At 41.2% G+C, this 72,089-nt stretch overlaps 1 protein-coding gene across 1 annotated transcript; it reads left to right on the top strand.

The window, feature by feature from the left end:
• The first annotated feature begins 48,644 nt into the window (after positions 1-48,644).
• On the top strand, positions 48,645-51,653 carry NPS (neuropeptide S). The gene is given in 3 exon segments (XM_032801575.2): positions 48,645-48,668; positions 48,670-48,789; positions 51,247-51,653. Coding segments are annotated over 3 exon segments (321 nt in total). The 3' UTR covers positions 51,424-51,653.
• Positions 51,654-72,089: the final 20,436 nt, after the last annotated feature.

Here is a 72,089-nt window from a genome sequence, read left to right as displayed (position 1 = left end):
TTCTTTACGCCTAGGGTTCAGCTCTGCCCCTTAGTTTAAGCACACAGGGAAGGGCTGATCACAGGCTGGTTGAGGCTTATCAAGGTCAGCATCGGACCATGGTGCACACAGCCAGGAAGCACACAAAGCCCATCAGGCAATTCACAAGTCCCCAAACCCCCAGACTAACCCAGTACCTAACTCCCCTCCTACAACACACAACACACAGTAGTCAATTCCTTACCACAAGCTCGCTCTGTCTCTGGCTTCTTAGCTAGGGTCCTTCAGGCTGCCCCAACTCGCTTCCCTCGCAACCCCCCTGTTGGCTGTCCGCTGGCTCGCTTGGCTCTGGCTTTTAAAGCCTTTCTTTAGCCTAGGTCAGCTCTTGCCTCGTTAGCACACAGGGAGGCTGATCACAAGGCTGGTTGAGGCTGATCAAAGGTCAGCAGGGAACAATGGTGCAAACAGGCCCAAGACACACAAGCAATCAGGCAATCACAGTCCCAAACCCCACAGTAACACAGTAACTAACTCCCCTCTAGGAAAGACACAAACACACAGTTAGTAATTACCTTACCACAAGCTTCGCTCTGTCTCTGGCTTCTTCAGCTAGGGTCCTTCACAGGGCTGCACCAACTCCTCCCCTCACAAACTCCCCTGTTGGCTGTATACACTTGCTTCCAAAGTGAATTTTAGAATTGGTCCAGCTTTTGTCTGACCTTTTAGAATTGCTCCAGCTTTTGTTTGACCTTTTCCAAAGGCTAATAGGCTAGAATTTGAAATATTAAAATTTTAAATTTTAAAATATTACATTCTAAATCATAGTTATTTTTTAAATGTCAATAAAAATGCCTAGTCCTGCAGTGCTTTAAGTCAGCAAGAGTTTTGTCTGCTTCAGGGCTGCTGAATTGTACCCTAAATCAGCAAGCGCTGCTGGACATGGATATCTCTCTCTTAATTCGAAGATAGATAATGTGATGCCAATTTTTAAAAAGAGATCCAGAGGTGATCCCAGCAATTATAGGCCAGTAAGCCTGACTTCAGTACAGGGCAACCTGGTTGAAACAACAGGAAAGAACAAAATTGTAAGATAGATAGATGAACATAGTTTGTTGGGGAAGAGTCAACATGGTTTTTGTAAAGGGAAATCATGCCTCAACAATCTACTAGAATTCTTTGAGGGGTTCAACAAGTATGCGGACAAGGGGGATCCAGTGGATATAGGATACTCAGATTTTCAGAAAACCTTCGATAAGGTCTCTCACCAAAGGCTCTTAAGCAAAGTAGGCTGCCATGGGATAAGAGGGAAGGTCCGTCCTCTCATGGATTGGTAACTGGTTAAAAGATAGGAGACAAAGGGTTGGAATAAATGGTCAGTTTTCAGAATGGAGAGAGGTAAATACTGGTCTCCCCCAGCGGTCTGTACTGGGCCCAGTCCTATTCAACATATTCATAAGTGATCTGGAAAAAGGGGCAAAATTTGCAGATGATACAAAACTGCTCAAGATAGTTAAGCCTCAGGCAGACACTGAAGAGCTACAAAAGGATCTCTCAAAACTGGGTGACTGGCAGATGAAATTCAGTGTTGATAAATGCAAAGTAATTCACATTGGAAAACATAAAATGATGGGGTCTAAATTAGCTGTTGCCACTGAAGAAAGAGATCTTGGAGTCATTGTGGATAGTTCTCTGAAAACATCCACTCAATGTGTAGTGGCAGCCAAAAAAGTGAACAGAATGTTGGGAATCATTAAGAAAGGGATAGACACAGAAAATATCATACTGTCTCTATATAAATTCATGGTATGCCCACATCTTGAATACTGCATGCAGATGTCATCCCAGGGTATGGAACGGCTTCTGTGTGAGGAGAGATTAATAAGACTGGGACTTTTCAGTTTGGAAAAGATGACTAAGGGGAGATATGATTGAGGTCTATAAAATCATGACTGGTGTGGAGAAAGTAAATAAGAAAATGTTGTTTACTCATAATACAAGAACTAGAGGTCACCAAATAAAATTAATAGGCAGCAGGTTTAAAACAAGCAAAAGGAAGTATTTCTTCACAGAATGCATAGTCAGTCTGTGGAACTCCTTGCCAGAGGATGTTGTGAAGGCCAAGACTATAACATGGTTCATAAAAGTACTGGAAAAATTCATGGAGGATAGGTCCATCAATGGCTATTAGACATGATGGACAGGAATGGCATCCCTAGCCTCTGTTTACCAGAAGCTGGGAATGAGCGACAGGGAATGGATCACTTGATGATCATCTGTTCTGTTCATTCCTTCTGGGGCACCTGGCACTGGCCACTGTCAGAAGATGAGATACTGGGCTAGATGGACATTTGGGCTGACCCAATATGGCCTTTCTTATGTTCCTAACTTTCCTCCTCCTTGTTTCTTAGGTAGGTGCTCAACTTCCTTCACTCACGCTATATTCAGGATATTCATTTCTAATACCTCTCTCATCTCATTTACCACAGTAGTGAACAAGATGGTTGTCAACTTGGTTGCATGGGGCACTGATGTAAATGCAAGGAAAATGATTGTAGGGTGTTGATACAGTCCTTCACATAGTGACCATAAAAAAGGCCCATTAGGTTTGGTAACCTTAAACTTGCTGGTCTGAGGGAAAGGCATGGGCTCACATAAAAGTGACTGATGCACTTTTGAGTAAAAGTTCAGGTTTGAGTAAAACGAAGTGTTTATTTTAAAAAAACAGTGGTTTTCTACATCAGATTCTTTATGTAACATTCCATCCCTAGCCTCTCCTCCTGAGGTTATCCTGGACCCTTTCTTTAATTTGACCTTCCTTTCTGAAGCGCTAAACAGCAGTGAGCCCTGAAGTGAATGTTTGTTTCGTTATACAGTTGTTCCAGTTAGCTGCTAAGTGCCACACCTAAAACTCATTGAATTAGCTGCAGCTGAGCTGGCCTCTGTCTCTAGACTTGCGAGTTACAGCATATTAAAGGAGCCTCGGGTGAATTAGTTCACTATCTGTCCGCACTGGGAAGGCACATAAAGTGCTCTGACTCCTTTCTATTGGCTGCCCCAGCCACCTGCTTCCTTCGCTGGTGCCTGGAGCTGGTCCTGCCAGAAATGTCCCATAATCCCCTTAAGTCAAGTGGCCACTCTTGGAGATGCCCTTTGAAAGCGCCATTTCTGACAGCCAGCTGCTTATCTGCTTCGAGACAAAGCAACCATTACTGTGGAATGCTGTGTGAGAAAGAGAGAGGCTGAGCAGGACGGGGTAGTCTGCTGCTGTCTGAACTTACAAGACAGAATGCTAAAATGCTCTCAGCCCCCAAAAAAACCCACTCTCTCTCCCCCCACGTATAAACAACACACTCCTTGTCACACTCCACCCCACCCCCATTTGAAAAGCACATTGAAGCCACTTGCATGCTGGGATAGCTACCACAATGCGCTGCTCTCTGTGGCCCTTGTAAGAGCTGCTAATGTGGCCATGCCAGTGCGCTGCCAGCTGTCAGTGTGACCAGACTACAGCATTTTCCCTACTGCGCTCTATGAAGGCTGGTTTAACTCAAAGCGCTCTACATCTGCAAGTGTAGCCATGCCCTAAGGCATTCCCATTAGCAGACAGTGACTGTCTGCTTCATAAGTCCAGGCCTCTTGGGGATAAGAACTGAAGAGAGGACCTGCAATAGTTTCTTTAAGGTGAAACAACCCTTTAACTAGGAGAAGGTTGGAGGAATGGTTTGTGTCTGTTCTGAACAAGGCGGGGGGGGGAGGGGTTGGAGAAGGAAGGACTACCAGTGTGCTGCACCAATAAGATAAAGAAGACAGCAAGTCTATCTCATGCAAACTCCATCTGTATGACATACATACATGCCACTGGAAATGTTCGCTAGAGCTAGAGAGGTGATTAAGCACTTTTTACTCCCTGGAGCCTATTAAAAATGCCCGCATTTGCCCTTTCAGGAAGAGGATCTCAAAAATCCCAAATAAAGGGGATAGCAAGAATTTTTGAGTTTTTTCCATACAAATCCTTGAAGGACATTGTGTACAGGAATTGGGTAGAATCCATTTAAATAGCTTTAATGAGAGCGATACATATCTAATTTCATTTTTACTCTACAGGTGGAGAAGTATGTAGGGTATAAGAATTGAGTAGTATCACTTTAAATAGTTTTGGAGCCATGAAGTAGCCCTTATTGTCATCTATGTTTCAGAAGCCAGCAGAACCCTGCCAAAGCAGAAATATACATATACGTAGCTAGGCCTTGCATGTTGTCTGTGGTAAATAAATGGGGTTATATGGACTCTCCTCTGCCCTCGTGATGCCAGCATATTCCATGTATTGTGTAAAGAGCACAACAAAGGAGAAAAGAAAAAACATTGACCAAAACAATAAACTACCGTGACATACCTATGCTTTCTGTATGGTTGCACAAGGCCCTGTACACAGCCGACAGTTCCAGTAATATAGCTGCCAATATACTTCCGGCCCTCTCACTGCTTCAAGACCACTCCTCCCTGTTCAGACTCTTTCTCCATTTCTGTGATGGGTGTGTTTCAGGGTAGTAAGATACAATGTCAGAGAGATTTTCCTACCTGTTCTATCTCTGCATCACTTGTCTTCCTTTCATCTTTACCCGATTTTATATAAAATGCGTGCACACACACATCAGCAGACTTTTGGCAGATATGTGTTGGGTGGAAGGGTGCAACAGGTATGGTGAGGATGGGCCTTTGAACATTTTCCTTTCGAATAGGGGCCCACAGTATCATAGACTGGCCTGTCCCACTAAAATTCTTGCAGTTGCATTTTGGGAATGAGAAGTTTCCCACTCACCCACAGGCTTATCCTCCAAATACTGTGTCAGTTTTTGAAGGTTACAGAATGTGCTACCGTTGCTTTGTTGTAACCTTACTTCATTTTTCTTCTTCTCACCTCCCAGCAGTTTATGGTTTGGGACCTTTACCAGAAAGGTCAGGTTCAGGTAATTATTGTTAGGGTGCCTCAGAAAGGTCCATTCCATGATGCAGGATTTCATCCTGCTGGTCTTGAACGTTTTGTGATGTAAAGATGGGCCCAAAGCAAAACCTCAGACAAAGTAAGTTCCGAGCCAAATGGGGAGTTCATGGCTGATATCTCTATAAAGGAATAAAAGCAAATCCCTATAGAATTTTGGATGTTTTTGGATCAGTATCTGAACTTCGAGGATGAGGCCTGTTGTTAGGCCAAAAGCAACCTATTATCCAGGATCCACCGCTCAGTAGATGGGCCTCCAGAAAATCATCTGATTATAAGCTTAATGGTATGATTTTGCCTTTTGCTTTCTCACCCTCTAAAAATTAGAACCCTGCAGAATTATTTTAAACCAGTTTCCATTGAGTTTCTTATTCTTTAAAATTGCATTTATAGTGATCAGAATTACAAAAGATAGTATTGTCAACCTGAGATGCAGAATGCCTTTGTGATTCAAAAATAGCAGTCTTTCTAACCAATGTGCATCTTGATGTTATATATGTGCTCAATTACATTTAGTTAAAATGATTTTGTCTCCTGTATTCACTAGTCATAGAATATTATTTTAAAGGAACTACAGTAAAAATGTTTGCTCCATTTTAGTACAGGAAAAGTATATCCCCAGAGCAGTGTGACCTCAAGTTGGCAGGTAATTGACAGTAGGGCACTGATCTTTAATGGGAATAAAAAGCAGCACTGCCATGCTTTCACTGAGATTCTGATAGGGTTATCTAACATATAATTATGTAACTTCAGCAGAAATGTTTTCTTTTTCTGTAGGCCATTATAGTACCAAAGAAACAATTTCTCTGCTTCGAACTTATCTTTCTGCATTGCTCTTTGTTTCTGGCTGACAACAAACGTTAGCTGATGTTGCAACATAATTGGAAGTGATCAGTGACCACAAAATCTTGTGTGGGAGTTCTTCCTTTAAAAAATCTTTGCATTGAAGATACTTTTTTCCCTCTATTCCTCCCCCTCTCTCCAATCTATGGAGGAATAGTACATTGAATGCACTGTAACCACCAAATTACAGCACAACATACAAATGTTGTGTAAACATTTCAAAGCAGTACAGAATCTCCATTCATTTAGCATATCGCACCTTACTTAATCAGGGGAATGTTGTAAAAACATATTTTTGGATGAAATTTTTGCTCCTTCAACTGAGGATTTAAAAGCATTGGCTGTGGGAGAGAGAGGCTCTTAAAATGATGAGGGCCCTAGCCTTGGACTCCGGAGGCCCAGGTTCAGTTCACTGCTCTGCCTCAGACTTCTGGGTGTGATGTTGGCAATTCACTTAGCCTCTCTGTGCCTCAGTTCTTCATCTGCAAAATGGGGATAGTGGAACTCCCATACCTCACAGAGGTGTTATGAGGATAAATACTGTGGTGCTGGGGCCATATAAGTACCTAAGATAGATGGTATGCTGGCTTTATGCATGCTTTCAGTCACAGTTCTGCCATTAAACCATTATCCTCCCTTTGAATTAAAATAGTATAATATTCTACAGTAATTGTCTAAAATACTACAGTTTGCAGTAATGTTATGGCTTAATACCCTAGAATATTTTACAAGGTCTGATATACAGCCTTCCCTACTATTGTTAAATCTTAGGGATCCATTCAGCACCAGACTGGCCACCGCACCAAACTGCCTAGTATTTTTTTTATTTCAGCAAATATCCACTGGAGGAAAAATTACATGGCAACTGACATCCTCTATTTCTGGTTTATGGTGTAATGATGAGTCCTCACTCTGAATGGGGCATATTGATGAATATTTGGAAAATTATGATCAATAGAGCAAACAAGTAAGCAAGCTTATACAATGTACTGCAGTATATTGAGATTAAGCATTTACTCCAAGGCTCAATATTTTAGCTTCTAATGAACCATTCTTGTACAGCAACTGCATAGTTTCACTTCTTGGACTGCCTTGCTTCCCTAAAAAATCTATGTCCATGTGTTCCGTTTATCATGCTCTCGCACATAGCAGAATTGCACTGACTCCATTTTCCCAAAGATAACATTTCGTTCATAAACACCCTTGCTGGCAAAAAGGTGCATGAAGCCCCAAAATTGTGCTGTAGGCCTTTTTCTTTCTTTCCTTCTTTCTTTCTTTTTCTTTTTTTAAGTGGATATCTTTGCAGCTTCCCTGATGTTCATAGTTCCACATGTGACATGTCATTAGACTGTGTTAAGAGAAGGGATCATCAGAGTACAGACACTAGAGGATTAGTCCTCTTTTCTAGGAACAAAGCTCTTCAGGGGACAAAGGAAATTGCCCAATTCCTATGAACGTCCCATCTAGTGACTGACAACCCACTTCCACTCTCAGCTTCCAAAGTTTCCCACCTTCTTTCAGAAGCCCAAACCATCCTGCATCTTGTTTCACAATAGCTAAAACAACTGTTTTGGCGTCTATTTTAAAAGGACTCCTGATCATCCTACTGGTGGTCAAGCAAGGCCTAATGGGCCTTCTTATATCCATCCCATTTCTTTAAAAAACTATCTCTTGGAATCCTACCTGCTATCCAGAAGCAACTTAAAGTTTCTTAATGGTCTAGTTGCAGGAATTATGGGATCCATCTGTCCATTGGCTTCTGAGTACAGTTCTCAGGCAACACTCTGAAGTCAGATCTGCCTGGAAATCAAAGCTAACTCAGCTGCAAACAGACAGATAAATACCACACTAAGCCAACATGGAACTTTAAGTGCTGTTTGGACGTCAGCTAGACCTCCCTGCCTCCAACCTGCCCTGCAGGCCATGGGATGCTGTGGATTTCTTAGACCTCACTAAGCAATGCGTATATATGGAAAATGAAGTCTGTAGTAACACACAGAACCTGATGGTAGTCTAATGCCCCACCTTGCAAGGTTTTTCTGGGGGTAGGGTTCTTAGTGTCACACAGAGTCACTTTATATTTGACCCTGAAATTAATCAAAATTTTAATGTAATTGAATTATAATGTAATTAAAAAGTCAAGTTCTTACTCCTGCTGAAGAACTAATACAGTATTGGCTTTTTAATGGTGACCACTTTCTGAAGCAAATCACTGATCATCGGGGATCTGCTACAGTCAAAATGGCAGTCATCTGAACCAGCAAGGCATTCCTAAAGATGAAATCTTCACCCTGTTTAGTCAATAGTAAAACTCTCATTGATTTCAATAAGACCAGGATTTCTTTCTATTTCTGGGCAGACACTGAAACTTCTAGAAAGAAATGCTCTTTTAGGAAATGGTGGCTCACAGTGTGCAAGATTCAGGCATCTGAAAAAACAGGCAACAAAACAAACAGAGGCACTCTTAAATACTGCACCACACATGAAAATTTGTCACATTGCAAAAGTCCCTCTTTGCATGGCACAAGTACAGTACCATCTCTTTTAAAATGTACTGCATTGATATATTATTAATCTTGTAGCACTTTTCTGACCTGTGTTCATAGTAATAAAACCAAATGTCTGAAATAACACAGTGTGCTGATTAAATAGTTCAGGTGGGGTAAGTATGCCCTTTTTCAGCTAATTAAAAAAAGAGAGAAGGACTTTGAGGGACATACTGCAAAATAAATAAAATCTTACCCTGAGATATATAAAAGATGTGATTTTCCTACCAGAAAATAATTCATGTGATCAGCAGACCTGGCTACAGTAATTCTCAGTCTGGTGGTGGTGGGTTTTTTTGCTACCCACTGTTACTTAACAGCCCCCTGTTTAGAATATACAGATGTCACAGTATGTTACTGGGAGTTGCAGAATGCTTTCATAATTTTCCAGGAACCAGAATGCTAGCATGTGTTCTATTTTGTTCTTAGCAAGTTCTGCTCTTGCCTGAAGGTGCCTTCAGCTGCTCCATCATTCTCTTTTACAATGGAAGAGAGAAATCCAGGAGACATTTATTTTATAGGTCAAACACAGGTAAATTATCTAGAAATAGGTGAGAGCTTGGCTTTCCTCTCTTCAGTTTTTCTTACCATAGAAATAAAACACAGTAGATTTATTAGTTTTAACAATAGATAAGTTGGCTGAAGCAATATTTTCCATTCTCAAAGCACAATTATTAATAATTATATTTACTGTAGGTTTTGCTATGCTGTTTAAATCAAAAGCCCATGCAACAGGAGAGACAAAAGAGTGACTTTTGGGGAGGTTAAATTATGAGCTTCTCCCCTTTAGAATTTTAGTTTAGACCAGGATGGAAATAAACTTGGTGGCCCACAGAGCCACCAAATAATTCCCCAGGTCTGTGTTTGAAGGTGCTTAATGATATTGGGAAGCAAAGATTAAAGGCCAAAATATAGCAAATTTTTGGGAAAATCATGGAAATGAGTACAGTGAAACCCTGCTGTAACACGATAATTGGGGTCCAAAAAATTCGATCACAATAAATGCGGGGTCGCTTTATAGTGGGGTTACGAAAATTTACCATTTCAAGCTGGTCAGTTTAAATTTTGTAAAAAAACTAACAGTTATCCCAGCGTGTTTTAAACACAACAGTAGTAATTTAATTACATGTACTATACATGAAAGAAACATGTGAAATTGACTATACTAATCACTGCGCAGAGTGCAAAGTCAATCTGGTTGCATGACTCCATCATTTTAAATTTCATCACTTCTTTAAAAAGCTATCTAGTGTGATCTGCTTATTTCTGCGGACTGTTGGTTTCTAGCAAAGTCAAGTATGCTTCTGAGTTGGAGGATTTTGATGCTGTCCACATCTTGAGTTTCCAGCCACCTCAAACTGGCTTCTAGGTGCTTTACTGCCTCGGACACTTCTGGTGGGGGAGTTGAGGTGCCATCGTCATCGTCGTCATCATTAGCGCCACTGGTTTTGGGCTCTGGTGGTGCAGCTTCATTCTTCCCACTGACATTTGCAACAATTTTGTCATCCGAGATGTGTTCATATAGGGGGCAGATATCATCTGCTGAAAACCAGTTGAAGATATCATGGTGACTGTGCTCATATTCTCTGAGTGCTTCTTTGGCTAAACATACGTCATCTTCAATTAATCTTGTAAATTCAGGCTCATCATCGTCACCATCATCGTATATAGATGTCGGAAAAGCTGGACCAAGACCCTGTATCCAGCATCGTTCAATGCAATGTGCAGAGATAGCATCCCAGGCTTTCCTGCCAAGGTGATAGACTTCTTTCAAAGCTGAGTGATGCCAGTGATGTGTAGACGGACGAGTTGTTATCCGCTACTATCCACTTCATAATTTCAAAATGATAGTTTTGCTTAAATACTGATATGATGCCTTGGTTCAGTGTCTGGATTTCTGATATAGTGTTCTTCGGGAGATAAGAGACTTTAATCTGGCCATCACGACTGACAAGATTTTCCGCTGGGGGGTGGGCAGGAAAATTATCCAGCAGGAGGAGAGCTTTTTCCTTCTGCTTGAATTTTCACAAATGAGCCCGAACTGCTGGCACGAAACTTTTGTGGACGCAGCCTTTAAATATGGAGCTATTCATCCATGCATTTTTGCTGTTGGTGTATTCAAAGGGAAGGGCCTTCATATTAACATGATGAAAACATCTGGGAGACCTATCTTTTCCGATCATCAGAGGTCTGACTCTGTGGCTGCCAAACTTGTTGACATAAAACAAGAGAGTGACTCAGTCCTTCCCCTGCTTAAAGCTTTCTTGTTTGTGACTATCACTCCTGGTTGCGAGGATGCGATCAGGAAACATTTTAAAGCATAAACCAGTCTCATCGCAGTTGTAAACTTGATTGGCTGTGTAGCAACCTTCCTCCAGCAAATTTTTAAGCTCAATTAGATAGGAATCAGCAGCCTCTTTATCAGCTGAGCAGATTCCCCCAGACACAAGAACTTTACTTATAGTGTGCCTTTTCTTGAATCTGTCCAGCCAGCCGTTACTTGCCTTAAATTTGGTTCATTTCCATTGATAAGGCGATCAAATTTCTCTGCTTGAGCTTTCAGAACAGGGCCAGAAATGGGAACTCCTTCTGAGCGAACCTGGACAAACCATTGAAACAAGGCTGAATCTAGGCTTTCGTCATTAGCAAACTTGACCTTTTTACTCTGTAAACCAGTTGCCTCTTCAAGAACGCAGGGTAGGCTACGGAGTTTTTCTTCTTTTTTCCACCCTTGCAGAGTGGACTCGCTAATTCCTAAATCTCTAGCAAGCTGAGTTTGTTATTTGCCCTTCTTTAGTTGATCCAGGGCGTACAATTTCTCTTGGACAGAAAATGACTTGCATTTGCGAATTGGCGTATCCAAAACAGTAAAATATTTTTAAAAATATAGGAAATTAATAAGAAGTTCATAGGCAAACACCATACACATGTACAACCCGAGAACTAAGTGCAATGGGCCTGTAATGGCTACGAATCACTTTATCCTATAAGACCGGAAGAATGCAGTTTATTCATAAATGTCTTAAAAAAAGTATTGCGGCAAAACGCGAACAGTATTACGGCCTTTGTGGTAAAGCCTCCTGTCCCAGATCTGGACTTTAGCGTCCAAAATCTGGGTGCTTACCTGAAACTCCCCCAAGCTCACTACCAGCTTGGATATTTTCTCGCTGCCACCAGATAAGAATAAGCTCTTATCAGCCTGGATTCCCCAAATACTCCTTGGTGACCCCCTCTGTGGACTCCCCAACTTCCTTTGGGAAGACCACCAAGACCCAGACTCCTGGGTCTCTCTCTCTCCTCTCCCAGCTTCCCCCCCCCCCTTGGTTAGCCGCGTGCGGAGACTAGCCTTCAACTCCTTTGAATGCAAAACCAAGGAGAGGCTAGATTCTCTTCCCCGAGGCTAGGCATTCACAGCTAATCACAGCTAGCAGCAAAGGAGATTCCCCCCCTGGTCTCCCGTGGAGTAACTAGAGAAAAGAACCTCCAACACGCAAGAGAACAGAGGATGATTCCTTCTCTCGTGGTTCCCCGGCCTGTTCACCTGCCCTGGGGACGATAGGAAAAACGCACAGCCTGCCTTCCTTCCTTCTCTGTCTTCCCGTAGGGAGACGCTACCTGTACAGGAAATTCTATCCCCTTGTAGCCTGCACTAGGAAAAGAAACTCCCACCAGCTTTCAAAAATACTTGGATATATTAATAGAAGAGAAAATAACAGAACAATTAGATCTTGCATTAAAAACTCATACAGGCCTTGCTTAAAGAAAATGATGAATTAAGAAGCTCGTGATGTGAATAAGATAGTCCGATTAAACAGCATGTACACAGAAGTGAAATACACCATACATGTAATATACAAAGCATATCGATCAATAGCCTTGATTAATCCTATGTGAATTGTTCCTTTTGGTACTCACAGAAACTTTAATAGGTAAGAAGATTTAACTCCTTGTGATATATAATGGAAAAGAGGGAGTAGAAGAGAAAGCCGCTTAGTTCTACAGGTCACGGATCTGAGAAATACTAAAGACGCTGAGTATACAAATTCCCATACACATAACTTCGTTAAACAATCCAGTTCTCTGATTGGTTCTCTGGTCAGGTGTTTTTCCCTTTGTTCACCCTTCACAGGCAAAAGAAAATTAACCCTTACCAATTAACCCTTACCTTACCTATCTACTTATGACAGCCTTAAAGGGGTGCCAACTTAAGATCGCGTTATATCCCAATTTGTGTTATCCCGGGGCACGTTATTGCGAGGTTTGACTGTACCTAAACTGTCACATCTGACATCAGATAATCCATAGTTGAAAATAGTGTTGTTTGTGGTGGTTTTGATCCCAGGATATCACATAATCCAGTTTCATCCAAAGAGCAAATACTTAAATTTGGCCCTTAAACCCCACTTTCAACCCTGCTGGACATGGCAGACCACAGCTGGGCCTAAGAAGCACTGGGTGAGATCCTGGCCTCTCTGAAGTCAATGAGAGTTTGCCATTGACCTCACTGAAGCTAGGATTTTACCTGTTATGCTTATATTATGCTTTAATTAGCTGTTTGTGCTTTTTTTGCTATATAATTTTATTAAATATTTAATTTATTTAAAGTGAATGGGTTTATAATACAAAGCATAAAGTCTAAGTATTATATGTATAAAGGATACATTTTTCACTGTATTTTAATGGAGCTGCTGGATATTCAGAACTTTTGAAAACCAGGCCTCTTTTTTAAATACCTAAACATGGATTTAGGAACCTATTTTCAAGCGCCCATTTTTGAAAATGTTGCTTAAATTCTTCACACTAAAGGGAATAAAAATCTGAGAAAATAGACCTCAGAAATGTAGTGCATGAAACCCCAGTTGGTGGCAGTTCTGTACCATAAATTGACCACAACAACTCTTTTAAGCCCTCTAACTGACGTAGTCATCTCAGCCAACTGTTTCTTGAAGCCCTATGTGTGCCAGCATTTGTTCCTTAAAATCTATCACTATCACTACCACTCATGCAGTGTAGCTGGTGATGGAAATATTGGTGAAAATAAGGCATCACTGGCATTTTAAGCTCAATTTGAACTGTCATTTCGTCTAGCTCTGCTCAGAGTGGATCTGTATAGCACAGTGGCTAAAACACTGGCCTCTGATGGTGCCTTTCATACCCTAGAACTCCCAATGTTGCTCAGCAGAACTGCAACAGTGGAAAACTTTAGGGTGGAACAGTTTAGTGTAGACTGCCAAAAAATCTGGCAATATTCCCTAGTTAACTGCTCTTGTGCTCCTTCTGTGCTCAGGTTCGTCATCCTTGCTTTGGTCTCAAGATTATCTACCCTATCACAGAGCATGTTATGTATCATTATAGACAGAATTAATAACATAACTGAAAGAAGCATTTTCAGTTTCCTTAACATGAGCATCCAAATCTTTGATCTTGACATGGTCTCTCAATTCTGAACAAATTCACTGAGTTCTTTCTGTGCCTTTTCTCATTTCTCTTAGTCATAAAAGCCCTTAAAATTCTCCATATAGGCCTCCCTTCCGCCTCTCTGCATGGGATGGGAGACTCACAGTAACAGCAACAAGGCTGCAAAAGGTGAGTGTATTTTAGATTTTAAAAGGTTTTCTTTTAAATTGATTAGCTTTTTATCATTGTAGATGATCAAACTCTTCCCAATGCATCAAACTCTTATCAGCACCATTGTAGCTGCTATTAAAAATGGGAGTCAGCCATTCTGGCAGACTTATAGGAAAAATATAATTGTCTAGACACCCCATCTCTTATCTAAGCACTAGAAAACACTCCCTCCATACTTTAACTCCAAACTTTAAAGGCAAATATTGTAATAATATGCCAATACAAGTATAATGCTAACTTAATGTTGAAATTCAGAACCTGAGGTGGATCAATTTTACAATTTCTTTTTTAACTTTAGACTTGTCAGATGCCATTATTCTCAATACAATCTGACAGTTCTAAGTTAAAAAGACATCAATTATCTTTTGAAATCCTCTTTGCTATAGGATTATTTCTGAATTTCTGCTGACATAGAAAGTTCATTGTGCACAGTAGACTTTGAAAATATTCGTAAGGTACTGTACATAACCCTTTAGCGGGCACTTTACTATCTGCGTTAGCTGCAGTTGTGGCACCACTACTGAAAGTACATCCTGCTCTTGAATGCATTATGCAGGAATTCCATTCATTAACAAAAACTATGCTGTTGAGCTTTGTGGTGCCATTTCACTAAACTTCACCTAATATGTGAAACCTGTACATTTTATATTTAAATATTGGCTTATTCTACTAAATATGCAAATATCTGTGGAATCAGCATCTTGGAAGACTATGTGTATTGTATGAACTGATGCATTTTCATTAGTTATGCAATGTGCTGTTTTCACAATGGGCGTAGATATACAGTCGCACATACACCCCTTTCATTCAGAGGCTGTGTTTATCCTGTGTCTAACAACATATGCTGCTATTACTTTTGCATTTAATCCCCATCTTCCCCTTTCATTGCTAGACAAACCTTATGTGCTGTATTAGGAAGTGTAGAGCACTTTAGCAAAACTGGATGAGTTGATAATAGAAATATTGTAATTTAATGTCAAATTAAAAGCCAGAGAATCTCTCAGAAGTTATGGTGACCAACAGACTGTCCTAGATTCTCACATCTTGTTTTGAAATTCTGTAACAGTCAGAATGCCCAAGGGTACCATATAATCAGCTTGCAGTTCACTGATACATTTTCTTTTAGCAGCTTGTAATTGATGTGTTTTTACCCGCTGCTGAATGTCAGAGGTGGGTTTTTCTAGTTGCAAAAAATAACTGAATTAAAATATATAATGGTTAAAAATAATTTTTACTTTAAGTTAGAGATTAAAGATTTTTTTTAAAAGCAACAACCCTCCTCCCCCTCCCCCCCCCCCGAATTTTCTCCCTTAGTTATTTTTATTTGGTTATATTATTTTTTTTTACTTTCATAGGTCAATAGGCATGAATAACATCACAATAACTTATTTTACTTTACGGCCTATTAAGATGACTTCCAAATGCTTTAAATACATCCACCACACTGAAAACTCTTATTGTTGTTATCCAGTTCAGAGGAGTACATTTGGTCTTATAGGAACTGTTTTGGCGTGTACTTGTAGAAAAAAATTATTCTTTGAACAATTTTTTCAAAAACTTGTACCAAAAGATGTTGTTACTTTAGCTGAGGTTAAAATCATTCATAAATTTGTTACAGACCCTTTCAACAGTGAAAATAATACCTTTCAGATGAGAAGATAGGTGGAAAAACTAACTAGTATGTACCTCTGTGCTCTCTTTTAATTTTTCTTGCAATATTGATCAGCATTACTTACCAGGATGACTTTACGTTTTTCTGTTTCTTTACGTACATCAAACTGAAATCAATTAATATTAATAATAAAACAAATTAAATTAAATGGAAAAACTGTTAGGTATATTTGTATTTAAATAAAAATTCCAAGTGAGAAGATCCCTCCTTATCTCTATGAAGGCTGCTAGACTCAATTGTTTCTATTAATATCTTAAAATGTTAATCATCCATTTTAGGAGTTTCCACTGATCAGCCTGGCAATCACGTTGCATGTCTGGTGGTGAAATTGGGGCCCATAACTTTCTACTGGTGCAGCTCCACCAGTGATGATAGAAGCTGTAGGCACAGTGTCTCCACCGCAGCTTCCATCTTCGTTATCACTGAGGATCGGGAAGCTGCAGCAGTGGTGAATTATGGGTCAGAGTTTTTCTAGTAATACTTGCAGGACTGGGACAGGGGGATTAAGGCCCGTACTCTCAGCTATGGGAGAGGAAGCACTAGGCCCAGGCTGCAACTAAGTTGGACAGCAAATGAAAAAACAGAGACAGGAGTGACATCAAAGGTTGAAAATCAGCCAGAGGGGGCATCAAGCAGAGAACCCACACATTGCCTACTGCTCCTCAAAGGCATCTAAGGAGTTAGTGGACACCAACAAGAGGAACTCTGCCCAGAGACACGATCAAACAAGGGAATGGAAAGAGACCTCACAATCGCAGTGTACCCCCCATGTCCAGCTTCCTCCTCCTGGAGTGATGGATGGCCATCTTGGCCAGCATCAGGAAGAGGTTGATGAGGAGGTCCAATGACTTTAGGAGGCCAGGGATGAGGTGCTCATAAATGAGAAGACATTTAGCCAGAACCTCAGTAAGGAGTTCTGGAGGAGCCAGAAGAGGGGCTGCAACCTGACACACTCTATGTACATTTGTGCCAGGGTCTCACTCGCTACAAAAAGGACAGGTAACATGAATGTCCCCAGGTACAGGCCCCTGGTCGTAACTCCATGGAGGAGCCCCCAAATAATATTTCTGGTGGGCTGTGAAACCATAGTGGAGTACAGATTGGCTCAGTGGGGTTCATCACCCTCCTCTATTGGCAACAGCTCCCACCACTTGGTGTCAGGGTGGGACACCAAGGCAATGAAGTATATGATGTGAAGCATGAGCATGTATAGATGTTCTCTGAGTGTTGGGGTGGCTGGGGAGGCTCACAGGGCAGGGGCTGATGATAAGTTCTGGAGGGTGAGGGGTGGGCAGAGATCAGCGTTCCACAGGATCCGCTTGAGAAAAGTGAGAGAAGCAGAAGGCAAGGCTGCCCTCACCTCCTGGAGCACGTGACAGGGGAGGTACAGGGTGGGCAGCCCCATGTGCTGGCTGAGCATCACGGGGTCCACCCAGTCTCTCTGATAGTAGTCCAGGAGGTCTCTGAGTCTGGTAGTACCAACCTCCAGTGCACCAAAGAGGACTCCACCATCTGCACACTAAGGTGTGGATTCTAGAGCAGGGATTCTGCTAGGAGGTCTCCCCCTTGGTGGCCACTATGAACCTCATCATTGAAACTAGCTTCCAGGTCCTGAGGAGGTCCTGGCAAAAGACCGGCATCTCAGAGAGGTCTAAGTGGAGACCGCTTGGGTGGAGATAATCCAGTCATATCAGAGTCCATGGAGGCAATGGAGGAATATCCTTCATAAAAATATTGTTATAATATGAATATGGCATAACTAAGATATGTTTTATGCAAGATGGGTCATGTCAGGTATCATTAGAAAGGTTATGATTTGCTGAATGTTATTATCCAATTTGTATGCATGTATCAGTTCTATATCTGAAGTTAGGAATATTGACTATGTAACAATTACAACTGTGTGTGTACTTTGGGTGATACCCAGCAGACAGTAAGCAATCAGCCTGAATGGTCTATTAGGAAAGACAATGGAATGGGTTTTTGAAGATGCTGACCTCTCATCTTCCTGGAATTCCCTCCTGTGGACTTTACAAATAAACCTTGTCTCATGGTTGCTTTAACACTGCAAGGTCATGTGATGATGTCACCTGGTACGGAGTACCACCTTGGACGCTGCTGATATTTTTCCACTGGAAACAAAGAATTCCTGCCTTGTGTAAATCCTATTTAAGGCTGGGAAGTGAGGTAATCTAGGCTCTTCTCTATTGCCTCCCTGCTTAAGAAGGAAGATTGCTGAAAGCACCTGAAGAAACAATACTAAGTTGGGGAAAAGCAAGGGCTGAATCCAGGCTGAGACAGAGATCTAGCCTGTGAAGAGAAATAACTGGAACTCTAAGCTGCAGAAACTCTGCAACCTGCCTAAAACAAGATTTAGGTGAGAAATTACTATTTGTAACCTATTTCTTTAGTATATTGAGCTTAGTTTGCGTGTTTTGTTTTATTTGCTCAGGAATCTGTTTTGTTCTATTTGCTATCCCTTATAATCACTTAAAATCTGCCTTTTGTAGTTAATAAACTTGGTTTTTGTTTATGGTTTTTGTTTATTTCAAAACCCAGTTTGTGTAATTCATATTTGCAGGCGAGGGGCGCAAAAAGCGGTGCATGTCTCCCTCCACATTGAGGGAGGGGGCAGTTTTTATGAGCTAACTCTATATAGAGCTCTATATAGCACAAGACAATATTATTTTGGGTTTACACCCCAAAGGAGGTTTGCACGTGAGTGCTGGGCAAATCCCCAAGCTGAATCCTTCCACATAGAGCTGATTTCAGTCTATGTCTGCAGCTGGGTGTGGCCTTACCTGTGTGCATGTGCCAGAGAAGGCTTGAGGGCCTGGCACAGCAAGGACAGAATGAGGAAGCCCAGGCTGATGGAACAGGTGGGCTTAGTGGGACCCCAGCACATCAGGTGGCATCCCGGATGGTGGGTCCAACGATCACAGAAGGCATATGCCGGCACACTCCATACTGGACTCTAGAGAAATCTCTGCAGGGTCTGGAGATGGAAGGCATGGACTTGGCTGTTGAAGCAAACCAGGCCCTGTCTGCCCTCCCTACAGGGGGATCAGGACAATCCAGAAACCCAGTGCAGTCCCAGCCATAAAAACTCCAGGACCTTCTTCTGGAGGCTGGCCAGGTTCCATGGGAGCAGACTCTGGGTGTTGAACCAGTGCCAGAGCATGGACAGGACTAGCTAATTGATTGCTAGTACCCTCCGCTGAAAGGAAAGGCATCAGAGCAGCCCCATCCACTTCCACAACCAATCAAACACCCTGGCCTGTAGAAGATCGATCCAATTCTCCAGTGGGGAAGAATTGATTGCAGAAAGGTACATACCCAGCTAGATCAGTGTGCTGTACCCCACCAGATGGCATGGCATGTGGGTGGGAGGGAGCCCACCTACCACCCACCCCTGACCACCAGGTCAGTGCTCTTGACCCAGCTGAGCCAGGCAAAAGAGACTGCCAAACGGATTGCTTGGCTAGCCTCTACCCATGCCAGGTCTCCTGGGTCCCGGGCATGTGCTGATGGGACCACCCACAAGTCCAGCTCCCATAGCACCAACTCTGTCATCCTGTTAAGAGAACATGGATGAAGGGCTTGATGGTGATGGTACAGAGCTGTCTGGATACCAAGTTTTCCTAGTATAAACAAAGCATTAGAAATAGAACCCTGGGCATTTTTCAATTTCAGGCTGGAAGTTTAGTCCCAGATTCTGAGGATAACTGAAAAATATCAAAGCTGTGTAATTTGACAACTGACATGCAATTCATATTTTCTAAAACTCTAGAGCAAAAGTGGTAAGGCTGCAACAAATCAGTTAAAGTAAGGAAACTCAAACCCATCCATCATATTCTGTCCTAGGCCCTGTTCTGCAACCCTGCCTCATGCTGAATAGCACTTACTCAAGTAGTTCTATTGATTTCAATGGACCACTAGATAAGTGTTGCTCAACCTAAGGCTTGAAACTGAATTTAGTTCTCTCACTTCTGTGCTCCAGATGTTAAAAGTCGTGCACATCTGGTGTTACAGGCATAGAGTATTAGAAAGATAATGCGTTTCAGAAGAAAAGCAAAGGGGAAAGAAAGGCGATGTTTGTTATAACTTACAAAAACATCTACATCCATACCTATAGCCAAGTAATATACCCACATAATGTTTTTCTTTTCTATTAAGCAAACAAATGGTTTAAAAGATGTTCATACATATGCCATCCCCCCCCAAAAAAGTATGCTATTAAAATATATCATGAATGCAAAATAGACTTAATATAAAAAAGTTGAACTAAATTTGAAGATCCCCATTTTAATGATATTTTTTGAAATTATGCCATATAGATCAAATAACAGAGGAAAAATGACCACTTTACATAAAATGTTAAAATGACCACTTACATAATGTTAAAATTGTCTAATACACAGGTTAAGGGGAAATTGTCTGTAGATCTGGGTATTATTCCTAAGTATAAAATTTGATTTAAAACTCATAAAATACATGTAGTGCATAATCTTCAATATGCCAAATTAAGGTTAATAAATTTAACAATACAGTTAAAATATTAGCATCTAAATATTCGGGTACATCACTCAAAAAAGTTATATTAAGAGTAGCTTATGGAAAACAAACATAGCAATGAGTGTAGATTGTCCTTCAGAATTTAGTATACGTTGTCCCTCAGTAAAGTCAATCCATCAGAGAAGTATTATTAATCTTGTTGAATTTGTGCTTTTCCAAGAACTCGCTGGATGGCATTTTCAAAAGCACTTAATATTGTATTAACTGCTCCCATTGAAGTGAAAGTGTGTTTTATCATTGAGTTTAATGGGAGCAGAGATTGGCCAATGTTGTGCACTTTTGAAAATGTCATTCTTTGTGTACTGAGAAGATGATAAAGAAAATAGATTTTATTGCGCATCAAGAGCACAGCTGTAGGGATGGAGGAGGAAGAAAGCCCATCTCATTGTCTACACAGAATCTATTTCATTTCTCTTTAATGAGGATTCATAGATTGTCTGGCCAAAATGAACTATTGTGAACATCTAGTCTGACCTCCTATATAACACAGGCCATAGAACATACCTGAATTAACTTGTGTTTGAGCTAGAGTATATATATTTAGAAATTATCCAATCTTGTTTTTAAAATGGCCATTGATGGAGAATCCAGCACAACCCTTGATAAGTATTCCAATAGTTAATTATCCTCACTGTTAAAAGTTTGCTCCTAATTTCCAGTCTGGATTGGTCTAGCTTCAACTTTCAGCCACTGGAGCTTCGTTATGCCTTTGTCTGCTAGACAGATGAGCCCTCTATTTTCAATTTTTTGTTCTCCATGTAGCTACACCTCTACCTCGATATAACACTGTCCTTGGGAGCCAAAAAATCTTACCGCGTTATAGGTGAAACCATGTTATACTGAACTTGCTTTGATCCACTGGAGTGCGCAGCCCTACCCCCCTGGAGCACTGCTTTACTGTATTATATCCAAATTCATGTTATATCTGGTGGTGTTCTATCGAGGTAGCAGTGTACTTAGAGACTGGGATCAAGTCCTTTAACTTTGTCTTTGTTAAATTAAGCAGATTGTGCTCCTTAAGTCTTTCTCTAAAAGGCATGTTTTCCAATTCTTTAATCATTCTTGTGGCTCTTCCTGAAGCCTCTCCAATTCATCAATATCCTTCTTGAATTATGGACACCAGAACCAGACACAGTATTCCTGCAGCGATCACAGCAGCAACATATACAGAATGATATAACCTCCTTACTCAAACTTAGGGCCCTACCAAATTCAAGGCAATGAAAAATGCATCATGGACCATGAAATCTGGTCTTTTGTGTGCTTTTACTCTATACTATACAGATTTCATGGGGGAGACCAGCATTTCTCAAATTGGGGGTCCTGATCCAAAAGAGAATTGCAGGGGGGTTACAAGGTTATTTTAGGGTGGGTCACGGCATTGCTACTCTTACTTCTGCACTGCCTTCAGAGCTGGGTGGCCAGAGAGAGGCGGCTGTTCACCAAGCGCCCAGTTCTGAAGTCAGAGCCCTGCCAGCAGCTGCACAGAAGTAAGAGTGGCTATACCATACCATGCCACCCTTACTTCTGCATTGCTGCCTTCAGAGCTGGGTGGCTTCAGAGCTGGGTGGCTGGAAGCTGCTCATTGAGGGCCCAGCTCTGCAGGCAGCAGCGCAAAAGTAAAGTTGTCAATACTACACCATTCCATCCTTACTTCTGCGCTGCTGCTGGCCGTAGCTCTGCCTTTAGATCTCAGCTCCTGGCCAGCAGCCACTGCTCTCCAGCTGCCCAGTTCTGAAGGTCAGCACCACTGCCAGCAGCAGTGCAGAAGTACGGGTAAAAGAACCACAACCTCCCTTCTATAATAACCTTGTGACCACCCCCACAACTTCTTTATGGGTCAGGATCCCTCTAATTAAAACACCGTGTAATTTCAGATTTAAATAGCTGAAATAATGAAATTTATTATTTTTAAAATCCTGTGAAAATTACCAGAATGGACAGTGGATTTGGTAGGGCCCTACTCATACTTGATATTCCCCAATTTATACATGCAAAAATCAAATTTGCTGTTTTGGCCACAGTGGAGCTTGTGTTCAACTGATTACACACCTTATGTTCAACTGAGCTTACACTTGGAGCTTATGTTCAACTGATTACACACCTTGAGCCCCAAGTTCTTTTCACAGGCATAGCTTCCAAGGATAGAGTTCCCCGCTCTGTAAATATAGCCTACATTCTTTGTTACTAAATATATAACTTTACATTTAGCTTTTTAAAGCATATTCTGTTTGCCTGCACCCAGCTTATCAAGTGAACCAGACCACTCTCTAACAGTCACCAGTCCTCTTTATTTACCACTCCCTCAATCTTTCTACATCTGCAAACTTTATCAATGATGATACTGGATTCTCTTCCAGGTCATTGATAAAAATGTTAAATGCCACAGGACAAAGAACCAATCTCTGTGGAACTCCACTAGAAATACACTCACCCAATGATGATTCTCCTTTTACAGTTGCATTTGTCAGACTTCCCAATTAGCCAGATTTTAATCCATTTAATGCTATGTTGATTTAATATTATTCTAATTGCTTAATCAATATTTTATGTGGTAGTCAAGTGCCTTATGAAAGTCTATTACATCAACACTATTACTGTTTATCAACCAAATTTGTAATCTCATAAAAAAATCAAGTTAGACGTGATCTGTTGTCTACAAATCCACGTTGATTGGTATTAATGATACTACCCTCCTTTAATTTTTTATTAATTGAGTCTTGTCTCCACTGTTTCAATATTTTTCCCAGGATCAATGTCAGACTGACAAGCCTTTAATTACTTGGGTTGTCCCATTTACCTTTTTAAAATATTGGCACAACATTAGCTTTCTCTAGTTCTCTGGTACTTCCCCAGTAATCCAAAACTTATTGAAAATCAGCATTAATGGCCCAATGAGCTCCTTGGGCTCTTTTTTTAACACTGTCAGATACAAATCCTGTGCTGATTTTAAAATGTCTAGATTTAGTAGCTCCTGTTTGACATCCTCCTTAGTTACTCTTGGAATGGAAAGTATGATATGATATGACTACAATATCTAACTTCAACCCAAATACAAAACAGAAATATTTATTGACTACTTCTACCCTTTCTGGATTGTTATTGACAATTCTACCATTTCTACTTAGTAATGGACCAATAATATTGTTGGTATTACTTTTATTTTTAATCTACTTAAAATAATTCCTTATTAGCCATAACAATGCTGGCCACAGAGTTCTCCTTTTGTGCCTCCCTTATCAATTTTCTCTAATTTCTAGTTTCTAACTTATATTCAGTACTATCAACTTCCCCTTTCTTCTTTTTTTTAATATGGTGGTGGTGGCAGGACATTATTATTTTTTTCTATCTGCCTTCACTTGACTTCTAAGCCAAGTTTGGGTTTTTTAGTCAGTGTTACCTTCTTTTTGGACATCTAATAAAATGTGCTTAAACAGTTCCCAATTGTCATTCATCTTTTTTCACCCAACTGATATGACCCATAATTGTTTTCCACTTCGTGAAACTGGCCCCTCTAAAGCACTGTGTGCGTGTGTGTGTGTGTATTACTGGTTTGGACTTTATTCTGTTTGTATGTAACAAATATAATCAAATCATGATCTCTTCTGCATGCGCTGTCACTCATTTTTTTTCCTGCAATCAGGTCTTTATCTGTCAAGATGAGGACTAATATAGAATTCCCCTATGTTGGATGCAACACTTTTTGAGTTAGAAAATAGTCATCTATAAATTATATAAATTCCAAAGACAATGTACTCCTGGCAGCATGAGACTTTTTTGAATACGTCACTCAAATTGAAGTCCCCCATGATAACTCAGCTCCCTGCCCCCATATGTTTAGAGATAGGCACTTGAAGAGCTGGTTGCTGGGTTTTCTAGTGTGATTTGGTGGTCTGCAAAAAACACCAAATACTACTCTCTCTTGTGTTTTATCTTTCAGAACATTTACACATAAGAATTCAAAATAATTTTTTTCTGAATTGACAATGACTCAGAAACAGGTAATACTATTCCTAAATAGGTCAAAGTAGTGATTTTAACATTCCAACCATATGAATCTTCCCACCAAGTTTCAGTACTGCCAACTAGATTGAATTATAGCTCTCAAATGAGCAATTCTAATTCTTGTTTGTTACCCAGGCTTCTAAAATTGGTGGATAGGCAATTTAAAACGAATTTCTTCACTTCACGTCCTTTGGTTTCTTGATTACATTTTTGCTCAACATCTTGATTTTGTCCTAAACGAGTGCTCATTTGTTCTCTCTTTTCATGCTTCCCTTTTGTTATTAGTTTAATGCCATCTTTACTAGTCTAGCCAGACTGTCCCCTACATGATTGGTTCCCCTTATATGGAGCAATCCAAACTGTACAATCTGCTTTCCCTATAAAAGATGGGCCAGTGTTCCACCAAACTAAAACTTTCTAGCTTGTATCGCTTACTTAGCCAGCAGGCCACTTCAAGAATGGGGAATGAAATGATGCAATGAGGTAACTTGACAGGAAGACATCTTCCTCATTCGCCTCAGCCAGACCTATGGAGAGATCCTCTTTCACTTTGCAGAGCCCATCTTTCTTTGGATCATTGTAAATTTCCCAACATGCTGTTCCAAATCCTAAAATCACTTCAGATAACTATGCTCTGTGCTTCTCATTATTGGACAACTCATTATGAATCAGCTGCATGCCCTGAATCAGTTGACCTTGTTGTTATTGCACGGTTGCTGAGTCTATCATCCAAGAGACAACACATTTCCCCTACTGCTTCAGATAAAAACAGACCCTTCACATTCCCATGACTAAAAGAGCATCCTCTGTCAGCTTCTCTTTGTGATGTGATTTTGCTGCATAAAATCAATAAGTAAAGATAAATTATGTAGGCTTACATGCACATAAACACAGGTTTTCTTTACTACTACTATAGATAATTTTATTCTCCTAAACCCAGAAAAAACAAAAAACAGGCAATGCAATACATCAAGGGCAGAATGGAAGCAGCTGCTGATAAAAACAGATAGCTGTAGCACTGGATTTAAAGTCATAATGCAAAGGAAAAGATAAGTTTAAAACTCCCTTCTCTTATTCCCATATAAGCTTTTAATAAGGCATGCTAATTAACACTTCAGCTTTGGACTGCCCCTGCACAGCACCACTCTCCAACCCCAGCCATGGTGAGTATGGCCTGCCAGGAGCAGGAGCAAGGCGGGGTGGGGGGGGGGAGGAATTTCATGAAAAAATAAAATGTTGGTCTTTATTGGGTAATGGCACTGAATATTGGCACTATTGGTGATTTTAGCTGATATCTCACTCCTGAGGGTTACAAGTGCACAGAGCACTCGGCTGCTACTGGCATTCTGAAGCCTATGGGGCTCATGTGTCACTAATCTGTTTACTGCAATGGTGACAGTGAATTCATCGTGGAGTGGAATGGAGGAAGAAATATGCCAGCCATCCCTAGCAACCTTTGGGAAAGTCACAGGTTTAGGAAAGGATTGCAGAGTATCTCCATGAAAGTTTCATCAAGATTTCTCAGGAGGGTACAAGGGATATCCCTATGTAGCTAAACAAGCTACTCTGTCTGGGCTCTCCCCTATCTCTTTGCCCCCTGTCTAAGCCTACAGAGGAATGAAAAGCAGATACCAACTCTACCTCTGTTTGTTGTACTGCTACCCCTTCTCATATGAGTAAAACAATGAAAAGTTGATTCCTGTCTCATGATAACCTGGGATGAATCAGGAGCCATCTTTAAATTTAAATATTGGAAAGGAGAGTGCATGCACACACTCACCCGAGGTCCCTTCCCTTTCATTGGGCTCGTCCACGGTTGGCTGGCAGGACTGGCTAGACTGTGGTGGCTTCTCAGATAGGTCCTGCCTTGTGGCATGGCTGGACTCCTGCACAGCGTCTCCCTTCTCCTCCTTGTTGTTCACAGCAAGAGATTCTGTCTCAGGGCTCCTCCAAGGTATCCATGGTGGTTTGCAGGGTGCTGGAGGAGTCTCCATCAAGTATGCCATGCAGCTCATTGTAAAAGCAGCAGGTCAGCAGCTCAGAACCAGGTCAATTGTTGGTCTCCCTGGCCTTATGGTCTGATGGCCAAAGTTCCTTCATATGGCATTGATGCTGATTGCAGCTGTACCCCTTTGCCTGTCTCCTTCATGCAACCTTTTCATAGATGTCTATGGCCGGTTCACAGCTGTGCTTGCCCAGTTTCTTCTCCCCACAGGCCCAGGAAATCCAATACCTCCCATCTATTCCAAGCAGGACTGTATCTTGTGCATGGAGCCAGCATGGTCAGCTGAGCAGTTACACATAACAAAGGAGAGCTGCTAGGTATTCTCGCCAAGGTGGACAATCAGGAAAACACATTTCAACAATATGCTGAGGGTTTTAAACAGGAAAGGGAGGTGGCTTCCACTCCCTACGCAGTGGAGATTACAATTGAGACCAGAATGGTCACCATCTATGGAATGGGGCATTGTGGGACAGTTGCTGGATGACTGTTAGAGCCAACACAGGTCACACAGTGTCTACACTTGGACTGTGTTGACCTCGGTAAGTCAACCATGGCTCAACACTGTTCAGAGAGGTGGTTTTACTGGATCACCATAACAGGGCACTTATGACTATTGGAGACAAATTTGAGTGTAGAAACATACACAAATAGGTCAACATGAGGTGACTTACATCACCATAACTTTTTAATGTAGACCAGGCCTTAGCAGGCTTGATGCAGTATACAGTCAGTGTGATGATTTGGAGAATGTGTCTGCATAACTATTGAACTCTGGCTGATGCTATAAAGTTGTTCTTATGAAATTGCTCTTTGAAAAGGATGGGGAAGGATTCTCAGAGTCATGCAAGAAGCTGTGAAGAGGAGAGGGCAAGAGATGGGCATGCTTTTGTAGTGAGGGTGTAGAGGCAGATCAACTGCAGGACCAACCAAGGTCAAAGTAAGCTAACCTAGAGAGAGAGAGAGGCTCTGTGGTTCTGAAGACAAGCTATGCACTGTAGGAGAAGGATTCTAGATGCCACAAAACACCCTAACCTTAATCCAAAGAATGTTCCAGAGTTGTGAGGAAACTGAGGCAGAGAAATACATGCAGAGTTTTTTATTTTTGTCAAGATGTGTGCATTTCTCATTTTGCTAAGTAAAAATCAATGATGTTTTAGAATTCTAAACAAAGTCCATGTGTTTGTTGTGTGTTACCTAGCACCTGCCCCTGAAAAAGTAAACTATAAACCCAGAGCATCCACAAAGACAGAGTTCTGGGAAAGGAGGTTAATAAACTATGGAGGTGGGAAGCCTGAGAGGTCACCAGTTGAATTATATTGTCACAGCTGTCAGAAGGTGTGTGTGACGGGGCGTGCATTCCCAGCACTAAGCAGGAAAGGGTTAATCCCACAGTATGGGAGCCAGAAGTCCTGCTTCTTAGACCAGACCAGGCATGCTCCAAATGCTGCACTAGTATAAAGGAGGACAGCCCAGTTCATTCCAGACTGACAACCGGGGAAGGAGGACGCTCGGTGAAGGCTCCAGCCTAGGAGCCACTTCAGCCCCTGACTGCAGGAACTAGAAAGCCTGAGGCCCAGACCAAAGACTGGCTGCCTACAGCCAATTGACAGGAGTTGGAGTCCGAACAAGCTACCTGCGCCAAGGAGCTTAGAGACCCTGATGATGAATGGACCCTAGCTTCAGAACTCATGGTAAGAAGTGGCCTGGAGGGATGTAGTGAGTGGTACCTCGCACCCAAGGAAAGTCAGTGTGTTGTGGTAGGATCCCTGCTGACTGGGTGGTGATCATGTTCACTACTAACAGGGCCTTGGGCCAGGACCTGTTGGAGAGGGAAGGGCCAGGTTCTCCTACCCCCTCCACCGCCACACTAGGTGGCAGTTCACTTCTCTGACCCTGGCCACTAGGCTGCGCAGCCCTGACCCGAAGGGCTGTTGTACTGAGACTGGCCACTAGGCTGCACAGCCCTGACCCCTAGGGCCGTTGTACTGAGACTGGCCACTAGGCTGCGCAGTCCCGACCCCAAGGGCTGTTGTACTGACCCTGGCCACTAGGCCGCATAGCCCCGACCCAAGGGCTGTTATACTGAGAGTGGCCACTAGGATGAGCAGCCCTGACCCCAAGGGCCATTGTACTGAGGCTGGTATGTAGGCTGCACAGCCCCGACTCCAAGGGCAGTGCTAATGAGGCTGGCCACTGGGCCTCACTCCCCTAAACCCAAGGGCCACCCTTTTGAATCTGATAATTGTCCCTTATCGTGATGAAGCACGAGACAGTCGGGTAGACCATAACTAGACTTGCCAACTTTCTAATTGCACAAAACTGAATGCCTCTGCTTTGCCCTTTCCACAAGGCCCTGCCCCTGCCCCACCACTTCTCAGAGGCCCAACCCTTGCTCTCTCCATCCCCCCTCTCTCCATCACTTGCTTTCCCTCACCCTCACTCACTTTCACCAAACTGGGGCAGGAGGTTGGCGTGCGGGGGGGGGGGGGAGGGGTTTGGGCAGGCTCTGGGGTGGGGGTGGGAATGAAGGGCTTGGGGGTGGAGGAGAGGGTTCAGGGTTAGGGCTGGGGCTTGGGGTGTTGAGGGGTGCAAGGTGTGGGCTCCAGGAGGGAGTTTGGGTGCAGGAGGGGACTCTGGGGCAGGAGGTTAGGGTGCAGGAGGGGGTTTGGGATCCTGGTGGCACTAACCATGGCTCCCAGGAAGCAGACACCAGGATCCTGCACCCCATAGGTGCATGGGTGGCCAGGGAGGCTCTGCACGGTTCCCGGCCAATGGGAGCTGCATAGCCGGCACTTTGGGTGGAGGCAGTGCACAGAGCCTCCCTGGCCATCCCAGCACCTAAAGGCTGCAAGGACCTGGTGGCTGCTTCCGAGAGTCACATGGAACTAGGTCAGGCCTTAGTCATGCACCCTCGCTGCACCGCCAACCAGACTTTTAATGGTCCGGTAGGCGGTGCTGATTGGAGCCGCCAGGGTCCCTTTTCGACCGGGCATTCCAGTCAAAAACCAGACACCTGGCAACCCTAAGTGTAACCACAATGTCAGCACATCCATTGTCCGCCTCAATAGGAGACAGCGTGTGCCTACACCCCACAGGGTGCTAGACAGAGAAGATCTGCACCTGAGAGTGTGCCTAGAAACCCCAACCTAGGGGCAATGCCTGGATTCTGGAGGCTAAAGCACAGGTGGATTCAGTATGTTGATTTCCTCACAGCAGTCTGGTGAGTGTCCATGGGAGAGAACTTGCCTAGATCTTTAACACTGAGGCATTCAGTGACGCAGCAATTACATACAATCAACTGGAATGTGTAAGTTCTACGTTAGGAAATCTATCAAACTCTTCACAGAGAGGTTTTTCCCCAAAAATCAGTTTGGGGTTTATTTTACTTCAGTTTTCTTCATTTTGTATGTCATGTAATTAGCTTTAAACTCTGCTTTCACTGCACTTTGTATTTATTAATGCCATATGGGCCACTTATCCTACTTATTAATGAGATCTGAAACCTGTGGTATATCACTTGATTCACATTTTATATTTACTGTTACTCTGATCTGGATCCATGGCAAGTTTCACTTAGTCCTCTACACAGATAAATAACATCTGTTTTATGTAATGAACCAGCTCTTTATCAGTTTTGAAGTTCCAAGCTGCATCCCCCAAGCTCATTTCTTACACAAGATGCTGTGATGAGGAACAGTCTATTAATGTCTTTCTGAAAATCGAAATAAATGATTATGTATGCACTGTCATTATCAATATCTTAAACCCTCTCAAAAAATTCAAGGACATTAATTAGATTCTCCATGCTGATCATGCCCTCCTGGATTATTAGTATACATGAACTATTCTCATTTTGCTTTCAGTGTACTTTGCATTGTTTTTAATGGCACAGCCTTGCAAGCTGCTGGCCATGTAAATTCCTGGCATAATTTAGCACACAGTTTTGAACACAGTTAGTAAATATGCATGTGTAATATCTCATTTATATAGTGAATAAATAACATTTGCATACTTTTCCAGAGTAAAACAATTCTGCACCATTGAAATCAACGGAAATTTTGACATTGACCTTACAGGGAGAAAGATCTACCCTACCTGTGAGTAAAGGTTAAAGGAAGGATGGTCTAGTCATTAGCCTGGGACTCTGGAGACCTGGGTTCATTTACTGCTCTGCTATGGATTTTCTGTGTGATCTTGGACAAGCCACTTAGGGTATGTCTACACTACAATTAAACACCCACAGATGGCTTGTGCCAGCTGACTCAGTCTTGCAGGGCTCAGGCTAAGGGGATGGTTAATTGAGATGTAGATGTTTGGGCGCAGGCTGTAGCCTGTGCTCTGGGACTCGCCCTGCTCACGGGGTCCTAGAGCCCAGCCTCCAGCCTAGGCTCCAATGTCTACACTGCAATTAAACAGCTCCTTAGCCCAAGCCAATTGGCATGGACCAGCAATAGGTATGTAATTACAGTGTAGACATACCTTTAGTGTCTCTATGCCTCAGTTCCCCATCTGTAATATGAAGCTAATAGTATTTCCCTACTTCACATGAATGTTGTGAGGATAAATACATTACCGATTGTGAGGCACTTAGCTACAGTAATGGAGATCATATAAGTATCTTAGATAAATAGACCTGTTCATGGCCCTTACAGTATCAGCATACAACAATATTGCAACAAATACCTGTATAATAACACCACACTTCACATCTGAAAACCTATGTATTTTACATGCTTATTTCTTGTAATTTTTTTCTGTTATATAAGGGAAAAAGCAAGTTTATGCATGTATTTTAATTTGATTTCCATAGTGATTGGCATTGTCCTCTAAATTCTGCTCCTTTTAACACCTGGAAATTAATCTGTTTTGATTGAAGAGAGTTGTTACTTTTAAATTGTCTTACCTGCCTCACTGGTCCTGGAGTTATCCATGGTACTGGTTATGTTCATTGCATTCAGGTAAGTATATAGAAAAAAAGAACAGTTCAGATGAGAAGATATGCATTTACTCCGTCTAAACACACGTATTTAAAAGGTTGTATCTGAATTCCTGATTCTGTGGTGAAGCAGTTGCACAATATAATGCCAAAGCTATAGAAAACCCATCTCTCTTTCAAGGCTGAACTTGTTGTGAAGGTTCGTACTTAGACCATCTGTCCTTTCAATAATCCATGAAATACTTAACAAGAATGTACTTGTGACATCTTGAGATAAGATGCTATGATGGTGCTGTTATCACTGAGCAGCTGGATGGATAGGAAAGGGAGGGTGAAAGATCCTAAATGAAGGGAACTGAAGCTTTTGAACTGTACCTGTTTTTAATGGTGGTGAAACTGAATGTTACCTTGGTGATGGTGGGCAGGTATAACAGGGAAGGGAGGGAAGAGGAGCTGTGGGAGTGGTATGGCAAAGTTGCTACATCGGCACAAACCCATTTTGGCAGTAAAGGAGGAGGGTCCCAAATGGTAAGAGAAACCAGTAGAGTTAAACTAAGAAGGAGGGTGCCCTCTGACTAAGCTTGGGGGCAGGAACCTGTACAGGAGATGAAACTATGACTCAGATCCATGTATTTATACAAAATAAACAGGCAGTTTTGAATTACTGGCTTTATCTACACTGTTGTAATGTGTTATCTGCAGAAACATCTCCTCCTCTCAGCCCCCCCAAAGGATTTACCTATGTTAGTCACTTAGAAAGCACCCATCACTGCAATATATATGATAGACACTAAATAAAAAAAATAACACCTGCATTTTATCCACAAAGGACCTCAGTTTTCCCACTGCTCCTAAATTTTGCCAACTGTTCCTTATACGGGGGGATTTTATTTTTCTCCCTTCCCTTCTTCATGTATGTAGTTCAGTGGAACTTCGGCCATTGTTACTGGGGAAAGCTTGCCCACAAAGATGGGCTTTGCAATGTACTTTACAATTGATGCACCTTGAGTTCATTCTGACCTCATTGATCAAGAGTTCCATAGGTAGGGGCATCAGTCACGTTTGCTGGTTGTTTACTCTTATTTTAATACAGAACATTTCTAACCTTAGTTCTGATCAGTGCTATTACAATACAGTAATCCTTGGAGACATCCCCTTGCAGAGGCTTCAGAAACTCTTTTTTCCAGCTTCACCGCCCAACAGAAGCAGAGTAAGAGCTCCCAGGATGGAATTTCTGAGGCCCTGGGAATAGTTGGGATTCCCTTATCAACCACTAGGTGCAGAAGCAGTGGGTCAGCAGACACCTACACAGATGGGGCACTCATGTTCTCCTCAAGCCTCCTCAAGCAGAAATCAAAAGGAAAAGGCCCAGCTCTGATTCCAAGACAATCTACCCCTTCAAATAAATGGGTGTGGTTTTCTGCCTCCTCAGACACTCACACTCTCTTGTGTATCACAGACATGTTATCATGGCAATTCCTGATTTAACTCTGAACTCCTGAGCCTGGCTGACTATCTCACCATTTGCCTGAAGGGGAGTCTGCCAGAGCTCGGGTAGAGCTACTTCAGCCTGTCACAATGCTATTGCTATATTTTAAAATAACACGTGAAATACTGTAGTTTTTCTTCCGTTTCTTCCAGCCATTCCAGCTCTTTTGACTGTGAGCAATAGTAGCAGGCTGTTTAGATATATTAAAATGAGGTAAAACAATATAAAATATAACACAAAATATAAAAGCCTGCTAAAGAGCAATGATGGCATTCTTGTCTCATGGTAATATCTTGGCATTTTGTTCCTATTTAAAACAAACTTAGCAGAGAGGGACTAGATGTCTTCAGGAATTGGTAATTGGATATTGATTCATTCACCTCTAGGTGGCTAGTTTGAATCCAGCCCACGCTGATAGCAGCTCTTTGATAGCCTATATGAAATAGGTTTGCTGACCTACATGAGAGGCATCCACATCATAAAAACACCACCTCACTAAGCACTAATTTGACAGCCTCATTGGCAGTCTCTGCTGAAAGACCAAAGATTTGCCTGAGCATGGAGACTGAATTACCCTATCAACCCCAAGAGGTCATCCTTTCAAGCCAAGTTTGAGGCAGGTGGTGGAGATTGGGGCAACTTCATTTGTCTCTGCTGACTGGCCTGATTGTCTGGCATTTTTTGTGAGCACTAAACTACCAGAAATTTGTATTAAAACCAGTAAAAAAAATGAAAAAGTAATTTAATTTTATTTATTTTTATCCCAAAGAGCTAGCCTTTTATCCCAAAGAGACAGCTGATTAGGACAATGTGCTTGGTCTGTCAGCATCATCTCTTATGCTAACATCAGATGTCAACTGAAATAAGAAACATTTTATTCCTAAAGTGGCTAATCTGGTAATTAATTTCTAAGCACCTTACCTGAACCTTAGAATAATTAAAACCACAATTAAATCAAAACAGTGTAAAAATTCCTTTAAGAGGTTACATTTTAAAAGGACCCAAAAAGTCGATGATAGTTATAGGACCAAATTTAACACTAGCAGCAGTAGGCACAAATGCAATTGAATTCCACTTACCCCAGCTCTGAATTTGACCTACTGTGACCTAAGGAAAAAAGACATCAGCAATACTCAAATTTTACATTCTTCAAAGTATATATATGCTTTTCTTATTGAATGAAATTTATTTATTTAAACTTGATCAATGAACGGTCAGCGTTAGAAATAAAAGACCGTGTCTCCATTTGTTTATAATACTTTCACAAAGAAGAATTGCTATACATTTTTGTTGTACATGAACAAACTATACTAAACATATAATAATGAAACAAATTATGTTCTCCAATAGGTGGAATTTATAGCTTGCTGTGAAGTAATTATGTTTATGCATAGTATGAGCATAATAAACTGTGGAAATTCACACTACAATGAATGACATGATAAAAGGGTATGTATAATTTTAATGATATCCTGAACCATATCTAAAATACTGAAAATTACCTTGTAGGGTGTATACAAGATGCAGCAGTAGATTTTACTGGTGAAACCCTGGAATATTTACCAAAGTGCCTCTAATTAAAAAAAAAGTATCAAGTTAGCTATATATGCATCTTAGCCTCCATTTTCCATGCGTGCGAACAGCATGATCCAGTAATTCCTTTAACACTGATATTAAGCCCTGTTTACAACAGAAAAAATATGCTAGTGGAGCACTCCCGAATGCTGTCTTATACTTCTGAGGTATGTGTATGCTTTTATCCTACAGTTAAGCTACTTATATGGTGCAATGGATTCTTTGTTGGCTAGTACTAGTAGAGCAGCTCTGCCCATTAGAATCAGAACTTTAAAAAGACCTTGTAACATGGTTTTTACTCCCACTACTCCTTCTCCCCTTACTTAACTTCTTGGATGAAGGAGTTGGAACTTCCAGAGAAAAAGACTGTTTCTGGCAGTTGATATGCTGGGATCTTGAAGTACAAAATGGAGTTTAGTGTCCATGGCTAGGTTTTGGTATTCCTGTAGGAAACACAGCTTTGGGTCCCAGTTTGTGACCTAGAGTGTTGATGGTATAAAGATGTATTTCAGCTTACGAGCCCTGTATCACACTGTTGTAATAACTGGGCTACAATTTACTCAAATTCTGAGCTCAACTACAATAAGCGAGTGAAAGTTCTTAAATTGCACAACAACTTATCATAAACGATGGGGAAAGATACAAAAGGGAGACAGATTGAATTAGTATAAACAAACATGTCTATTGGTATAATTCAAGGACTGGGTTGCGACTGTTCCTGATAAACAAGAGAAGTGTGGGACTAGAAATCAATTAATAAAAGTGATATGTCATAAATTAGGCCTAATTGGTGGACAAAATAATACGGGGATGGGCTATTCCACCATTATTCCCTTTTTGGGGGTCCTAAAAATATTTTGAGGGGAAAATTAGGAGGGAAGGCAATACAAAAATTTCTCACTGAAAGAGAGGGAAAGAGTGAGCTTTGCAATCATGGCTGCGAACCTCACCATCTTCTAGGACCTGGAATATACTGTAATGCTATTAGGCCTTCATCATCCTGACCAGACCAGGAGAGAGAGAGGGACCCAGGTGACATCACCACCTTCACCTGCTTTGGCTGAATCCTGCCACCCCTTTCTCCCCCCCCCCCCACACAACACACACCTGGCTTCTTCACTTTTCTATCCTCCTTTTTCCTTCTGTCTAATAAGAGTTTGACTTAGTTGGCCAATATCATATATTTCGCAACACTGCTGTAAGCCTGTCACCAGAGAGTCAGATAAAAGCAATTGCTGAAACAACCCGATGCTGGTAAAAGTTTTCCAGGTCTCAAAGTGGTGGATAAGACCATGTGCTGTTCCTATGTTTCTCCAGCAGTGTGAAGATAGAAGTTGCCTTTTCTATCTTTGCTGTTCTTTTGTCTTGTGTGTGTTTTTTGTTTTGTTTTCTGGGAAATGGGATTGGATTTTAACAGCAACAAAAACTGCTCCAACACAGCTCAACTAATTTCTTCTCTTCCTCCACCCCTAAGGACAGTTATTACCATCTTTAATACCATCTAAAAGCCTGCCAAATGGGGTTGGGTGGGAGGAGAGGAGGATTCTTTATAAAAACTCTTTCCATCTTAAGGGAAATGGAAGAAGGGAAGTCATTAAAATGAAAGTCTTAATACTTCTTTTTTCAAATGCTTCAACACTTCTCCCCTTTCTTTTCTGTATCTTTAATAAAAGGTTAATAAAAATTAATGGTGTGTTTACCATGGCACTAAGCAAGCTGAAGTCTCCATATACAAAACCATAACCTTTGTTTAACACTATTTTATGTTGGACAGTGACAGGATCATGTTAACACCTTTTCCTTTTTGGGTCCATTTAGTCCATTGAAATTAATACAACACGCAGAGAAAATTTGAAAGCAGGGTGTTGTCTTGTGATTTGAGTAAGCAAGCAGTAGGATTGTATTGAATTATTTATTTAAGATAACTCCAGAGATATAAAGAGTTTTCCAGCACCACATTATTATATTTCCTTCCCCCTTCTTCTCTAAACCTCCTCTCATAGTCTCCTTGGATTTGGACGTAATACCCAGAGCTGACATGTTTCCAAGGACGAGTTTTTGCAATCCCCACTGAAGTCAATTGAATGTGAAAACACAGGTATAAAGGCAGAATGCAGCTCATTGTATTTCAATAAAACCCCATCTAACTTTATTTCCTTACTTCTTATTGCTTACTATCATATATTTTTATCTGACCAGTAGTATTATTCTCTGCCTGCTGCTCCTATCTCTAAATTATTTAGAGATCCTTCATTCTAGAATTGATATGGGGATATGTATGTGATGCCATGAATATTGCATTGTGACACATGGAAAGACTCAGGAGAAGTGAACAAGCTGATCATGCTGCAAAAATCTAAACTTTCAGTTAGGTGCAAATGCTCTTGCGCTTGTTGTTATGGGAAACAATATGTAGACAAATGGCCTGACTGTTCAGTGATGGTTTCTAATTTTTCTTTTGTTTTTAATATGATCCTGATGGTAATTTGGCTGATATTAAAAGTGGCTTGAGTAGTTCCTTTAAAAAACAAAGAATCCCCAACATACAATATTCCAATCTTCATTCACAACCAGCCAAACTAAATAAATTATCCCAATCCTCAAATAACCCTGACTTCCTGTGATTACAGACTATCTGCCTCACCTGACAGAGCTCACTGAACTGCTAATAATATATCAGATGGTTTGAGAATGGTTTTTCTTTCTAGCACTAGTTAAACTTGGAATATGAAAGGTTCTAAGAATAATCCACCTTTAGAGCAGAAGATGAGATTTGTTGATATTGGACACTGAACGGTTTGTATTGCATTTAACATTAGGAAAATGCCTCTAACGCCTCAAAACAGTTAATCAATTTTAGCAGGTTGCAATCTAAATTTTATCCAATGTCATGTTTTTCTGCCGACACAGCATATAGGCAAGGTGACAAACTCATATCTAAAGATAAACATATAGAATATATTTTAGTGATCTTATGTATACAAAGAGAGTGGTTTCCCAGGCAACAGTAATATCTTCAGACGTAATAGGGTCCAGGAGCTCAGCTTTGCCCATATTCCTTTCTTGCTGGTACAGAATGCTTTCCCATTTTTGTTGATGTTGGGAGAGCAAATCTGGTGAGCTGGCTCTGAACTTTCCCCTCTGAGGTTTGGGTTATTTTATGAGTGAAATGCAATGAATGAAGGCTATAGGAATGCTCAGGTTCAAAGGAATTAGGCAAACACTGAGAGATGAAGGCTATGCCCCCATTATTCTACGCTGCTTATGCAGCTAAGAGGACGTTAGAAATGGAAGATAGCATCTGTAAACCAAATGAGGCAGACAGGTGTGCATATAACCAATTAGTACCAATTGCACTGTATCCACAGATAGGTACCCAATTATTATCCAGTTCTCAATATAAATTCTAATAATACTACATAAGAAGTAAGATATATGGCTGGTGAGACTAAGGGAGTTAACCATCTGGTGCATATATCTAGACCACTTCTGTCTTATTGCCATTGATTAATTTTGGGGGACAAAAAGGAGCACTTTTCTGTGCTGGGAGCTTGCCATGAAGTTTGGTAGGACTCTGGGCTGGTTTGCTGTGTTTGGTGTGCTGGGAGATTAAGGGAGTTAGCCAGTTGATTTTCCCAGCAGAGAAAGGCAAGGAGAAAGGTTATTTCCCCCCACCCCTTAACTTGCAGGTACTACACAAGGAAAAACCTATAACGGGAAGAAAATGGAAAAGGAAAATGATGCATTGCTCTTCATCTGCCTGAACCTATGAAGGCCCTGGCCTTGGCCACCCAGCCATCCTGATCCAGGGGGCTTCTAACCAGGTCCTAGTCTTGACTTACTGGGGATGCAGCTTGCATGCCCCTTCCACAGAAAGCCAGGCAAAGTGAAAGACCCAGTGTGAGAGGTATGTAATGATGGAGTCCCTCAGGAAGCCGATAAGGGAGCTGCAAGAGGAGGCGGCTCATCTGTGTAGCCTCCGGCAGGGCCGGCTCCAGGCATCAGCCCAGCAAGCAGGTGCTTGGGGTGGCCAACATGGAGGGGTGGCACGTCCGGCTCTTCAGTGGCAATTCGGCCACGGGTACCTCACTCCCTCTCGGAGCGAAGGACAAGCTGCCGAAGACTGAAGCAGCAGCGGTAGTGCCGCAGATCATGATCGTGGATCTTTTTTCTTTTCTTCTTTTTTTTGCTGCTTGGGGCGGCAAAAACCCTGGAGCAGGCCCTGGCCTCCGGAAGTACGTGTACTTCATCAGCAGGATGCACATGGAGATGGGATGGAGGATGTTAGCCTGATGACTACAGTGGCACCAGAGGAAGGAGGAGAACTGGTTACTGGGCACTTTCGGCAGTAGGCAGTTCTCGAGCCCCCACCCAGGCCCCCTGTCCATTGAGGTCAAGAATTGGTATGCCTTTCTAGCAACAAGAAGTGTGAGAAGCAGACCCTGACATCTGAGGAGGAGGAGTCACCTGCTCCAAAGACTGAGAGGCTCACAACCATCACACCGAAAAGGAGGAGACAAAGGCCTGGTCTACACTACACATTTAAACCGATTTTAGCAGTGTTAAACCGATTTAATGCTGCACCCGTCCACACAACAAGACCCTTTATATCGATATAAAGGGCTCTTTAAACTGGTTTCTGTACTCCTCCCCGATGAGAGGAGTAGCGCTGAAATCGGTATTACCATATCGGATTAGGGTTAGTGTGGCCGCAAATCGACGGTATTGGCCTCTGGGCGGTATCGGATACCCACATGCACCATTGTTGACCGCTCTGGACAGCAATATGAACTCGGATGCAATGGCCAGTAGACAGGAAAAACCCCACAACTTTTGAATTTCATTTCCTGTTGTCCCAGGCTGGAGCTCTGATAGCATGAGTGGCGATGCAGTCCCAAATCCAAAAAGAGCTCCAGTATGGACTGTGCGGGAGATACTGGATCTGACTGCTGTATGGGGGAGACAAATCTGTTCTATCACAGCTCCGTTACAGAACGACAAATCAAGCATTTAAAAAAATTCTCCAGGCTATGATACAGAGTCCACAGCACAGTGCTGCGTGACAAGCGTAACGAAAGCCAAGAATCAAATGGATGCTCATGGAGGGAGGGAGGGGGTACTGAGGACTCCAGCTATCCCACAGTCCACGCTCACAGTCTCGAAAAGTATTTGCATTCTTGGCTGAGCTCCCAATGCCTGTAGGTCAACACATTGTCCGGGGGTGGTTCAGAGTAAGCTCATTAATTTACCCTCCCCCCTCCGTGAAAGAAAAGGGGATAAAAAATCGTTTCTTGACTTTTTTCTATGTCACCGTATGTCTACTGCATGCTGCTCGTAGACTCGATGCTGCGGCAGTGAACAGCAGTATCCTCTCTCTCCCCTCTCCAGTGGCAGACAGTACAGTGCATAGGACTAGTAGCTGTCCTCGTCATCATCCCGTGAGTGCTCCTGGCTGGCTTCAGGTGAGGTCGGCCGGGTGCCTGGGTAAAATACGAAATGACTCCACGGTCATTCCCAGAGTGTCAGAATGGCTGGTAACGTCTTCATTCAATAGGAACCGGGGCTGACTCCCCATCAGCCCCCCCCTTTCATGTGTAAAGAAAGATTCTGTACTGCCTGGACTATCATAGCAGCGGATGCTGGGCTCCTCTCCCCACGCACCGTTTAATGTCCTGCCTGGACTATCATAGCAGCTGGAGGCTGCCTCCCCTCATTTTAATCTCACTAACAAGTCAGTGTTTCTTATTCCTGCATTCTTTATTACTTCATCACACAAATGGGAGACACTGCAACGGTAGCCCAGGAGGGTTGGGGGAGCAGGGAAGCAACGGGTGGGGTTGTTGCAGGGGCACCCCCTAGAATGGCATGTAGCTCATCATTCATTTCTGCGGGATCTGACACGGAGCGGCTGTGCTCTCTGGTTCTCTGGATACACTGGTTCTCTAGTACACTTGCCCCATATTCTAGGCAGGACTGACTCTATTTTTAGATACCATAAAGGAGGGATTGACTCGGGGAGTCATTCCCATTTTTGTCTTTGCGCCCCCGGCCAACCTCAGCCAGGGGCACGCAACCCATACAGCGAGCAGATGGTACAGAATAACTGATAACGTCATCTCATTGCCAATTTACAATGGCATGGCAGACGGTACGAACAACTGAAACTGGCTCTGCTGTCTTGCAAGGCAAATGAATGTGCTGTGTAGTGCTGCAGTCGCATCTGTTACACATCAGTAGACATATGGTGACAGTAAAAGAAAAGCTGAACGGGCCCATGATTGCCGTGCTATGGCGTCTCCCAGGGCAATCCAGGGAAAAAGGGCGTGAAATGATTGTCTGCCGTTGCTTTCACAGAGGAAGGAATGAGTGACGACATTTACTCAGAATCACTCGCGACACTGTTTTTGCACCATCATGCATTGGGGTCTTAACCCAGAATTCCAATGGGCAGGGGAGACTGTGGGAACTATGGGATAGCTACGTGATAGCTACCCACAGTGCAATGCTCCAGAAATCAACGCTAGCCTCGGACCATGGACACACACAGCCAAATTAATGTGATTAGTGTGGCCACGTGCACTCGACTTTATACAATCTGTTTTACAAAACCGGTTTATGTAAAATCTGAATAATCCCGTAGTGTAGACATACCCATAGAGTGCTATGGTTGGGACTCCCTTCTGAAGGAGACAGAAACATCCATCTGACAACCTGACATGGTGTCCCAAGAGGTGTGCTGCATGTCTGGATCCTGCATACAAGATGATACGGAAAGGTTGCTGAGGCTCATGCATCTCTCTGACCACTACCCCATACTGCTTATCTACTTTGGCACTAATGATATTACCAGGTACAATCCTAACCAGATTAGCAGTGACTACAAGGCTCTGGGAGCAAGAGTGAAGGAGTTGAGGGGGTAAAGGTTTTTTTTCTCATCCATCTTCCCAGTTGAAGGTAAGAGCAAAGGCAGGGACACAAACATCCTAGAGAGGGCTGAATGGATGGCTTTGGCTTTCTGTACCATGGTGTTCTGGGAAGAAGGACTGCTGGGAAGAGGGAGAGGAGGATTACACTTGATTCTTTGCAATATCTGCTTATCATTATCAAGGAACATAAATGCACCATATTTGTTCAGAACAATGGTCCATTGACTATTCTGTCTTCAAAATGGTCAGTACTAGCTGTCTCTGTGGAACATAAAAGGAAACCCTGCTGTAGGCAGTTATAGAATAGTCTGCCCACAGGGAAAATGACTTCCTCTTACTATTGGTAATCCTTATTACTGATTAAAGAATGTCATTAATAGACTCTAAAATAATTAATAGACTCTAAAATGATTCCTGTCTAGTCCTCCTCAGACAGATTAAAGCTCCTCATCCAGATTAGGGACCTTAAAGTTAAAATGGGAATTTAGAAGGCCAAAAAGGCAGTAGATTAAAGTAGATTAAATACTAATGTAAGAGACCAAACAATAACGGTCCCAGAGGAAACACCCTAAAGACATATTCATGTCAGTGTGTTAAATTACCATGAATAACTGTAGAGGGATACATGATAGCTTTTAAGGGAGAAAGCTGAAAACTCTGATGTCCCTTGGTATGTGATATTCCTGAACGAGCCGTTTTATTGTGAGGTGGGGAAACCAGGTTCAAAAGCTTACATTCAGACAAAAGGCATGTCAGGCTGGGCACTGAATTGTACGACAGCAACATTAGCTTTATTCTACATGAGGACCTTTATGCCAGCAATGATAGTCATCAAATAATGATCTGGCCCTGACGTTTGCCGTAGCAGTAAAGCTCCTTGCTGTCAGTCATAAACTTAACAAAGGGTACCATCTGATAACTGATGACTAGAGCTGTGTAGATATGGAACTACCTGCTCTCACCCTCTCCCTCCTACTTATGGGCTTTTTGTCCTGGCTGAATGCTGTAGCAAGGCAGAATAATGGTTTGATTTTATCTTTTTTACCAGTGATAATTTAAAAATATTCATGTATACACACTGTGAAATTTGCTTGAGTATGAAGTGGTTCCTTTAAAACATCCCCCAGGTTTCTTTAGTTTAGTAAGACACTCATGTAAAGAACATTTCTTGGCAAAAGGTTTTTGATGGGTTGGGGGATGCGAGGTTGTAGTGTTCGAGAATATCTGCTGTGGACATGGTAGAAAAAAAAATACTAATTAAAGGGACATATCGGCCAGGCATAATGGAAACTAGTTCTTGCAAACTGAGTTTTGAAGAAGGAATGTGCACAAATTCCCTCCCCACTCACAAATGATGCGCAGGTTCCTAGAGTCCACATTGCCAGTCACTTATGCAGGAATGTCTTCCTCTTGTATGGAGGATATGGGCTCTCTGGTGACCAGCCTCTATTAATCCCTAATCAATCTCTAATCTGTAGGAGGGCTGAATTCCACTGCATCCAAAATGATCGAATTTATGAGGACATGAATCTTCATTTACTTGTAGTCTAAATAATGGACTATGGGCATCAAGATACAGCTTATATACTGCTTAGTTGGCATTGCCTGCATCACCACCCCTAGTCCTAGGTGGCTCTGCCTGGGACATTGAGGGGACCTCCAGTGGATGGGCCTGCTGATCTGCATTTCACTTTCAGGGATACACTGCTGTAATTAAAAACCTGCCAAACTGCCATCACCTTATCCCTTCCCAGTTATCAAGCCCTATTCATCCAGTGTGTAAAAGGTGGGGACATTCAGTGTAAATGTCTTGGTTTTTCCCCTCTAGTTTCCTCCTCTTGCTTACTGCTCTAAGTACTGGCTCCAAGGCCTGATCTACACTTAAACATTAGATCGACCTAGCTATATCACTCAGAGCTGTCAAAATTTTTGCACTCTGAGCACTGTAGTTAGATTGACATCATCCATGGTGTAGACTGAAATTCTTCCATCAACCTAGCTACCTCCTCTTGGAGAAGTGATTAACTACTTCAATGGAAAACCCCTTTTTGTCAATGTAGGAAGCATCTACACTATGGCAATACAGCAACACACCTGCAGCACCATAAATGAGCCACTATACTGTAGACATACCTTAACTAACCCTCCCAGTAGCCAAAGATTTCTGTTGGATTGCTTGTCTCCTAACATAGTGGTTGACTGCCTGGCTGTCACAATGAGTGGTCTGTGTCCCACCTTTCTTTGCCTTTCTATTACTACGTTATATAACACTATGGTAGCTGAGTACCTTAAAGAGTAGAGCAATTTGAGTTTGGTAGCTTTATTCTAGGTGAGCTTCCTTGGATCTCACAACTCTTTAGCCAGAAGATTTAACTTATGCCTTAGAAAAATGGTCACCACTACTACCTCCACCCCCAAAAGCCATCCAGTCATTGATTCCCACTCATTGATTATTTTCTTGGCAAACTCCCTCAGCATTTCACTGAAGGAACAGGATGCTGGGATGGGGCTCTAGAGAGGTTTTAGAAACCCTACTGGAAAATTGCTCTGGGACACACACTGGTGGTTTGGTCTGCTTTACAGCGCTGCAACTTTCGCACTCAGGGGTGTGAAAAAAACACCCCCCCGAGCGCTGCAAGATACAGCGCTCTAAAGCCTCAGTGTAAACAATGCCGCAGCGCTGGGAGCACGGCTCCCAGCGCTGCAAGCTACACCCACAGAGGATGTGGAGTACGTGCAGCGCTGGGAGAGCTCTCCCGCACTGGCGCTGCGACACACTGGCACTTCAAAGCGCTGCCGCGGGCAGCGCTTTGAAGTTGCGAGTGTAGCCATACCTCATGAGAGTGTAACAGTAACAATTCCGTGTATTCACATCAGAGTTAGACACAGGGTAAAGAAGTCAGAAGGCTGAGCATCAGGAGGAATGATAGTCCTAAACAGGTTTGCCAAATAGGAAATATCTGTGTAGCCTCCTCAGAAAACCATCCCTGTTCCCCAGCTGACTGATTCCTCCCTTTCAGTGGCTCTGTGACCTTTCTTAAACAAGTGAGCCCTGGGTTCTCTGTGCACCTTGCCTTCCTCCAAAGAGCAACAGAGGAGCTTGAAATTAGACGAAGGTTTTTTAACCATTAGGGGAGTGAAGTCTGGACAGCCTTCCGAGGGAAGTAGTGGGAAAAGACTTATCTGGCTTTAAGAAAGCTTGATAGTATATGGAGGGGATGTATATGAGTAGTTTAATTTGGGCAATTGATCTTGGATTATCAGCAGATAAGTCTGCTCAATGGTCTTTGAGGGATGTTGGATGGGATGGGATTCTGAGTTACTGCAGAGAATTCTTTCGAGTGCTGGCTGGTGAGTCTTGCCCAAGCTCAGGGTTTAGCTATCACCAATTGGGGTCGGAGAAGGAATTTCCTCCAGGGCGGATTGGCAGGGGCCCTGGAGGTTTTCCGGCCTGTCTCTGCAGCGTGGGGCATGGGTCACTTGCTGGTGGATTCTCTGCAGCTTGAGGTCTTCAAACCACAATTTTGAGGACTTCAATAACTCAGTCATGTGTTAGGGGTTGTTATAAAAGTGTATGGGTAGGGTTCTGTGGCCTGCTTTGTGCAGGAGGTCGGACTAGATGATCAAATTGGTCCCTTGTGACCTACGAGTCTATGAGTCTATGAGCTGCATCTCTTCCCGTTGCTGGAAGCAGACTCCCTCTAGTCAGCTTCTTTCCTCTCTTGCCCCAGAAAGCTGTGTCTGTCCAATCTCAGTTCATATGTATGAGCAGGCCCAGCTATATGTAGGCTGGCTGGGGTCTGCAGTCGGCTGCTCTGACATATGTCTCTGAGCCTCCTTGTCCCCACAGGCTGTTCATGCCTCAGGCATCTGAGTAAGCAGGCTTTTGGAGTCCTGATATTCCTTCTTCCTTATGGAGTCTGCAAATAGTATGGTCCTACATCTGGGAAAGCTTCTGGATGTGTGGGGCATAGAGGTGGGAGTGCAAGATCCTGGTCAGGCAGGAAAGAAGTTACCCAGGGACTAGGGTTGACAACTTTGGCTGGATAAATTCTTGGAGGTTTAATCACATGACATTAGCTTTAATGAAAGATTAACCTTTAATTCCTGGAGACTCCAGGCAACCCTGGAAGGTTGGCAACCCTATGGACTGACATATTTACAAATGAGAGGGAACTGTGTCACAGAGAAGTTGAGTGATTTGCCCAGACACATGGGGTGTCTGTGGCCAAGCTATGCATTGAACCCTGATATCCTGAACCTTAATCACAAGACCATCCATCTCTCCACACACTAGGCTGTGAAGGTTAATGTATATTGAAATTGGGTTAACGAGTGTGGATAAGATGAAAACTGATGCTACATTTCACTCAAGCAGAACCAAACCCAAAATGATTTTGACTGGAGCAGAAACACCCAGATAATCTGATTATCTCTTGGAGTTGGACATGCTGTACCTGTTGAGACTTGATGTTCAATTAAAATGAAAGGCTTTTCTCCATGAATAAGACAGTAAGTGCTGAATATATAAACAGTCAAATGCTTGCTTAATAATCTTTATAACTGAGGTGATTGCTAGTGTCTTTAAATCAGGATATTTTCATTTTATATTTCTATCACCCCTTTGGCCCTGAAGGATTCCAAAGTACTTTACAAAGCAGGCTGTTATGTTAGTTATGAGTTTTGTGACCAGCAATTACAAACATATCTCTTTAGACCACTGGATTGCAGCAAGCCTTGACATAGAGGACAGCAGCTGGGTGGGTAATTAGGTGTACTATAGTGCATGGCAGTGAAGAGAGGGAAAATTTTCAGCCAAGGACATTGGACAAACTCCTACTTTTATGAAAAAAATGCTCAGGACATTTAATACCATTGCAAGTTTTCAGACTTTGTCTCAGAGGGCTCCTGCAGTAAACTTCATGACATTGCATGTATATAGCTCCGAAGGATGTAGGGTTGGATCAATCTCGCCATAATTCCTAACTGCTCATTTGCCCCCAAACCTCTCCCTAGGGTCTCATTCGGTCATCCTCTCCAATCACTTTTTCTGTGTGTGAGGAGACATAAAAGGGAACCATGCCACATTTTGGACTGTGATGCCATTGGTGCCCACATGACTCAAACCGAGGGAACATCTAAGGAGGAAAATCCTTAAATGTATCACTCAGATGAAAAAAATTGAATTCACTTTGTCACCTTTTACCCATCTTTTATTATCTTTCTCTGAATATTCCAGTGATATAAGCATGTTTGAAGTGAATTTTAGGAATATGCAAAGCAATCACATTTTACATTTGTAAACATGAATATTTGCACTGGAAACCTGACTTTAGGAATTATTCTAATCCAATCAGGGAGACAAAATAACACTATTGTCCAGATTTTTAAAAGCATTCAAGCATCTGAAGATGCAGATAGGGATCTTGCTGGGATTTTTCATAAATGCCTAGGGAACTAACTGCACTGGCTAGCCAGGTGGCATTGGGCAAGTCACTTCACTTTGTGCCTCAGTTTCCTGAACTATAAAATGGGAAAATGACACTTATCTTCTTTGTAAATTGCTTTGAGAGCTATTATTACAATTGTTAACCGAAATGTTCCCTGTGAATTATTCATTCTCTTCTACACCTCCGCATGCACAAAGACAAATTGGATTAAATTTTATTTGGACAAAGTAGAGGAGTTACTGGTGAGTAAAGAGAGACCCGTGGTTTAGCAGACATTTTATCTGCTGCTTCTTTTGAAATGCTGTGCTCAGCTTTCAAGGATGTTTGCAAATTATGGATCCTTTTCTACTCCTGGATTCCCATGTAGCAATGGTGGCCAAGAGTCCTTTCTCACATTTATAACTCACTGTAAGACTGAGAACTTTTATTTCAGATGGCATCTATTCATGATTTTTCATGATTTTTCCTCTGTTCCCTTTGCATCACTCAGAGAATCTAGCCTATTTTTTTCATTGTTGTGCACTAGGTAAACCAAATATAGAGTATTCAATTGTGCCAGCATAAGTTTTGAGCAAGAGATTTTCTTTATACATGTAAGTCTTTCTTTTACCTAAAAATATTGTTTATAATGAATAATCCAAAGAATAAATACAGATTTTAATTACAGAAAACAAAAGCTCTCAAACTAGAAACCCAAAAGATCCAGAGAAGTCTGTGAATTCTCAGACTTCACAAGGTTCAATCCACCCCAATAAACATTGTGCCAACTAAAATACTTAGAGCAAAATAGTGATGCGCTAAATTTCAGAAACCATGTTCTAATAATGCTAGATAAAAGTTTGATAGATAGATTAAAGTTAATGGGAACTTCCCATCAGTAAACAAACAATAACATCGGCAGATACTGCATGCACAGGCCTAGAGATTAATTTAATTAATGAAGCTGAGGTTGAGTAAGATAGTGTCCAGATAATAATTCCAAGAAGTCCAAATAAAGACTAAATTAAATGTTATACTTACACAGACACTAGTGTTCCTCTGCACATCAGTTAAGTGCACTTCAGTTAGGCTCATGGTTTCTGAATATGAATCTAGTTCCACTTGGACCTTGTCAAACTGAACAATCAAGCCATTTTAGCAGAAATTGTATTAAATTCAAGTTTGAACATCATTAAAAACTCAATACAGATGAGGCCTAAACAATATTCACAGAAGAGTCTACAAAATGGTGGGACTTCCATGGTGCAATGCGTGGGTTTTCTAAAAGGACCGGATCATGCATGTGAATAGGGCATTGGCCCATCAGCTTGCTCTAGCTGTAAGAAAGTCTGTTAATTTCAAGAGTCTTATAAATATTGTCTATCCCCTTAGTCTGGTAATAAACAACAAACAGGGAAATGTACCATATAAAACAAAAATACAATTCATGGCAGAAATTAAACAGATTTTTGCTGAGATAAAAAAGTCCTTTTGTTATTTTTGATCCCAATGACTTATAATCTGCTTTGAGGAACTGGCAGCCGAATTTACATTTTGGGCTACTTTTTGTATGCTACTAGATGTGCATGACACATATAGAGGGTTAATATAGCATACAGTAATTGATGAAACTCTTGTTAAAATAAATGTTTGTGGAATCTTGAGACCTTTTACCATTTGTGCCATGATAATACGGGCTGGAAGTAAACTCACTTGAAGGACATTTTAATGGCAACACGTTTAATGAAGTCAATTGGTAGTTTTATAATGGCAGTAGAGTGTGTTCTTGCCATTTTCCCATTTAAAAAGAATAAAAGGCCAACCAAGGACCAGTCAGTCAAACTGAAATAGGATTTGATGACATTTTCACTCCTGAACTCTTGGTATAAAATGGTCATCTAAGAAAGAACTGATCGGAAATGTGAGAAGTTTGGCACTAAAACTGCATAATTGCACGTAAGTGCTGAAAGAAAAAAAATGATCAGGTAAAGATATTGCACTTTATATTATATCTTTGGACAGTTTGTATTGGTGTGTATGTATGTATATATTAAGTTTTCCTTTTAAAAACATTAAACTAATTTGAGTTTTTTCTTGCAGTCTGTTCAGGTTAAACTTCATTTTAATTATTTGGATCTCAACAATGCACCTATGGGGGTGTTACCCAACTGTCCCTTCTACGGTAAGCTAATCTTTGAACATCATCTACTTCATTTAGTTCAAATAGACGTTTTAGTTAAATTTAGTTGGATTATTTTTAAATACTATTTGATCAAACTTGTTTTTATGTTAAAGGTGTAGAATAAATATTACTATCAAATGTTCCCTGTTATGAAGAATTTTTGCTTTAGTTGCTAGCAAGGTAGACAGGATTCTCTCTAAAAGAATCTATTAGGCATAAACTGTTTATGCCTTTGTGCATGGGATGCAGCATACACAGTGGTTCAACCATGGGACAGAGAATGGGAAGCACTGAGCTCTGACACTGACTTCCTCTCTATTTCATCTCCCTATATTAGCTTCCCCATCTGCAAAATTGAAATAACAACACGCATTTACTACATACTGTTATTAGTTATTATTTGTAAAGTTCTGTAACTGTTAGGCATTCTTAATAGGTTTGTATGCTGAAGGATAACTCCTAAACAGTAGTGGAGTTGTCTTGTTAAAAGAAACCAATGGGAAAAACCCATCAGCCTATAGAATGAACAGTAATATTTTCTCCATTTTATGTATCTATGTATTTTAATAAAGTTCTGTAAAGTAGAAGTAAACAGGATATTTTAAAGCTAGTACATGTCAATATTTGATGTTTGAGATGGGGGAAATTACTATAGTAGAATATTAAACTTTGTATAAAGTACCTCATGAAAGATTATGCGAACATGTTCTGAATTAGATGTCTTGCTCCAAATAGTAATTAAGTAGTTCAGAGTTCAATTTCCATGTTAGGATGCAGTTTTATTTAAAGTATTTTGCTGTATTTATTTGTAACTAGAATATTATTTCTTGGAATCTTAGTTGGGATTCCCTTTTTTTTCCTTTCAGGCATGTATTTTATATCACCAGATTTTCATTAATGAAATCTATCTCCACTACAAATAGTATCTACTTGTGTGGCTGTTTTCTTTTTATGTTGATGTGAAGTTCGAATTAATCTTCATCAATCAGTCTTCTGATTTTTGTGTGTATGTTTTATTTGTGTAACTGTTTAATCCTGTTTCATCTTTGATCATATATTGTTTAGATCTATTGTGAGCTATTTGACTAGCCATATTTCATTTCAGCTCTCATTATGGCAATGACATAGTATATCAAATGCTTTTTTATTGTTTAATATATGCCCAATGCCTTTCACTTTCAAATTAGATTAACAGAATGATGACCTTGTAATCCATTAGTACAAATCCTTGTGTGGGTTGCAGTGATGTCTCTAAAATCTCGAGATGGAATTTGCTTGCTTCTTGAAGATTTTATTTTTTTTAATAAAAATAGATAATTTCTATTTGTAAGAAAACCATAAGCAGAGAGATTGTGTAATGCAGTGGATGGGGTGCGTTACTGAGAATTTGCCTCAGACTCGCTGGGTGATCTTAGGCAAATCATAATAATAATACCCATCTTTTGTAAAGTGCTTAGAGAACTATTAATGAGAATATTATTAAGTATTAGAAGGTATTATTATAAATAATTATCAGATCAATACTAATATTCCATGGGAGTTTTGCCATTGACTTCATTGGAGCCAGATTTTTCACCTCATGGCTTTATATTTAGTGACTTCTCAAACACTAATGAAACATCAGAAGATATGTACACATAGACACACGGTACGTATACAGTACAATAAATACCCCCTATTGACTGCTAGTGTAATAGGATGAAAGGCTTTATATAACTACTGTATGAAAGGATAGAAAATATAGCTAATTATTGCTCCCTCAATATGTATTTTATACATTTTTATAATTGTAAGATATAGTAAAAGCTCTGTGTGTATATGTGTGAGAGAAAGAAGGGGAGGGGGAGAGAGAGAGAAAGATACCAGACTACTTAAATGCAAATAATCAAAAATATTTTTGTCAGTATTAAGAAATATAACCATGACTGTAACTATAATATTGAAAGAGAAACCCCCCAAGCTGCTGTGCATTACAGATGTTTCCATTTCTGGTGTTATCTATCTTTTAAACTAAATAGATTTCATGCAAACAGTAGTGAAATTGCTGTTACATTATTAATAGAAAAATCTTATTTTATAATGGCAAATGTGTACTGTACTGTAGAGAAAAGTGACTGTCACCTACCGCAACAGACAACGTCATTAGTGCTACATTGAAAATAACATGTTTTGGATCATAAATATAACTCTAGAAATATCAGAATTTTATACAGGTAAAACACCACTTGCATTTTCAGAAAAGCAATAAAAACATCCAATTTGGATACTTTTAATCCAAAGCAAATAATCGTTAATCCTTGTCATTTTAAGTGTAAATGACTTTTTTGTCTTTGGGCTTTGCTTTTTACAGTGGGCAAGTCCCAGCAAATGTGCAAATCCATAATTATGGCTTTTCTGATCTGTGATATATATTTTTTTAATCTTCTGAGAACTAATCCTTTTTATTTGAATTGCCAGCTGTCCAGGAAATCTGATTACTGTCTCATCCTGCTGAATAGCTGCTTAGCCAAGCTGGACAGGGGTGAAGAATTGACTTTTCTAAATCCTTTCCTGGAGAAGTCTTTCATTAAAAGGTCCTTTCGCAATGGAGTTGGATCAGGAATTAAAAAAACTTCCTTTCAAAGAGCAAATTAATAAATAACTGCTCAAGAAAGTACTTTAGCATCTAACATTTAACTGTGAGCTTAAAATAATTTGCAATGCATTTCTGTTATAAAACCAAAAGAGACAAATGTATCAGCATGTTCATAATGTAAACAAATGTTTATTTCAAATAGTGCAAGCCAAGTGAAGCAGATTAAATTGTTCAGTGTAGGCATTGTTTTCAAAGTTACAATATCATAAAGTTTTATATCAATACAAATGTGTTTTCAGCTGGTTAATTCCCCATTTGTAAGACTACAGATTTAACCAGATTGCTCTTGATTAACACAAAAATAGTTCTGTGCTTTGAAAGCATGCACACATGCAACCAGTCTTTAGGATGGCAGCATTATATCCTACGCTCATCTTTGGTTTAAAAGATATCCTTATGGTTAATGCAGGGCATAGCTTCACTTTATTAGCCTGATTATCATTTACATGAAGACCACTTTACACCACTCTGGTAATATAAGGAGGGTCTTAAAATGTAATTTAAGACATCTTTGCGCTGCTCTACAGGTGTAAAGGGCCGTTCGTGAAAAAGAGAATCAGGTCCTATGTTTAAACTCTAATTTATTTTTAATATAGTTATGTAAAATGACTTCAGCAGGAAGTAATCTCTTGAGATGTCATTTCATTTTCAGGAGTGTCCTGGGAAATCATTCAAAGTCACTGTAGCAGTGCATGTCCCTCTGCTTCAATTAATCAATTAATGTGGGCAACAAATATCTGATGATATCTGCCAAATGTAGGGCTTGCCTATTTTCTGCTGTTATGGATGTGCTCTAATGCACAGTGGTCCAGTTTTGTTTTTTCTTTGCTGTAAAGCAACTGGTTAGATGTTTGTTCTCAAAATATTGTAGATTTTGTCAGCTGGAAAGGTCATCTGCTGAGTGGCATTATTTGTGTGAATTTTACCTTGTGGCCATTTCCTTCGAAAAGTGATGTAACAAACTCTGAATGTTGGCTTAAAAATGTAGCAGTGTGTATTTGTTCAGATGCATTTTGAATTCCAAAAAAATCTATTAATAAATCAATGTATGGATCATTTCACATATCTCATTTCTAACATTATGAAGAATGAAATGGTGTTATTAGACTGGGAACAGTGTTTATTTCTCTGAACTGTCACAAAAGAAACATTGTCATTAATCATTGTTTGAGTGTTAAGAAAATATTGGGTACAAGTGCTCAGCTCAGCGGTGCTCATTGCCTACTGGTTGCAGCTGACGGGTGGCTGTCGGGTAGGGGAAGTTCAAAGTAACTGGTTGCTGCTCTTTGATTCTGGGGACAATTCTATATTGATCCTAGTGTACTTTAGAACAGCTATTGGACTTCTCCAAAGCATGTCTGGAGATATCTCTAGAGGCCATTAAGGGTATGTCTATGCAGCAAAGAAAAACCTGCAGCTGGCCCATGCCAAATAGGCTCAAAGGGCACAGGCTGCAGGGTTATTTCATTGCTGTGTAGACATCTAAGCTCAGGCTGGAGCCTGGACTCTAGGATGCTGCAAGGTGGGAGGATCCCAGAGCTTGAGCTCCAGCTTGAACCCAAAAGAAATGAAACAGCCCTGCAGCCCAAAGCCCTGCAAGCCCAGTCAGTTGGCATGGGCCACCCGCAGGTATTTCTTTGCTGTGTAGACCTACCCCTGATACATGCACAGATTTTTAAAGGTGTTGCCCTATTCAGCATTATAAGTAGAGTTGGCAGAATTTGATTTTAATCTTTTTCCCCCAATTTTTATTGCTTTAAATGTTCATAGTTGTGGGAAACTAAGGGGGTGGGTTAGATAATGATTATTTAATGTCAATAAACATAGAGATTTATAAAGTTAAAGCTTTATAACCATTAAAACACAAATTATCAACATGTCAAAATATACAAAGCACATATCCTTAAACCAGAATAAGTTCTCAAGCAGCATTTTTCTTACTTTGTCTATCTGTACATTTCAATTATTATCGTTAGAAATATTTTTTCACTGGGTTATGTGTGGATGGTGAAATTGAAGTTTACCAACATTTAACATAAAAATCTAGTCTGTCCAAGCCTAATCAAAAATTCTAAGTGCCTTAGATAACTACGTCTCACTTTCAAAAGTCACTTAATCACTTAGGAGCTTATGTCTCATTGAAAGTCAGTGAGACATAGGCTCCACAGTGCCTAAATCACTTTTAAGTGACATTCTGCCCAGTATTCACCTAAATGACAATATAAAGCCTGAGCGATATAAAGCCTGAAAAGTGCCCGGTCTCCAACTGAATTACACAAGTGGCTCTGCCATCTGTTGTCTGATCTTGCATTCACTGCACATGCGACTCTCTCATTGCTAATGCTGTCTTTTATAGGAATGCTAAAATCCTTTCTATGCTTTAAAGGTAGATTTTTTTTTTGAAGGAACATAGGGTAACCATAGTGACCTCTGTCAGAAAATAAGGATGTAAGACTGTGGTGGTGGCAGGGCCGGTGCAACCATTTAGGCGGACTAGGCGGTTGCCTAGGGCGCCGAGATTTGGGGGCACCAAAAAGCGCCCCCAATTTTTTTTTTAAATGGTTGAGCAGCCGCTGCTGCTAGGACAGAGAAGGAGTCTGAGCTGCCGGCAGGAGCCGGCAGCCCAGAGTGTCCCCTGGGTCAGGGTGCCGCCGCGGCAGCTGGCAGCCCAGGAGCCCCCTGGGTCAGGGCACCGCTGGGGCAGCCGGCAGCCCAAGAGGTCCCCTGGCCCACGGAAACCCCGGGCTGCCGCGGAGGTGCTCTGACCCTGGGTCAGGGCGCCGCCGTGGCAGCCAGCAGCCCAGGGTGTCCGCTGGTCCACGGCTCGGATGGAGCTGCTGCAGTCGTGCCTGTGGACGGTCGGCTGCTCGCACGGCTCCGGTGGACCGCCCACAGGCACACCGGACCCTCCGCAGGCACCACTGTGGCAGCTACACCGGAGCCGTGGTACCAGCGCGCAGGGCAGCGAAATTGCCGTCCGCCTAGGGCGCTCAAAACCCTAGCGCCGGTCCTGGGTGGTGGCATTGCTAAGAACATTAATGTTTGCTCCATTTGCCTATACAGTCATAGTCCACTTGATAAAAAGATTTCTTATCCTGAAAATATGATATATAGGGCTACATTTTCAATGTACAAATACCCATAATGAAGGATGCAGAAGGTTTGGCTTATAGCATTATTAAACTATAAAAACAAATTATATTGCCATCAACACTTTTTCATTATTCTGTAACAAAACATTTCATTCACTTGCACTGTTTATTAGTTATTCTTGCAAACACGAGCAAGAGAGAGAGAGGACAACCAGATTTAGAGAGAGACAGGTGTGATCTAGGGATTGGAGGACAATAGAGGGAGCCAGGAATTCCTGAGATCTATCCCAGCTATTAACAGTGACCCTTCCTGTAGCCTCAGATAAGTCCCTTCACTTCTTCTCAGTTTCCCCATCTGTAAAATAAGTAATTACATTTATCCAGCTATCTCAAATCTGCAGTCAGGCTTAATTGATTTTTACAGTACTTTGAAGATGAAAAGGGATTCATAGGTGCTAAGCAAGAGAAGGAATAGTCTTCTTCTAAGATAAAGCACTGGACTGGGATTCAGAGGATGTGAGTTCTATTCCCAACTCTGCTACAGACGTCTAGTGTCACCTTGGGCAAACAGTATTACTGATTTTTATTGTGTGCCTGTTTACAAACCTGTAAAATGGGCACAATAATATTAACCTACATCCTTGTGTATGGAGGAAGATAAATTTATTAAGACAGTCAGACCCTATGGTGATGGATCTGAAAAATATTATTATTCTTTTCTCTTTACTGAATACTATAATCCACTCTTTTCAAAAGTCACTGTCAAGTCAAATGTACTCTCTTTAAATACTGTATGCAGAATCTCTGGCCTACGAGGGTATTTAATTTATTTTTCTCCAAAATGATTTTTGGGCAGATAAACAGCTGTATTTTAAAAGTCTTGTAAATCTCAACCTGAAAATGGAGTACAGCCTGTGGAAGCACACCTCAGGTGTAATTATTATGATTACTCTTTAATGTTTATATTGCAGTAGTACTTTAAGACCATAACTACATTTGGGCCCATTATGCTAGGAGCTGTATAAACAGCTAGGAAATGGGGGTGCTGATCCCAAAGAGTTAGTAAATTTCATAGGTTAGATTTGCAAACAAAAATCCACTTCAGCTAATAATAAAAAAATTTATAATCACAAACTATATATAAGTGCCTTTGAGCCACAGCGCATAAGACGAATGTACAAAATTGTCCAATAACAGATATTACCTTACCCACCTCGTTGCTCAAAGTAACTCAAGAATTCTGGACTAATATGTGGGTTTCTCAGGTTATTCTGATATATGGGAGCCAGTCTGTGCATTCGCAGGGGTGCTGTTATGCGGACACTGCATCAACATTGGTAAGTCAAATATTTCATCATGGCCTCCCTAACTACTGCAGGCCTGGGCTACTGCCATGTACAAGACTTCCTCGGGAGGACAAGAAAAGCTGTTTTGGGGTGTGCCGTAAAGATAAGATCACCTCTTAAGACCTACCTCTTGTGTGAATCTGGAGCCCCATGAAGGAGAATCTCAGCCTTGCTAATTCTTTTCCTTGAGAAGTTAGCCCAGAAAACATAGATTGACATAAACAAATCACTACGTTTGAAAGGAACAAGTAGCTGGGTATCATTTATATAGCAGGAGGCTTGTGGGTGAGAGGAGCACAAAGAGATTCCCCACTTTCCCTTGCCTCCAGATACACATTCTTTGAATGCAGAAGGAGTTGGTTGGATTTGAAGTATATCCCAAAGACTCTTCTCACTAACTGCCCCCAGAATGTGTAAGCTGGCCTTGTGCACAATCATGTGGTCATGGTGGACAGGGAAAGATTGTGTTTGTGAGAAGTATTTCAAAGGCTTGTCCAAAAATACTACTAACAGCTCTGCTTGGTACTGTTTTCAGTCCTCTTTGAGGACGGGACTGAGGTGGCTGCTGCTCACTCAGGCCTCTGCTGAGCTGTAGGTGGTATCTGCTATTGCTTCAGCCACAGCTGAAGACACAAGGAAAACTGCATTGCCACCAGTGCTGCTAGGTGTACATGAATGTAGGAAGGACTAAAGGAAACACACCATGTAGTCCCTGAATTCCACTCTCTGGTTGCTCCAACACCATATGAGAAGGCACTGGAGAGGAGACACTGCAGCCTACCACAGCTAGATACTGCAGCCTACCACAGCTAGTCTCTCCCCCAGCTGAGGCCTACCTACTGAACCCTAGCCAAGGGTTTAAAGTGCTGGCATCATAGTACCCCTGTACCCTCCATCCACTACACCCAGGTGAGACCTTTCCCTTAGCTCACTAGCTAGAAAAGACCATAGGAGAAGATCTATCCACCTCAAGAACCAAAGGAGGCCCATTTCCCAACCTGCCTACGCTAGAGGTTCATGCTATGTATGTGACCAGCCACCATGTAGCCAGAGCCCACAGGATGACTCAGCTTCCACCATCACTGCCAGTAGAGAAAGGTAGATAACTAGGGAAGCTTCCAGGAGGTGGTGGAATGGGAAAAGCATGGTGGAATTTGAGGTGGAGATGAAAGGATTAATGAAATAGGCAGGATTAGTGTAAAAATTAAGTGAGGGAATAAATAAATTGAATTGATGGGTATATGGAGGGAGGAGGGAAGGCACTGGAACTGATGAATTTTTCTGATAAGTGGGCAGGAAGAGTCTTGGATTTATGGGTTTTTTTCAGAGGGGTGAGGTTAAAGTCTGAAACTCATAGACTGTGAGCTCGGGTAAGGCCACCTGGCCATGGCCTGCCCACTTTCAAAGAGGAATATGGAAAACAGGATTGTTACTTGGCTGTGTTTTGACCAGTTTGGCCAGTTTTTCTACTCTGGTCAGTTGCTAATCAAGTGTGTTGTTTGTCAGGGGTTTTGCTGCACACAGGTGGAGCCTCTTGTGTTGCAGTCTTGTAACTAGCACTCACACACACCATGGCCAGGAACATGCTGCAGCCAGCACCTGGGTCCTGCTCTGCCTGCACAGTGTGCTGCATCATCACCTGCTGACAGCTGAAACTGCGGCAGCTCCGCTCAGAGCTGCAGACTGGCTGGGAAGAGGGACAGAATAAGGTAAGGAGTTGGGGTCGGCAAGGCAGGAGCTGCCAAGAGAGGACAATAGGTCTGAGGCTCCTGGGAGGGGATGGTCATGGACCAGGGGTCAGGTTGCTAGTAGGGGGACACCTGCGAAGGGAAGAGGAGGCTCAAGCATAGTGTGGGGGGAATCTGTGCCCCTCCTCCCATACTTTAAATGATGCTCTGCACACTCTGCTGGGACTGATGAGTTTTATGGCAGGTAGAGTAGAAGAGTATGGGACTGACGTTTTTTCTGAGGGATGGGGTGGAAGAGTTTGGAATTGACAGCTATTAATATGGAACAGAAGGTGAAAGACTGTTTTATCTATGGAATGTCACACCAATCAGTATCTCAGGAAAATGGCTGCTCAAAAATTTTCTGTCCAAGCTGCTTTTCGACAGAAATTTTTTGTGAGGTGTTTGCTTTCCATGAAAAATTTCAACTTCTTGTCATCACTAGAAAACCAAAAATGTTCAGTTTAGAAACAGCACTGCTGTGCTTCGTGTGAACTGTAGTGTGGGTGCCTTGTGTCTCCATTCTCTATAGGCTGGGTTCCCCAACAAGACACTTTCTCCCTGGATGCACTGCAGTCAGGCTACTCCCAGGATGCACTGTGATCACTCAGCAAAGCAGGGGACTGGTGCATCATGAAGGATGTAATCTGACCTGAGAACCCAGCCCACAAAGAAGAATGGGAAGATGAAGCAGACATTTTCAATGGGGAAAAAGGCAGCACTTTCCAACCAGTTTTACCAAGGAAAAATATTTTTGAGGAAACGTCTTGTTAAAATTTTGACTCCCCATCAGTGTAATAATCTCTTTGCAAAGAACTATGCATATTATTAAATGTTATCTGGTGTTACAACATCTCCTAATAAAGATATCTAAGCGGAGCAATGCCATGGTACAAGGAGGCTGATGGTCAGTACTAGCTTTATATGAAAAGAATAAATCCAATAAAACATAAACAAGTGAAATTTGCCAGATGCCAGTTGGTGGAATTAATATTTTTTTCACACTTTATTGACACATAGACAATAAGATAACCTGATGTAATGGCACATTATTTACCTGCAAGATTGAAAATTAGTTATTGTAATGACACACTGATCCAGAGTTTTATGATTACCAAGCATATATTAAAGATGAGTTATTTCCTGTTTAGACCTCTTAATTTGCTATTATTTGCAGGTGCTCCCTCAAGGCCTCGGGGCAACCCTACAAGTAACCCCTTACCTCAGTTTCCCTCTTGGGTCCCCACTAATTCTATGCCATCTTTTCCTTTAATCTATTAACATAGTTTATTAACAAACATCTCTGTCTGTGGCTGCTCCTCCTGCCTTCCGCCCTACGGCCCTGTTTCTCTGGCTTGGCGATGCCAGCGAGCAAACCCTTCTTGCTGCTCTCCTCACTTCAACCTTCTCTCAGGAACCACCTTCTGCCTCTAGCAGTTCTCATTTCCGGCTTTCTCTTGAGTGACTCAGTCTGCTCTGACTTTCCTAGGCACTACGCCTTTTATAGCCCCCAGGTGCTGCCCACCTCCTTTATTCGACGTACTAGGAACCTAGACTGGAACAGGAGCGCTGAACCCAGTTTCATTTAATGGGCCAGCTGCCCTGTTACATGCATATAGATGGTTAATTTAGTACAATAAAATACTGTAAGCATAATAAGGAAAAATATCTTGCCACATTTAGCTCTAAATATCATTTTGACCTCAGAAAAGAACAAGACAGATGTGAGAGAGCATATTAGTTGTTGTCATTACCATAATAAAATACAGATAAAAATCATAGTGCAGAAAGAAGCCAACACAACTATTAAGAGTCTGAATTATAAAGTAAATCAAAATTTCACTTACTGTGGGTTCTAGCACTTAAATGATTCACTGTGAAAAACATTTCTAATAGTGAAGTGTTTATGTGATGCGTCATTGATGAGTTGTGTAATTACACATTTAAATAGTGTTGGGAAAGAAAAAAGTTTCAAAGGTACACTTTTTATAGGTCTGACAAAATACGTCACTATATTTAGAGTTTATGTCTAATATATTACAGGTTAGGCATTGCATTTTTTCCTAAAACAGGAGAAGTTTTTGTCCTATTATAAGATGTGTGTTTAAATGAGGAGGAATAAACTGAGAATATATTTTGCTGACAGAGAAAATATAATATACTGAACAAATTAAAATTCTGTTATCTAGTATTTGCTGTCTTATAACGCTGGGGTGCCTGTGACCCAGGGATCCCTTGGTGCCAACTGGTAGAGGGCTCAGCGTGTGTACAAGGTTTACAGGGATCCCCTTACATACATGCTTAAGTCTGATTGACTTCAGTAGCTCCTAAGCATGTGCTTAAGTGCAGTTCTGAATAGAAATGCTTTTCTGAATCAGGGTTTTCATAATCCATTGACGCACTTGATTGCTTGAAGGTTTACTTTCAATGCACCAGTAGCCTGTAATGTAAACCCTGGAGAGACTTATTTCTATGTTGGTTTATATGATCCAATAATGTACACTCATCTTTCAGTTTATGAAATTCTTAAATGTGTCAATGTATAAACAAAATCAGGGGAAAACAGTAGCAATTATGGCACCTTTGCCAAGTGTGGATAAATGTATGGGCACATCATCAAGGTAATTGGGTCCAATCCCAAATCATCAAGTATTCCCAGTTTGAAGGTATGTGAAACTTTGTAGGGATGTGCCCTACATTTCTGAACACAAATAAATGTCCTCTGCCTGAAATAATTTTTCTGTAGGCTAGAGGCCTTGTCTAGTTACCCCACTAGAACTAGCTGCCCTGTGAGGATCTCTCTGGTTAAGCCTGCTTTCCAGCTCCCGAGCGTTAAGACGAGTGATGTATTTCATTATGCTGCTTTTTTTTTACGTTTTACTTTTAGCCAGGTCTGCAAAGTATTCCTTTTTGCTGGCAATGTGAAGCTTGTTAACTTCCTGGATCATAGGAGCAGCTCAGTCACAAGCATATTTTTTATTGCTCAGTGATGCCTAGCAAAGTGTACCCTGTGAAATGCCACTTCCATTTCATGTTTCACAGTTTTAAATTCATTTTCACATTCAAAATGTGGTAAAATTATTGTTGTGCTAGACACCATGGAATATCAGTTAGGGTGTTAAGTCATTCACACAGTTAGACAGCAATTGGAACTGGCTGGAATTCAATACAACACAAAGAACCAACATGTCAATCAAAAAGACAAGCTATCCAATTGCTTATTATTGACTGGACTTCATCTCTTGGCATCAAAAGATGTGCCAACTGTTGGCTATCACGATATGTTATGGCCAACGTCTGCAGAACAATATTGGATTGTGACTGCCACCCTTAAGATGAACAGCAGAATTACAGATGTTCTAGTTTTATCAAAGAATCACAGAAACGTAGGGCTCAAAGGGACTTCAAGAAGTCATCTACTCCATCCCCCTGCACTGAGACAGGACCAAGTAAACCTAGACCATCCACCTCAGATTGTCTAACTCGTGCTTCAAAATTTCCAGTGCTGGGGATTCCAACCTCTTTTGAAGTTTGTTTGAGAGCTTAGCTACCTTTATAGTTAGGTTAGGTATTAGGGGAAAAAAATCTTTCTCTCTTGGTGCAGATTAAGCCCATTGCTTCTTATCCTACCCTGAGTGGACATGGAGAACAAAAGATCACCGTCCTCTGTATAAGAGGCCTTAACATATTTGAAGACTATCAGGTCCCCCTCAGGGTTTTTTTTTTTTTTCAGGACTAAATATGTCCACCAGTTTTTTTAACCTTTCCTCATAGGTCTGTTTACCATTTTTGTTGCTCTCCTCTGGACTATTTCTAATTTGTCCACATCTATCCTGAAGTGTGACACCCAGAACTGGACAAAGTACTCCATCTGAGGCTTCATCAGTGTTGAGCAAAGTGGGACAATTATTTCTTGTGTCTTATATACGACATTCCTGTTAATACACCCAAGAAAGATAATTATTTTTTTATAACTGCATGACATTGTTGACTCTCATTCAGTTATGATCCCCTATAATCCCCAGATCCTTTTTAGCAGTACTATCACCTAGCCGGTTATTTTCCATTTTGTATTTGTGCTATTGATTTTTCCTTCCTAAGTGACATACTTTGCACTTGTCTTTATTAAATTTCATCTCCTTGATTTCAAACCAGTTCGCCAATCTATCAAGGTCATTTTGAATTCTAATCCTGTCCTCTAAAGTGCTTGCAAGCCTACCCAGTTTGGTGTCATCTTCAAATTTTATAAGCATACTCTCTTCTCCATTATCTAAGTCATTAATTAAAAATATTGAATAGTACCAGAACCACTACTGAAGCTTGTGGGACCTCACTAGATGCACCCTCCCAGTCTGACGGTGAGCTATTGGTAACTACTTTTTTGTGTAAGGTCTTTCAACCAATTGTGCACTCACCTTATAACAATTTAATCTAGACTACATTTCCATAGTTTGTTTATGAGAATGTCATGTGGGACTGTGTCAAAAAAACTTACTTAAATGAAGCTATATCACATCTACTGCTTCATCACATCCATTAGGCCAGCAATCCCGTTAAAGAAGGAAATTAGGTTGGTTTGGCATGATTTTTTCTTGACAAAACAGTGCGGGCTATTCCTTATAACCCTGTTATCCTCTAAGTGCTTACAAATTGTTTGTTCAATAATTTGTTCCAGTATCTTTCCAAATATTGAAGTTAGAGTGATTGGTCTATAATTTCCTGGTTCCTCTTTGTTCACCTTTTGACGATAGGTACTATTATTGCTCTTCTCCAGTCCTATGGAACCTCACCTGTCCTCCATGAGTCCTCAAAGATAATTGCTAACAGTTTCGATATTGCTGCAGCTAGATACATAAGTACCCTATGGTGAATTTCATCATGTCCTGACAACTTGAATACGTCTAACTTATCAAAATATTCTTCAACCTGTTCTTTCCCTATTTTGGCTTGCATTCCTTCCCTCTTGCTGTTAACATTAATTGTGTTGGTAGCATTAATTAATTAACCTTTTTAGTGGAGACTGAAGCAAAGTAGGCATTAAACATCGGAGCCTTCTTGGTCTTATACATTATTAGCTCTCTTTCCCCACTAAGTAGAGGACCTACACTTTCCTTCATTTTTTGCTTGCTCTGACTGTATTTAAATAACTTCTTCTTATTGCCTTTTATGTACCTTGCTAGTTGTAACTGATTTTATGTCTTAGCATTTCTGATTTTTGTCCCTTCATGCTTGGTGCTATTCTTTGTTATTCCTCCTTAGCAATTCATCCATGTTTCCACATTTTGTAAGGTTCCTTTTTGGTTTTAAGGTAATTAAAGCACTCCTAATGGAGCTGTATTGGCCTCTTACTACTATTCTTTCTATCTTTCCTTTGCATCAGGATAGTTTGCAGTTATGCCTTTACTATTGTCTCTGTGAGAAACAAACAACTCTCCTGAACGTTTTTTATCCCTTAGATATTTTCTCATGGGACCTTACCTACAAGTTCTCTGAGTTTGTTCAAGTCTGATTTTTCAAAGTCCTTTGTCTTTATTCTGCTGTGCTCATTTTTTCCTTTCTTTAGAATAATTAAATCTATCATTTCATGATCACTTTCACCCAAATTACCTTATATCTTCAGATTCCCAAGTTCCGACCAAGTCCTCCCTGTTGGTCAGAATCAAGTCTAAAATGGCTGTCTCCATGGTTACTTTCTCCGTTTTATGAAACAAAAATATGTTCCCAATATATTCCAAGAACTAACTGGAAATTCTATGTTTTGGCATATTGTTTTTCCAACAGATGTTTGGGTAGTTAAAGTCCCCCATTACTACTAGATCTTGTGTTTTGGATATTTGGATATTTCCATAATTTGTTCTAGCAATGCCTCATCCACTTCCTTTTCCTGATTAGATGGTCTATAGTAGACCCCTTACTGTAATGTCACCCTTATTTGTCCTTTTTTGTCTTTATCTAGAAACTTTTAACTGTTTCTCACCTCCTTCTGGACCTCAGAACAAGTGTATATATTCTTGATGTCATGCAACACCTCATCCCTTTTTTCCTTTTTTTCTAGTTCAAAAAAGAACCAGATAAGTTCATGGAGGATAGGTCCATCAATGGCTATTAGCCAAGATGGGCAGGAATGGTGTCCCAAGCCTCTGTTTGTCAGAAGCTGGGAATGGGCAACAGGGGATGGATCACTTTATGATTACCTTTTCTGTTCATTCCCTCTAGGGCACTTGGCATTGGCCACTGTCAGAAGACAAGATAGTGGGTTGGATGGACCTTTAGTCTGACCTGGTATGGCTGTTCATATGTTCCTGTCTGTCTTTCCTGAACAAGCTATCTTTCTCTATGCCAATAATTCTGTCATGAGATTTATCCCACCAAGTTGCAGAGATACCAATTAAGTCATAATTTAGTTAATGTACTAATACTTCTGGTTTTTCCTGTTTATTCCCCCTACTCCTTGCATTTGTGTATAGACATCTAAGAAGTTGAACAGATTTCCCCACTGTTTTCTTTCCTGTTGCTTCTAAGGCCCTATTGTAATATTCCAAGTTCTCTCCAAAATGTTAAAGTCACCTTTCATGCTTGCCTGTGGGCTTTTTCCACCTGTCCCTTGTGAACATTGTTTAAAGCCCTCCTCACTAGGTTGGTGAGTCAGTGCATTTCCCCTTCTTGATCAGATGGACCCTATCTCTTTCCAGCAGACTTCCTTCCCAGAGCAGCATCCCATGCTGCAGAAAGCCGAAACCCTCCTGTCAATGTCATCTGCACTGCCATGCATTTATCTACAGGATACATGTGTTCTTGCTTGGGTCCTTCCCTCAGCCAGAGGATGAATAAGAACACACATCTGAGACCAAACATCTACACAGCAATTTTTAGCCCCATAGCCTGAATCCAAGTCAGATGACTTGGGCCAGCCACGGCTGTACCAAGGATGTTTTATTACACTGTAGATGCAAGTGACTTCACAGCACAATTCCCATTGAATGAAAATGGAGTTTGTATTCCCATGTCATTTATGCACTTTTAAAAATTCCAGCCAGGATTTCTATTTTTGTAACACCCTCTCTCTCTAACCTCTGCTGCAAAGCTATGGCTTTGAGCTCAGGATGCTGTGTGATGTGCTATTGTCAGATCATTGAGCAGTACATTATTCAAATCTGAGAAAAGAAACAAGTGGAAGTTCTGCAGGATGAGTATTTCTCAGCTACCATTAGGAATCGCTTGTATTTTGCTCTCTTGTCTGCAGTGTGCTATGTTGATTTGTATATGTCAGTATTCAAACCCTGCAAATCAGTCCTCCTGATCAGTAATTAAGGGGCTGTTTATATACTTTAGTTATGAAGATACCTGCGTTTATCTCCACTAAGTTGTCAGAATTAAATCAAGTGTATAACACACTACAAGTTATCTCTTTCCTCACAGCACATTCTTCAAATACTGTATCTCTTTCCACTCAGTATAGATCAATGGACAACAGCCATTTGGAATTAGTCCCAGTAAAAGGAAAAACAGGGGATGGGGTTTGATCAGTGTTTACCTACCTGAATATTTTACCCTAATATATACCCTAATTTTGACTTTTTTTTTCATGCTTTGAATATCTTGGCAATTATCTCATAGTGCATTTATAGCTACTGCAATCTGTAGTACACGTATGATTGAGCACTATTACCCTTGACATGATTAAATGCTACTAGGAAAATATTTACTTCATTGATATGCAGACTTTATGCATGAACAGGTATTACTCAGTATGATTATATATATTACAAGGATGCCACTTGTCCTACTGTATTACAATTTTTTCGATATTCTATGATAGGCATTATGTTATGGGTAAAATCCTCGCCCCGCTTAAATCATTTGCCATTGTCTTCGATAAGTCAGAATTTCAGTCTATATCTTTGTTGTATATGCTAATACTCTTCAGAACTGGGTTTAAAATATATAGTGATTTGAAAAGGAAAAGATAACCTATTATGGCTTTTTTTGGAGCTATTATAGGATTTTAATCAAGTAGCATGGTAGGTTTGCATTTTTTAATTTTTTTAAATAATATATATTGTATATGTTTTGGAGAAAATGCATATTTTTATATTGTTTTGTTTTTATATAACTGTATATAGATTTTTAATATATATTTGGGGCAGTTAAGTTTTAATAGAACCACTTTATGTTTTTTTAGTAAATTTAATTATTGAATTGTCTATAGATAAATGATTTTTATTAGATAGTTTTTTTGCTTGGATTATTTATAGACTCTTTGGGGGAAAGGGCTTTCTTTTAGAAAAGCTGCAAAGAAATTAAGAATTTTTTAAAAATATTTTTATAATGTTTAATTGCTTATTTTTTTTAGTTTTTGCAGAGTTAATTGTTTATTTTTTTAAATCATTTCTTTATTTTTATAATGACATTTTAATTAATTTAGATTTTATTACTTTAAATATTGTTTTAGGGATTTACATTTTTTATGTTTGTTATGTTTTTAGGGCTTTTAATTTGTTTTTAATCTTTTTGTTTTTTGTTTGGCTGGGCTTGATTTTGCTTTTTTGTTGAATTTTTTTTTAATGGGCATAGGCTTTGTTTTATTATTAATTTAGCAAGGAGGGCGGGCTTTTTAACTATCCCCCACCCCTTTTGGTCCCTTTCCTTTTTGTAATTACCCCATGGGGTGCTTTTTTTGTAGTTGGTGGTGCCGTAGATACGACCTTCTCTTTTTTTATTTGCTGGACCTTTTTTTGGTTTTAATGAGAGCTGCTAAAGGGGTGAAACAAAGTTTTGCCCAAAATGAGGATTTTTACAAAGGGAGAGATTAAAGCCAACCCTCACAAGGCTTGCCACCTGGACCGAACGCACGGCCAACTGACATTTTAACTGTTTAATTTCTTGGGCCTGTGACACCCTTACTCATGTTGAGTTGAGTTGCTCATCTTGCTCCTTGAACAGTCACAATGAAGTCAATGGAACCATTCCAGGAGTAAAATGCTACTCTGTATGAGTAAGGATATCAGAATCTGCCCCTTCAACAGCACATCTTTACTATACTTTAGAAGTTCCATTCCAATAGTCTATTTCCTTCTGACTCACAAGAATTATACATTATACAAAGCATGAAGGGAAAAAATGCAATCTTCCTCATTAGGACTATACAAGACTCATATATTGGTTACCATTAAAAAGTCAGTATTTACCAACATTTACAACAATAGTATTTCAGAAACTTGGTTTATGCTGACTTTTTAATGGTGACCCATGGGTAATTTTATATTTTACTTTATGCCTCGTTAAACACAAAAGTAGACAGTTGCAGTGGTTCCTACAGATAAATGCTTTTGGAAGGGACTAGGTAAGCAAAACTACTAAAGATAAATAGAATCAACTGTTGTCTGGGGAGTACCCGTATGTTAGAATGTTTAGAAAGCTGTTTTCTATGGGTTGCATTTAAAATCTCAGACCTTCCAAAAACAATCTAGTTTAATATAACAAAGAAAAACTGACTCTCACCCAACATGTACAACAAATCAAGTCATATGCTGGAGAAAGAAGGTCTGATTCTATCTTCTGTGACAGCAGTTTTATGCCATTGCATTGGCATAAAACCGGCTCTACAGAGCTATAGAATAGATTCGGAGCTCAATTCTATGCAAATAGAATAATGTACAAAAAGAAATTGGGTCACTTTTCCTGCATGATAGATGTAACAGCAGAGAATCAAAGGCACTGTATCTCTGAAATAAAGACGAAAAGTTGCATTTCTTAGGGCATGTTCTGAATAAATACCGAGCCAAATGCCGCACAGGTATAAATAGCTTTACCTCTATGGACTTCAATTAATTTGTCTTACTTCTTTTCTATTAAAATGATATTGATAGTCATACAAATTACAGGACTGAGTGACACCTGACAGTGAGATTTAAGTGTCTCTTGACTAAGTAAGATACCACTCCTAAAACAGTCAACATTTATTAATGTAGCGTGGAATCCCTGGAAGTATGGTCTTGTGGTTAGGATACTGCACTGGGACTCAGCATGTCCAATTCCTAATATTATCACAAGCTTCCTGTGTGGCCTTAGGCAAATCACTTAATAGCTCTGTGCCCCAGTTTCTCATTTGTAAAATAGAGTTTATCCTTTGTTTGCCTATTTAGCTGTAGGCTATTCAGAATAGGGCCTATCTTTTAGAGGGAAGGTGTGTCTACACTTGTGACTGTACACGGTTATAGGTACATTGTTGTGCCATACCCCTCCTAGTGTCCACATCTGAAGCATCGAAGTATAATCCTAAAGGACAGTCTTGTGCGTGAAAGCTAGCATGCAAGACAGATGTGAGTATGCGCATGGCTCTGCTGTGTCATGGTCCATACCCATTCTACAGTGAAGTGTGGACCTGGGCAAGGGGCATGAACCTGGTCATGGATATCAATCATCCTCCAAGGCCATTTCCACAGTGCATTGATCCCTTTGCTGCTTGATCCTTACCCAAAGGTATAAAGATCCCTAATCACCACCATCCTCTTTCCAGAAATTATAGCAACCTGCTCCAAGCACTTAAGCACTTCTGTCCCAGGCTAGGAGCACATGAAACACCTCTGGGTGAAGGACTCCAACAATCATTCTGGGGCTATGAGTACAGAGCCTGAAGTGACTCATGACCCCCCTCCCAAGCCCCTCTGGCCTCATCATATGAAGGGATGCCAATGACAGGCAAGGCAAGAGGTAGCAGGGACCTTGGAGGAAATCCTGGAGGAAGCCCTGGGAGACACCTAGGAGGAAAAGCATGTGATTCTGCACCTCTGCTCTGCCAGTCTAGTAGAGGAAGACCCAGAGCCACGGCAGGAACCAGAATCCAACCCTGGTAAGTTTTACAATGGACCATCACTGTCCCTTACAATATCCCCTCTTGTTCCAGTGGTTCATGCCTCAGCCTGCTGCCTGCCTTTACCTCACAACTCCACTCCATCCCAACATGGTCCCAGAGGAAAACACAGTTGTAAATTGATTATTTTATTGAAATCCCCTAAGATGCTATAAAGCATTTAGCGGAAGCTATAACAGGTTATTAATGAACAGTCACTGCTCCTTTGTGGCTGTGGGTTTCTTGGCCAGCACTGACAGTGCTAGTCCCTGGGCTGCATGAAACAGGGAGGGAAATGGAAGGAGGGAAGGAGCAGTTTTAAAAGGCCTGGGCTGGGAAAGAACAATTTCATGTGTAAAGACCCAACACCACACCTTTCCCTTCCAGCCCTCTCCCATCTTTTCTGCCCCTTTTGAATGGGAGTTGTGCAGAAGGCATGTGAGATGTTTGGTGGCTTGTGTGCAAGCCTGCCTAGGCATGGGAATAAGAAGGGAACTGTTTGGTTGTCTGAGAAAAGTCAGTGCATTTCATTCTCCCTGTAGTCATGTCAAATGTTTTGTACCATTCCCAGTCTCTGGTGGCTATCCTCTCCCTGCACTGAGCCACTCTGCGGAAGCCAGGACAAGTGGGGATGGGTGAAGTATCCTGTAGCCCATACAGCTAGTTTAGTCTTTTATTTTAATTAGCACTAATGCAAGGAACCTACAGGCCTGTATTCTGTAACACATTGCCTTAAGTGGGTTAGCATACATGGCTAATAGGCCAATGACCCTTAACCTAGATAAAATGGTGTAACAGTTATCCTAGAATTTGGGGAACTCAAAATAGCTTCTTAAGAGGCGTGTTGATACATAACGAGACTAGGAAACTGCAGGAATATAGAACCGATACTAGGCTTGGATATTCTAGGATAAAATCATTGGCAGATGTTTAACCACGACCTTGCTTTTGCAATAGTGGATATATATATGGTAATGAGCTAAAAGCACCCCAATGTTATGAGAGTGAGGAAGTTAGATATGGAAATTGGAGGCTGGGCATCTGAATGAAAATTAATGATGGTTCCTATAATAGGTCTGGCCATGTATGCAGTGTGGCATGTCTTCCATCATTGACCCTTCAGCCATTAATTGTCATTATCATTGATTTAGAAAATGGCATAGAGAGTACATGTATAAAGTCTGCAGACAATACTAAACTGGGAGAGGATGCAAGAGTTTTAGAGGATAGGGTTATAATTCAAAATGATCTGGACAAACTGGAGAAATGGTCTGAAGTAAATAGGATGATATTCAAGAAGGACAAATGCAAAGCACTCCACTTAGGAAAGAACAATCAGTTGGACATTTACAAAATGGGAAATGACTGCCTAGGAAAGAGTACTGCAGAAAAGGATCTGGGGGTCATAGTGGATCACAAGCTAAATATGAGTCAACAGTGTAACATTGTTGCAAAAAAAGCAAACATCATTTTGGGATGTATTAGCAGGAGAGTTGTAAGAAAGACACAAGAAGTAATTCTTCCACTCTACTCAGCACTGATTAAGCCTCAGCTGGAGTATTTTGTCCAGTTCTGGGCACTACATTTCAGGAAAGACGTGGACAAACTGGAGAAAGTCCAGAAAAGATCAACAAAAATGCTTAAAGGTCTAGGAAATATGACCTATGAGGGAAGATTGAAAAAATTGGGTTTGTTTAGTCTGTAAAAGAGAAGACTGAGAGGGGACATAATAACAGTTTTCAAATACATAAAGGGTTGTTACAAGGAGGAGAGAGAAAAATTGTTCTTAACCTCTGAAGATAGGATAAGAAGCAATGGGCTTCAATTGCAGCAAGGGAAGTTTAGGTTGGACTTTAGGAAAAACTTCCTAACTGTCAGGGTGGTTAAGCACTGGAATAAATTGCCTAGGGAGGTTGCAAAATCTTCATCATTGGAGATTTTTAAGAGCAGGTTGGACAAACACCTGTCAGGGATGGTCTAGATAATGCTTAGTCCTGCCATGAGTGCAGGAAACTGGACTAGATGAGCTCTTGAGGTCCCTTCCAGTCCTATGATTCTATGGTTATCTACCACTGACCTTCAGGCATTGGAGTTTAGACCATAGGACTCATTTGGCATGCCAGGGACAGGACTGGTCCTTTGTCTTTTACCACCAGATCCCCAAGGAAGCGTGTGCATATATGAATATATGCAAGGAATGATACCAAAGATATCCCCAAGTCTATATTACTGATATTTGTTTCTGTAGTTTGGAGCTTTCCTGTCTTTACTGATTGTGTTAATAAAGGTGGCTAAGGCTTTGCTTTGCCCTCAGTGTGAATGTCTTTGCCGTACACCCCAAGGTTTCCTACAAGATATTGAACTTGTTAGTTTTAACTCTGCTGTGTTTGGTTCTGGGACTATTTCTCTAAGCTCATTAAATTAGTGTCAAATGGCACCAATACAATTATTAACCATTAAAGAATCAGGCTACTGGTGGTTGTGCACAAACTTGTGGCTCCCTACTGGTCATGACATATGAGCATAAAGCATGAGGAAATGTTCTGGCCTGCCAGGACCCAAGAGCTGCATGCACATGAGTGGGATCCATTTGCCCGCACAGGCTTTGAAAAATCAGATCTGGCCTGTACTTACTCACTGTGGAAGTGTTCCCATTTAGCCTCACATGCATTATGCAAACCACAGCATGCCACAATAATTCAAAATGCATTGGCCACGTTGGTATCCACAGAGGTCCAGAGGGATCACCAATGGGCTTTCAACAGGCTCAAAAGTGAATTCCACTACCATTCTGCAACTACTCAGTCCATACTTTAATCTGCTTTTTCCTTGGGTCAGCAATGTTGGGGTATGACTTCATAAGCCCTGGTAGGAGTGGGTGTGCAGGGCCCACCAAAATCAATGTTGGCACAGAAACGCCATGCATAATCATGTCATTTCAGGGGAATAAAGTCCCTTCTTCCCCTCTGTGGTTCAACCAGAACTTCCTAAGCACCTGGCATCATGGATCTTTCCCATGTGTCCAGTGTTCATGAACTGACCCCTGTGGTCCACTAAGCACTGGAGAACCAGTGAATAGCAACCTTTTCAGTTCATATATTCACTGGCTCCTTATGTGGGCAAAGTACAGGGAAGTGTATTCCATTGAGGGCCCCCACACAGTTGAGAAAACTCATCCTCTGAAATCCCACAATAATTTTAGGGACTTGGGTTGTGGCAACCACCTCTGGGGAGATCACGGTATTGATAGCTTGGAAAACCTATACACCGCCGCCCTACTCTGACAGCTGACTTCCTAACCCAAAACTGTTAGCAAATGACCCATAGCTGTTAGGCATTGCCAACTTCCAAAGGGCAATAGCCACCCATTTCTGCACGGGCATGGGTTTCCAGAATCAAGTAGTCTGGTACTAGAAGCTCCTGGCACAAGTCAAAGAAGGTCTGCTTCCTCATTCTGAAGTTCTGTAGCCACTGATCATCATGACAAAGTTCCAAGATGATGTGTTCCCACTACACCATGCTGATTCTTTGGGACCAGAAGCAGCAGTCCACCAATAAGCATATCATTTTGATCCTGACGCTCAACACATCAGTTAATGGGACCCAAGTGGATTCTCAGTCCCTCTCTGGGTCAGATGTCTTCATTAT

Source organism: Chelonoidis abingdonii, chromosome 15, assembly GCF_003597395.2.
Source record: "Chelonoidis abingdonii isolate Lonesome George chromosome 15, CheloAbing_2.0, whole genome shotgun sequence".
Taxonomy (NCBI): Eukaryota; Metazoa; Chordata; order Testudines; family Testudinidae; genus Chelonoidis; species Chelonoidis abingdonii.
The sequence above is the reverse complement of the archived record's forward strand: the minus strand, read 5'-3'. Positions and strand labels throughout refer to the sequence as shown.